Source organism: Amblyomma mixtum, chromosome 4, assembly GCF_055824585.1.
Source record: "Amblyomma mixtum isolate Tamu chromosome 4, ASM5582458v1, whole genome shotgun sequence".
NCBI lineage: Eukaryota > Metazoa > Arthropoda > Arachnida > Ixodida > Ixodidae > Amblyomma > Amblyomma mixtum.
This window is the reverse complement of record NC_143015.1, coordinates 132,543,775-132,615,524: the sequence shown is the minus strand read 5'-3', so window position 1 is coordinate 132,615,524 and position 71,750 is coordinate 132,543,775. Positions and strand designations below refer to the sequence as shown.

At 48.7% G+C, this 71,750-nt stretch overlaps 2 protein-coding genes across 3 annotated transcripts in view; both read left to right on the top strand.

Moving 5' to 3' along the window:
- LOC149348260 (gamma-aminobutyric acid receptor subunit beta-like) overlaps nt 1-953 on the top strand; it is an 83,710-nt gene extending 82,757 nt beyond the window's left edge. For both annotated transcript variants that reach the window (XM_089585781.1, XM_089585782.1), the window contains exon 10: nt 615-953. In XM_089585781.1, the coding sequence (XP_089441907.1) occupies nt 615-771 (157 nt within the window). In that variant the 3' untranslated portion in view covers nt 772-953. The remainder of the gene's footprint in view (nt 1-614) is intronic.
- Nucleotides 954-18,183: 17,230 nt separating this feature from the next.
- Nucleotides 18,184-57,896, top strand: LOC149348259 (gamma-aminobutyric acid receptor subunit beta-3-like). Its single transcript, XM_089585780.1, has 8 exons — nt 18,184-18,254; nt 45,858-45,925; nt 46,610-46,839; nt 47,402-47,484; nt 48,415-48,570; nt 49,948-50,136; nt 52,806-52,942; nt 55,199-57,896. The coding sequence occupies exons 2-8, from the start codon at nt 45,860-45,862 to the stop codon at nt 55,505-55,507; spliced, it is 1,170 nt and encodes a 389-aa protein (XP_089441906.1). The 5' UTR covers nt 18,184-18,254; nt 45,858-45,859; the 3' UTR covers nt 55,508-57,896.
- Nucleotides 57,897-71,750: the final 13,854 nt, after the last annotated feature.

The following is a 71,750-nucleotide window of genomic DNA, read 5'->3' as shown; positions in this document are numbered from 1 at the left end:
ACCGAAGCAACTTATTTTGTCCCGCTTCTGGTTCGTATCCCGCTCTGAGCTATATTAAGATATCAGTGCAGTAGCACTTATACGGGCCATTCTCCGCATTAAGCCGTTCTGTGTTTGTCTGTTTATCTGAAGCCGGTTTTGTGGCAGGCTGCTCACCTGCCCATCACTCGGTGGGATTTTCCGGATTTTCAGTCCGGATAAGCAGGTCAGGTCCGGTCGCCTGTTGACAGAACGCTGCAGTCCCATGGAAATTTGAGCTAGCTGACAGAACGCTGCGATACACGTCACCAGTGGCCACATATTACAGCCAATGGTGGGGTCCTGTCACCAACCACTTCCCAAGGACACTTGAAAGCTGCGGGTATATCTTAGTGACCAATGACTGAAGGTGAAATGGACGCGATATGGACAACGAAATATAGACAGCTTATAGAATACGGCCCCTGTTGTCCCATTCCCCGACTCAGAGAAAGATGACGCCTGATAAATTCTCCGATGGAGCCATATCACTTCCACTGAAATGAGTTTCTCCAGACTGACCACGTCATCTATGCCTTCTCCCCCCCCCCCCCCCCCCCCCCCGCCAACTCCTTTTCTTGTGTGCAATGGTGCAGGCCGGTCAAGACGGGACGTCGTCGCATATTCCAGCGCAGCTTCACGCTGAGCCAGCTGTGGCAGAAGACCAACCTGCTGGACAAGGTGTCTCGCATAGCCTTCCCGGCCGTGTTCTTCTTCTTCATGCTGATCTACTGGTCCTACTACCTCTGGTGAAGCCCGCTGCAGTAGCTTGTATGCGCCACGTGTGTGCGTGAGTGTGCTGTTCCTTCGAGTGGACCTTGTGGTGGTGCCTCTGCGCAATGTTCCGTGGATGATGCCTTCGGTGCTCGTCACCGACACGTGTGGAAAAGGAATGAGCATTGGCACGAATAAAAGTTGCTGTTCGTTGTTCCTAAGCCCTGTGCGCGCTGTGCTGAAGCGAATACTTTTGTAATCCTCAGCTCCTGATTAGAGTACAGAGCTTTCTTGTATGGTTGGATCTGCCCCCAACAGCAACAAGAAAAAGGATCCAAGGGCATAAGGGTGATGCTGTACAGTTACAGTGCGCAGGTTATAGAAATGGCTCAAGAGTCCATGAACTGAGGGCTTTCCGATGCACGGGTCTCTGCAGCGTTTCTGCTGACATTGTTTTCCCGGTTTGATGCTGCCAAGAAGCGCGTTTTCTGGCGGGCTAGTTGGTAATTGAAGTTCATTTTCGAACTGCGCAAAGAACAACCACAGAGCAGACGACACACACAGGCACAATACCAGCGCAGCTTGTGTTGTGTGTGCGTCCTTTGCTCTGTGGTTGATCTTTGCGCGGTTCGAAAATGAGCTACAAAGATGTACACACTTGGTGAAACGTCTTGTGGTGACACGGTCTCCTTATGAGCCGTTTAGTGGAATACTGATGGCACTTTTAAATTAAGACAAAGGATCCTTAAAAGGCCAGGATAAGGGTTGTTTTCGCCTTACAGAAGAATACGATTTGCAGGATTCCTTGAATTCTCTGCTACACAGCTGGAAAGCACACTATGAGTCGAATACTATTGATGGGCGGACACCCCCGTCAACAGTCTACACCTTTGTATATTTTGTCTCTGGCATCACAGTCTTGAGATCTGGACGCTAACTGATGTCAGCTAGTGACAAGCTTTGTCAGCTGAGTTCTTAGCTGAAATAGTATTAATTTCGATGGGAATTTAAGTCAGCACCACAGAATATCTCTCCTGTATAAAATGTGGGATACATAACCTCTTAGAAAAGAGCACAAAATCGACTGATCCAGGGGCGGGACGGGAGCCTCAGTCCGGTGGCCAACGTTTCTACAAGAGGACTTGTCGTCTGGTTAAATGCTGTCATAATTGATGGGAGTTACGTAGGGCCTTACTCAGCGAAAACCCTGTTTAGCTCCTTCCAATGATGATCGCACTTGCCCGGACAAGAAGTCCTCTGCTTGAAACGTTGGTCGTGGGGTGGGGATCCGCTCCAGCCTCTCGTCTATTCTGTATTGTGTTCTCTAGAGTACCATCATCCTGTCACCTCTCTGCCGTGGTTAGAAAAGGTCGCTAAAGTCCATGAAAAGTTTTTAAAGAGGCTCTGAAACACCTTCTTAGGAAAGTCCTAAACTCGATCAATCTCTACATTTTCTTGCCATGGATACCTGAGCCAAATAATACACTTCTACACACAGCTGAGAACCCACAATTGCGCGCGAAATTTTATGAGCCGTTTCCGGCGACTTTTTCATACTCGTGCTCTCACCCGTTTCACACTCTTGGGTATCTCTGTTAAGAGATGGCTATTGGTTAGATTCTTTCAGACGTCACAAGGCTGTCGTGGCCATGGCCAGTCATCCGCGTTTCTCCGACCGGTCAGGGAGCTGCGCCCTCTGGGGAATTCCCGCACCTAGCGGTAGCCGGCGGAGAAGCGCCGACATTGGAGCATGCAAAAAAAAAAGAGAAAAAGGCGAGAGGTGAGAGAAAGGTGCGAAGACGGTGAACGTGACTACAGGCAACTCAGCTTCTACAAAGCGCGATAAAAAAAATTCTTGTTGGAGGATATTCGTGGATGAAACGATCGGGCGCCTCCTCTGTGACTGCCCTCGTTTTGAGCGAGAGCGCGGTTTCCCAATTGCTAGTCTCTACCGCTTGGACTCGCGTCCTCGAACAGAGTCCAAGGTTGTGGGGCCTTAGACACAGCCTTCCTCACAAAGGAAAGTGGTGAAAGCACTCCTAAGATTCTTTAAGGACTTGGGATTGCATTGCCGTCTGTAATCTTTAAGTTTTCAGTGCGCGCCCTCTGTCCCCTTGACATAGTGGTCGATGGACACTTGAAAAACTCATTTCATTGCCGCTCTTTTTCCTTTTTTCCTCCTTTGTTACCCTCCCCAAGTGTAGGGTGGGTAGCCTACTGGGCATCGCCTGGTTAACCTTCCTGCCTTTCCGTCCATTTCTCTCTCTCTCTATTGAGAGCCCCTTTCGAGCCCCTTACCAAGGAAGTTTAGACCATGGAGTACGAGATGGAACGAATGAACTTTCAAAAAATGAAATATATGGTGTTTGTTTCGTCAACAACTCTTCCTGGAGTGCTGGCGTACCTCGGACGTTGTGATAAGAACCAGTTGGTGATTAGTTTTTTGGTTGCTCGCACAGATGGAGTTCGTCGAAGAGGACGCAGCACCGGCACTGCACATTGACAACAGATTTTAAAATATTTTATGCCCGGAAAAATTGTTACCCGTGGACCTGGTCACGAAAGGCTGACCAGCAAGACTGCACAAAAAAAAGCCAATTAATGACCCTGGCTTTACTTTAATTATGTGAGCGTTTTAAACACGAGAGACGCGAAAAATACTTGCCACTTCTTGTCATGGAGCTCTGCACCGACGTTTCGATGTCAAAAATATTCAGTGTCCCAATATGCACGCTAATGGCATATTTTATTTCCATCTCATTTGGGAACCTGAATATGTTTTAATGATTCAGCAATATTTCTTTCTAATACTTGAGTTGCGCAACACGATGCTTTCAGCGAACTTTTTGTCGCAGATTTGCTAATATGGCTGGAGCTTATGACACCATGTTTCTAGAAACCTATTATAATGATAATTGCATTGAAGCCGTCCTCTGACCCGCAAGTGTTCTCCACAAAAAAATGGTGCATAAAGGAAAAGCTACCTCATACATATACTGAAATAGTGGCTATACATACCACAGCCCTGTGGCTATTGTCGTGCCTCTAATCGAACATCGCTCGCCCGTGGTTCCGTGGAAACACACCTATTCGATCTTCTTACCTCAGCCAGTGACGTAGGAGAAAGAGACAATTAGTTTGCCCCTCTTTCTTTTTCTACGGGCTTTCGTTATTATCTGCACTGCGCATGCGCTGAACTCTTCCGCTTGTGGTCCACCTTATTCTATGTATGTGTTTCGGTTCCGCGAATCTTCAGGTTATGGCATGACAAGCTCCATTGTTACCCTTCAGTGATCGGGTTCCGAGAAAGGTGTGTTTCGAAACAAGCAAATGATGCGAGCTTATAAAGAAAGCTGATTTCGAAAGAATGAGGTAAGTATGTATATATAGAAAATGAGGGAAGGATTCGGGCACGAAAGCGGGTACAAGCTCCTTTTCGGTATCGAAGCGAAAAAGGAAAAGGGGTGTAAAATAGGGGCAAGAAGTGACAAGTTTATCATCGTTCCGGAAGTTTTGGTGGTCACCAAATTATCTTTGCATCGTGCTCACGCTGCACTACACGTGCATCTAGGCACTCAAATACTTTCTTTTTTCTTTTCCTCCAGACCTCAGAAGGCTAAAGAAAAAAAGTTGGAGCGGAGGGGGGAGGGAGGGGGAGTGGTGGTTCTCGCCACCTAACACAAGAAACACGGTCTGGGTTGATTGCTATTATGGAAGTAACTCCAAATTAATGGAGACCTGGAAGGCATATAACGGAAACCTGATAACACAACTAAGATTTGGAATACATAAAAGCTGGGTGAGTGTAATTATACGGCTGTTAGTGCGTGTTCTGTGTTCCTTGTAAGGAACCAGGAATCTTGGTGGCTTGGTGGATACTCCGCGGTGCTGCGGTGCACAAGTCCGCAGGTCCGTTACCTGTATACGGCAGCCACATTTCGATAAATGCAAAATGCAACAGAGCCCTAGTGTTCAGATTTCAAGACACATGGATAAAAAAAAGGTGTTATCGAAATTAGCCTGCTGTGCTTAACTGTTGGTGGCTTGTAGGATATGCGAAGTTGTGCGCAGAAAATACATTCTTTTATTATTATTGAACAAATACTTGACTTTCCTTACAACGGTCAGTCTTTGTAGCCTGATTGTTTATGTTTTACTCATTTATGCCAGAACCACTGGCTCATCCCTTCATTAAATTCAGCCCTTTCGTTTTTTAGGAGGTCTCTTTTAAGCCGCTCATTCATTTTCTAGGATATAAATCCATCCTTAAATTGCTCTCTCCATCACTGACCGACTGTCTGATCGACTGACTGACTCTCACTCACTCACTCACTCACTCACTCACTCACTCACTCACTCACTCACTCACTCACTCACTCACTCACTCACTCACTCACTCACTCACTCACTCACTCACTCACTCACTCACTCACTCACTCACTCACTCACTCACTCACTCACTCACTCACTCACTCACTCACTCACTCACTCACTCACTCACTCACTCACTCACTCACTCACTCACTCACTCACTCACTCACTCACTCACTCACTCACTCACTCACTCACTCACTCACTCACTCACTCACTCACTCACTCACTCACTCACTCACTCACTCACTCACTCACTCACTCACTCACTCACTCACTCACTCACTCACTCACTCACTCACTCGTTTAGGTGATCTTGATATCATTCAGCAACATCTTACGCATTTGCCTGAGCAATTTTTTTTCTGCAGTGAGCAAATTCTAAGAATTTTGTTTTGAAAGGCAAGGTATCGAAAGAATCCCAACGTCTTTTCTCAAGGGGTTGCATGAATGAGACTGCGCGGCAATTCTTGCACAACCTCCCGCAACGAGTCCTCGCGTGCAACTCGCCCATCGCGCAATGAATAACCGCGTTAAGTGCTTCGGCGTCTCGAAGCAGTCTCAAATATTCGCACCATTTATTCTGAGGGCCTTCAATCAATTTTTATTCAACTGCAAAGCAAAGCTCTTCAATGTCCATTAAGGTAATGCGACTGTGCGGACGCCTCTGCATCCGGCTCGCACAATGCATGCCGCGTTTACGTCAATAGTGATTCCGTTTTTGTATCACAGTTTCACAAACAAACAAGCACTATAAGCAACCTTGGCACGAGTTGACCATAGCGGAGAGTTAAAAGATAAACCTCTAGCTGACATCTTTATATGCCGTTCTTTTTTCTTAGCCTTGCTGCGTTAGAAGGGCACTTTTTACGACCACGAGTCATCCTGTAATGAGGTACAGGCGACGACTATGGGCGTCCGGGCACTGTCGGCCTAACCTGACCCCAATGTCGTCGCTGTTGGCTGTGACATTTCGAGACCGACCATGGATGCATCGACCACATCGACTCAGAAGGGAATGGCTTCAAGGTGCATGTTTGTGCGTGTCTGTGTGTGTGAGCGTGGACCATAGCAGCATCGATTGCCGATTGATGAGCCTCGCCAAGTCGACTGGCCATAGCCGCTTCTAGCAGGAGCTGCATTGCAAAATTCCTTTTCTTGGGTTCTTTTGTTGTTATTCTTGTACGCATTTGCCTGGCCCTGTTCGATCTGGCTATTGGCGTACGACGTTATTATTACCACCGCGAGAGCCGGACTCATTCTCTCGCTTCTTGCTTTTGGGGCTCCGCGGCGCTGTTCAATCGTTCAAGAGCGCCGTGATCATCTTTTATGGGCGGAAAAAAGAAAGCGAAAAAAGATTGGGACATGGCATGGCGCGCTGGCCTCCAATCGAGCATAGGTTGACCCTGAAAAACCCTCTAGGGTAATTATCGAGCACACCGATTCTGCTAAGCATGTGGTGGTATAGATCTGCCTTTAAAGAAATGGAATAACTCTATGAACGCGTTGGGAATGGAGGAACGAGGGAATGGAAGGGCACAAGCCGCGTCGGAAACAGGGGACTTTCAATGTCGCAGACCCGCCGGGGTGGATATACGCCGCAAGCCCCAGGGTAGACTTCCACCTGCCCCAGGGAGCAGATTCGTTCGGAGCTAAAAAAAAAAAAAAATTACTTGGACTCCAATCACATTATGTGTTGGCAATGCGATACTATTATAAACTGTTGATGTCTTTACATCGAGTATAAAACTCGATGTAGATACATTCGGCTTTTTTGTCGTGGTTATAACCCGCTTTTATTTTTGACCGCAGGGCCTCTTTTATTGCAGTGGATATCTACTATACTCACTCACAAAATCTCTCAAACGAAGGCTTTCATCTAAGGGCCCTGACTTAATGCGAAGACGTAGCGGTCATCCGGCTTGCACCTTATATGGCTGCTAGCAGGTGCAAGCACATCCGGGCCTTTGAATTTCAGGCAACTAGTCAAACAAGTTTCTCGTCTAAGGTCAGTTTTGGAGCGAAACGCTGCACTTATCGCATGCAAAGCTGAAGGTCAAATTGCGCTTGGATTTGACCACTAACATGAGGCTTGGCGGAGATGTGGCTCTGACGTCATATCACATGACTTGTCGCAGCTGCTACCGCTCGTTCCGACGCTCCGACCGCTCGCTCTCGCCAGTTGTGTCAAGTGACCAACCATGTGATTCGCTCTTGCTGATTAATGGCCAGCGCTCGCCGCCAGAACCGGTCACCGGGATGAGTTGTTCGACTGAGCATTGGAGGCACCGGGCTGCTTCTAGCGATCCCTATGACAGCGAGCATCACGACACCGTGTTGGCTAGAGAAGTTGCGAAAGCGGGCTCGTATAGTTGATGAAGCAGATGAGGAACTGGAGGTACGTCTTCTGGAGAAGCAGCGGCGGAGGCAACAAGAGTATCTCAAGCGGAAAAGGGCTGCGGATGCTGCCGACGTCTCCGCGTCGACATCTGCCACTAGTTCAGTTGCCTTTCGCTCCGTATAACCTGGCTCAGCCAAGTTGACCCATAGCCATTTTTTCCTCTCCCCTCGCGTGCCCACCCATGGAGGAAGGAAACTCTAGGAGAGGCCCTCACTATCCGAGCTGCGAGCTGTCAAAAGTCACGTGTTATCGCAAGGAATACTGGAATTCTTTGGTTGATGGCGCTGCCATCACGCCGCAACTGGCGCATGCACAAACGCGCCGAGATGACGCGCGGATCGAGCCAAATGACATGGAGGAGCCTTAAATTCGGGTTTAAAATAATGGTTGGCGGTTTAGCAATGCTAAGCACGAAATATTGTGCGAAATGACAGTTTTTTACAGGTGGACCCCACCGCCACGTACCTGCAAGCTCGATTGAGGTGTCCACTGGCCCAGGGAGCCAGCAAAGCGCGTCTACAACTTTTTCATCATCAGTGCCAATTTTACGCAATGTATGCCGGCAGCCTACGCTCCAGTGCTGCGTTTCTGCAGGAATGTTGTGAACGTGTATTGCTTTAGTGCCGTGTTTCTGCCACAGCGTTGTCCACGCCAACGCATGCAGCGAACATCTTTCTTTCACTATATACAGCCACATTGCTTGAAACGCGGATATTAGTTAGTTAGTACCATTAGTTGATGAAGAAGACGATGTGCGATGCACAGAGCGAGAATGTGTTGCAGCTTAACTCGAGGCGTGTTCATGGCTGCGGCAATAGCCTAGTGCACTCGCACAGTGGCCGGCATAGCTGATCTGTTCGCGGCTTCACGGGTTCGAATCCCAGTCGAAGATCCTTATTTGTTTATTTAACTTTTCGCAAACCTAGAAACATCGCCAACCCTCAAACACGGCAGTATCCTGCTCGGGGTATACCCATCGGAGTAGCGGTATGACACTAAAATGTGACGCAATGACCTCTATTTAATTCTTTCCTTCCTACGTGCATGTGCCTACCGGACCTAGCGAGAACCTGTTTCTAGGTCTCAAGAACTCCCGCCATGGGTTGCGGCCAACACGTGGTGAATGCAAGTGAGCCCGACCCTGCGAACTTCGCCGCAGTATGGCCGGTTGCGAAACAGTAAATATTTGACAGGCCGCGTAGATATCGCCCCGTTAATAGACCTACACGCTGACACGTGTCCAGCCAGCATTACAGTGGAAAGACACACAATCATTCATCCTCTCACCCTCACTTTCTCCCTCCTCCTCTTTCTCTCAATGTTCACCGTAGCTGCGGTATTGCAGAAGCGCTGCTGTCCAGGAAATTGGGCCCTGCGCCGTGGTGCAGGTGCTATGGGTTGCGTGAGTGAATAAACCAAAGCAACGGTGGGGCCTTTCGGACGCTACTGCTTTAATGAGTCCGCCGAGCCGACATCGAGCAGTAATGGACGGAGCGGGGCAACAGATCTTTTGCCTCTTGCTGTGTTTGGTTGCTGCTGCTTTCCTTTAGCAGACGATGCGAAGCGAAGTAAGGCATGTGTGCACTATGCAATGCTCCTGTTGCCACAACGCCGTCCGCATCGAACCACTTATGCATATGCAAGGATCGTTTAGGTGAGGGTGGCCGTTACATGCGATAACATTTGCGGTTCCAGCGAAGAGAGCTGCCATTTCCATTGCTTGGAAGAGACAGCAGCGTTAAAGGCCAACCAAAGGGGCAGTGGTGTGGTGCAAATGGTCAAGGCCGACATGTGTATTTGTAATAAAGGCCGATAAGTCCGTCGAAGTTATGGCCATTCAGCTTGCCACTCTGTACTGAAGGAAAGGAAGAAGGGAAAAAGGAGAAAAAACGTCGACCATTGATGGGGAGCCAGGGATATAAATAACGATTATTCTAGCCTAATGTATCCGGAATACCAGCTCCAACAGCAGTCACGGAATCGCGCGTTTTTGTGGTTAGTGGTCCTTTGGTTATGTCAAAAGTCACTTGGAACGCTAGCGCGCGGAAATGACAGTTATTTCGTACCCCGTCATCATCATCACCATCAGCCTCACTGCGAACACTGCAAGGCAAAGGCATCTTCCATGTCCCTCCAATTAACCCTGTCCTTTGACAGCGGCGGCCACTGTATCCCTGCAAACTTCTCAATCTCATCAGCCAACCTAACCTTCTGCCGCCGCCTGCTACGCTTGCCTTCTGTTGGAACCCACTCTGTTACCCTTAAGGACCAAGGGTTATCTTTCTTCGCAATACATGCTCTGCTCAAGCCATTTCTTCCTCTTGATTTCGACTAGGATGTCATTAACCCATATTTGTTCCCTGACCCGCTCTGGTCTTTTCCTGTCCCTTAACGTTGCCCCTATATCATTTTCCTTTCCACAGTTCGCTGGCTTGTCCTTAAGTTGCGGACGACCCCATGACGACTCGTTGCTATTGCCGATCTATTGGATCGCGGAGCCAGGTTGACTGGCGTGGACCTGGCACTACGCATGCGCAGTTGGTACGCGGTTTATCGGGTGTGCATCGTCACTAGCACTTCTCTGAGCCACAACTTTACGTTCACCGTGGACGCTAATCCATGATATTCTAAGCGTAAACAAACTATGACAGGCTTTTGGCAAATAAGATACTGGAAGGACACTTCCACGCTGTATCTCAGGACAAGAAATGGCGTTGTATGGTCTTTTTTTTTCATGGCGGGCGTTAGAGAAAAACAGCGACGCAAGAGTCACAAAGTGGTCGAAAAGAACGACATAGTGAAGTGGAAACTGGCGATGATGGAGCAGACATAAACAGTTTATTTTTCTAACAAGTCTCTTTTTCTTGAAGACCAATAAAGAAAGTATAACGTGTGAGACAGGAGACAGAGCGCAGGATGGAGCGAGCTTTAATGACACCCGCAAATATGGCGACCAACCCTTCGAAGAAGAAGATGATCGATGATGATGGATATGTACAGATGAAGACGAAGGTCGCATGTTGTGCTTTGAGCGATGATAATAGATATGTACAGATGAAGACGAAGGTCGCATGTTGTGCTTACACTTTCTCCCCGCGCGTACGAAAGCGACCGGCTCGGGCGCAGATTAGAGCACAGTAGGGCGACGAGCAAAGGGTTTGAGGCGGGAAACATGAACAATCTCGGCACCTCGGCAACGACGATCATTAACAGGATGGACAGGGGCAACGCGATAGTTCACCGGGGACGTTTGTTCGAGTACAGTATACGGACCAATATAACGGCTCAAAAATTTTTCACACAATCCCGGGGTACGCACTGGAGTCCACAGCAGTACCTCATCACCAGGGTGAAAAAATATGGCACGGTGGGAGAGATCATAGGTGTTTTTCCGGGAGGCTTGGGAGGCGTCGGTATTCAGGCGGGCAATGGCACGGCAGTAGGTAAGACGAGAAGTAAACTGTTCGTGAGAGAGTCTGGAAGAGGTTGAGGGGGCGGAGAAGAAAGACGCTTCGAGGGTGAAGGTAGGTTGACGTCCATACACAAGGAAGAATGGGGAGAAGTTGGTGGTTCTTTGCACGGCACTATTGTATGCAAAGGTAACGAAGGGAAGCATGGTGTCCCAGTTGGTGTGGTCGGGCTGGATGTAGGTGGCTAGCATATCGGACAGCGTGCGATGAAAGCGCTCTGTGAGCCCATTGGTCTGAGGGTGATAAGCTGAAGAGGTTTTGTGCACGGTTCTGGAGGCGTGAAGAACTTCGGCAAGGATGCTGGAGAGGAAGGACTTGCCGCGGTCACTAATAAGGACACGAGGAGCTCCATGGCGCAGAAGGATGGCGTTCAGGAAGAAGTGGGCGATCTCTGAAGCAGAGCCGGAAGGAACAGGGGCCGTTTCAGCGTATCTAGTTAAGTGGTCGATGGCAGTGACGATCCAACGGTTGCCCGTTGGTGTTAATGGTAAGGGACCGTAGAGGTCAATCCCAACGACTTCAAAAGGGGAGAAAGGACAGGGGAGAGGCTGTAGAAGGCCCGCAGGGGCAGACGTGCTCCGTTTACGACGTTGGCAAGAGATGCAAGACGCAATATATTTTCCAACAGCGGTTGAGAGGCCAGGCCAAAAGAAACGGCGCTTGATGCGGTCATAAGTTTTCTGAAAGCCTAAGTGGCCAGCCGGGGGGTCATCATGAAAGGCCTGCAAAACTTCTCGGCGAAGAGAACGGGGTACGACAGGCACCCATGAGTCACCGAAGGGGCTGTAATTGTGCCAAAGAAGGATGTTGTCGACTAACTTGAAAGAGTTAAGTTGGCGACGTAGGCGGGCATTCGGTGGCCGCGTAGCACCGCTCAGTCGGTCGATAAGAGTCCGGCAGTAAGGGTCGGCCCGCTGCGCTGAGGCGAGATCGCCAAGACTGGGAGCTGGCATCAAGTCAATGGGTGCGGCGGTCAAGGTTGAAATAGCCGTCGAAGGGGTAGTTTGGCAGTTTGAGGATGCGGAGGACACGGGTTGCGGATGCGGTGGTTGGGTTTGGGCGAGGGGACAACGAGATAGCGCATCGGCGTCCTGGTGTTTCTTGCCCGATTTATAGGTGACGGTAAAGTCATATTCCTGGAGACGGAGAATCCAGCGGCCGAGGCGGCCGGACAAGTTTTTCTGCGAGGACAACCAGCACAGGGCATGATGGTCAGTGACAACTGTGAACTGGCGGCCGTACAAATAAGGGCGAAATTTCTGAATGGCCCAGACAACAGCGAGGCACTCTTGCTCAGTTATCGTGTAGTTCTGCTCCGCTGCAGTCAGTGTACGACTGGCGTAGGCGATGACTTGCTCGCACGAAGAGTGCTGCCGCTGCAGAAGAACTGCACCAATGCCGTGTCCACTGGCGTCCGTGTGTAAAATCGTTGGAGCATTGTCGTCGAAATGTGCCAGTATCGGATCAGATGTGAGAGCCTTCTTTAAGGTAGTAAAAGCGACCTCGCAGGTCTCAGACCAAACAAACGGCTGGTCAGCGCAGAGGAGCTTATGCAAAGGGGCCGCAATAGAGGCAAAGTTGCGTATGAAGCGCCGGAAGTATGACGCTAGCCCCAGAAAACTGCGCAGGTCTTTGACGCGCGATGGGCGAGGAAAATGCAAAACTGCAGCCACTTTGTCGGGATCAGGCTTTACACCCTTCTGGCTAACGACGTGACCGAGTACCTTGATAGAAGTGGAAGCAAAGCAACATTTCTTGGTGTTTAACTGTAGGCCGGCCTCAGAAAGTGCGCTTAATACTTCATCGAGACGAACAAGGTGTTCAGAAAAAGTCGAAGAAAAAATGACTATGTCGTCGAGGTAGCATAGGCACGTTTTCCACTTCAGGCCTCGGAGAACGGTGTCGATCATGCGCTCGAACGTGGCCGGAGCATTGCATAGGCCGAACGGCATAACGTTGAATTCGTATAATCCGTCGGGAGTGGCGAAAGCAGTTTTTTCCTTGTCGGCCTCATGCATTGGTATTTGCCAGTATCCGGATCTTAGGTCGAGACTAGAGAAAAATTGTGCACCTTGGAGACAGTCGAGGGCGTCATCAATCCGAGGCAGCGGATAAACATCTTTTCTAGTGATCTTGTTAAGGGCGCGATAGTCAACACAAAAGCGTACTGAGCCATCCTTCTTTTGAACCAGCACAACAGGCGAAGACCAAGGACTCGAAGAAGGGCGTATGATGTGGCGCTTGAGCATGTCGGCTACGTTATCTTGAATAACCTTGCGCTCACTAGAAGACACACGATACGGGCGACGGCGAATGATGCCCGAACCATCTGTGTAGATGCGATGCTGAGCTGCGGTGGTTTGGCTCAAGGTTGTTGCCTGGGTATCGAAGGAAGCGGCATGCTTGGTCAAGACGGCAAGCAATTCATCTTTTTGAGTCGGGGTGAGACCGGGGCTGATAGCAGCTGAAATAGATGCAGAGGCAGAGGCAGGGGTCGAAAGAGCGAAGCTTGATGGGGCAGAGGAAAGAACGGCCACAGGTTGAGTGGTATCCACAGAAGCGATGGCTGTGCCTTGACGCAGAAGAATGGGTTCCGGCGTAGTGTTGAAGGCAGTCAGTAGTGAAGACCCATTGGTGAAGCGGAGCAGGGACGCGACGAGAAAGATGCCCCTTGAGAGAAGACGGGGGCTTGGTGTGACGAAAACGTCCCCAGCGTTGACGTGGGCAGAAGCAACAAAGAGGACATCTTCGCAGCCGGGGTAAAGTACATGATCAGCGGTGGTAACCAGATGATGAGAAGGCAGGACAGAAACGGCTGAAAGGTCGGATTCAGAAGCTTGTAGAGTAGGGGGACAGCAGGTAATTACAGCTTGCGCAGAGTGGAGGAAGTCCCAGCCGAGGATGAGGGGATAAGCACAGGAGGGAAGCACAGCAAATACTATGTAGTGCAGGATGCCGTCGATAGTGACTCGTGCCGTACACAATCCGGAAGGACGCATTGATTCATCATTGGCAGCACGGAGAGAAGGACCACTGTAAGGGGTGCGCACCTTGCGAAGACGAGAACATAAATCAGAACTAATTACAGAAATGGCGGCGCCCGTATCGATCAATGCTTCTACTACAGTGCCTTCAATGTCAACGGTTAACATGTTCGATGGCTGTGCAGGAGGAATTGAGAGGGCGGCGTGCGGTGCAGTTTTACCTCCGGAAACTGCACAATTTAGTTTTCCGTGTGGCCAGTTGTCTGGGAGGATGGTGGACGTAGAGGCGACGACGAGCGGCGGAAAGGCGATGGGGAGCGGCGGCGCGACGGCCTGTCAGTCGAGGAGCGGTCCGGAGAGGTAGAGGGATAGGAGGGACGATAATTGGTATGGTCAGCAAACGGTGGGCGGTAAGCGTACGACGAGTGCGGAGCGTCTTGGGAGAAGTCTCCGTACGATGGGCGACGAGGAGGACTGGAGGCAAACGCCGGACGGTAAGCAGGTGACGAGTACGTAGCTCCGTTGCGAAAGTCTGGGTACCACTCGCGCTCGTCGCGTTGACGCCGACGGCACACACGGGCAACATGCCCGCGAATTCCGCAGTAGTGACACACCGGCCGACGTGCAGGCGGACTCCAAACAGGACACATAGCGGGGCTCGGGGACACAGAGACCGGAGTTTGCTGGACGGGCTGTGGATGCGACGGGTAAACAGCAGCAGGAGGCGTCGCAGCAACCTGGGCATAGGTAGGCACAAAACGCGGTACAGGTGGTTCCGCAGCCAAGGGGCGAGTGACCGAAGCGAGCTCGTCTTTGATGAGATCACGCAAAGGCGAGGACGACGGGGCTGGGGGCGGGTGGGAATCAACTGGCGGTAAGGTGGAGCCGTGCAGTTCCTCCCGGATAATGGAGCGAATGAGGGAGCGTAAGTCCACGTCGGGTGAAAGTGGGGTGTCCCAGGTGTCTTTTAACCGAAGCGACTGAAGGTCGTCAAGACGATGGCAAGTTGTTCGGATGTCTTGGACTGACGTTGGATTCTGAGCAGCAAGCGTGTTGAAGGCAAATGACCCAAGCCCTTTCAGAAGATGACGTACCCGATCGTTCTCTGACATAGCGCTGTTGACACGTCGACACAGGGCAAGCACGTCTTCAATGTAGGATGTGTAGGACTCACCGGGTAGCTGAACGCGCGTATCTAGCTTTTTTTTGTAGACAGCGGGGCTTGCACCAGATGTGCCAAAGATTTGTCGTATCTGTGCCGAGAAGTGAGCCCAGTCCGGGATGGCATCTTTGTGGTTGACGAACCAAGTCTTGGCTACGGCAGTGAGGTAGAACGACACGTTTACAAGTTTCATCGCTGAGTCCCAACGATTATAGGCACTGACCTGGTTATATTGGTCGAGCCAGTCCTCGACATCGTCCCCACGAAGACCAGCAAAAATGGGAGGCTCGCGCTGGAGTGTGGTGATGGTCCAAGTGGGGTGTCCAGATGATTGGGAAGAACCGGGTTGGCTCATCATTGCTGGCTCCAGACGGTTCGAATCGAGAGGAAGAAGAACGGGGGGCCCACCGGGAGTACGAGTGGTGTTGTCACTGGCGGTATCCATCGGTGCGGATGGTACGAGCAGGTGGCGACCGGAACGTAGCTGCAGTCTGGCGGCGGAGAGGACGCAGGGATCGAGAGCACACTCCACCACTTGTGAGACAGGAGACAGAGCGCAGGATGGAGCGAGCTTTAATGACACCCGCAAATATGGCGACCAACCCTTCGAAGAAGAAGATGATCGATGATGATGGATATGTACAGATGAAGACGAAGGTCGCATGTTGTGCTTTGAGCGATGATAATAGATATGTACAGATGAAGACGAAGGTCGCATGTTGTGCTTACAAACGAACTTTAGTGTTTCCAAAACTATTCCACAAAAGAACATGTTTGGGACGACCGTGGACGTACTACGGCGCACAACACTGCAAAACACCGCAATTCATCGGACACAACGGAGAGTTTATCGACTGGCTGGCCAACTGCATTACTGACTCCGGGTAATTATGGGTTCCCGACAACGCCACCAACTGCGGAGATCAAGACGCCGCTCCCTCGTACGGGACGCCCGCTCTTTTCTTTTTCCCCCTTTAACCGCGCCCGGGAGCGACGAGTGTCCGTGCCAACGCCACCTGTTGTCCAAGTGCGCCGACCGCAGAGGCGATCGAAGCCGCGGCTCCGTCGGCCGCGTGTCACGGGCGGACCATGCCACGCGCTGGCCTCGCGGTCCTCGTGTGCGCAGCCTGCAGCCTGTACGCCCCAGCAACGCCGGAAGCGACGGCCGGTGAGACGACGGCAAACTGCACACGCTCCTCGTGAGTGGTCGCCGTTGTTGGCTTGTTTGCTTCCTGGATCCGCGCTAGGTATATGGAGTCAGGACTAGGTATATGGAGTAAGGACTAGGTATATGGAGTAAGAGGTGTGCGAATTAAACACAAGGTGTGCATGGATGCACGTGGTATGAGGGGTGTAAAGTTTGCAGAGGACCAGACACGGGAACTTAACAGAGTGGTAGTTTGGGCTTGTTGGTGTAGCATATTAGAAGAAGACAGCGCAGCACTAGGGGACAGTGAAAAGGAGCACACAGGACGAGCGCTAACCGACAGCAGGTTTATTCCGAGAAACCACTGGAAGAAAACAGCAAAGAGCATTCCCCACCTGCTGTCAGTTAGCGCTCGTCCTGTGGGCTTCTTTTCTCTGTCGCCTTGTGCTGCGCTGTCTCTTCTTCTAATAAGATATGGGAAGAAGAAAGCATGGGGAATACAAGATATGTGGAACGCAGTGTAAGGCAGTACAAGTTTTCCCTAGTGCACGTGTTTTCTACTTCGTACCTGTCCGCGTCATCAAAGCGCTACAAATTTCGTCATGGCGAAACAACTCGCCCGAACAGGCACCGTATGGGGAGCACAAGGTATGAAGAGCACAATGTACGGAGAGTACAAGGTTTAGGGCAGTTTTATTGGTTTAAGTCTTGGTAAAGAACGTTTGTAATGCACGTACTCAGCTGTTATTTTTTTCAGTTAGCAGAACTTCTGTACACAATCATTTTTTCTCACCGCTTCTATGTACAAATGCGAAGTTATTATGGCTGCCCGTTTCTGTACAGACTCATGCTGTGCATTGTTGCAGCAAGAAGAGCAGTGTGAGAAGATCTGGTCATTGTCAGTTGTCAAGCGTTTTTCTGCCTGTTTTTCTATGGTTTACAAAAGAACTATAAATAAAATAAAGTCAAATAAAAAAGGGAAAGTTCGCGGGATCGGGCTTCGCCACATTGGGAATGAGCAGCTTCAAACAACGAAGAGTAATTATGCGAAACAGATTAAGTAGGTGTGGCAAATTAAAAGCAGTTCTAGTGATGTTTATTAAGTGAATAAATATCAGAGTAAAATATGAACAGAATAGAAAAACGCAAACTGGTTATTCATGTGCGTAACTTGTTCGGTCAACCAAACACTAAAGAAATTGTGCATACATGATCCCAGTGACCTAAAATTAAAAGAAAAATAGAATTAAGCAAAGGCGATCGTCTTACAAAGAGACAAGACAGGACAAAAAAAGCCAGAACGCGAATATTTTGTCTTCTTGCCGCCGTTTCGATGGCAGAACTCCTTTCGTGTAATTAAACACAACAATATGTGCCACTATGCTTTCTACTGAAGTCTAAAATTGTCGTTTTGAATTCCATCAGTAGATTATTTTTTGTAACACTAAAAAAAAGTAGCAGAAAAATTGAGCACAGAGAACGAGAGAGAGAGAGAGAGAGATAACTTTTATTTGCCCCCGTCAAAAATTACGGATATTTTTATTCCTCTGAGCTTGCATGTTATTCAATGTGTCACTAACACACTTAGTGTGCATGCATGTACACGTGAGAGCGTTAATGTAAAGGTACCTACAAAAGTTTTTCGAACATAATTATTACAATGAGGCCTAATTACTGAGCAACTAAAGCCTGCAGCCACATACTGAAGGGTGCTCTTAGAAGTTCATTGCGTGACCTGCACAATGAATCCTTCAGTGGTTGGTTACGATTCTGGACAGCGAGGAAATCAACGCTTTACATGATTTCTGTCTTCCGAAAACTATGGCGGGCACCTTTACGCCTATGAGACATATAAGGCGGCAAAGGCCCTTACCTAAGCTCTGATACCACCTGTTGGGTTGTCTCCAACGCAGCTGTTCTTCCGATGAAGTGTGGAACAACTTCCTGCCTTCCAATTACAGCAAGTCGGATCCGCCTATCGTCGACGGTGCGTACTTTTGGCGCCGAATCACCTTACCTAGTTCGCAATATAGTGCTCCGTGCTAGCTGCATGTCACCTGCATGAATTATGCCAGAAGGGAACACTACCAGGAATTCAGATCATGGGCCAAACGGTGCTCAACTTACTTCTGAGATTGAGCATCAGATTGCGGATATACAACAAACAACTTTTCCTTCTGCGTTATTGATTTCTCTGCTGGTGTCCCAACACCTTAAACTGTTTGGGAACATGGTCTTACCGTATCTCCATCCCAACAGCGATTTAGCCAGCGTGATTTCCTCGGCGCCTGAGGCGTCCTCGCGACATTCCTGTCAAGAAGAGCGTAGAGGACACGTATAGGAAACGAAGCGTGGATAGGCTGTCGTTTGAACGCGAAAGCGCCAGTACCCCCATGTCGGAAAAAAATTGTGTGCCATCGCCGTAGGTGGTATCGGCGATCGTTCGAAGCCTCAAAGCCGGCAACTGTGACAATCTATAGGTGGGCCTAAATCACGTGACCTTGTGGTGCCATCGGAACCTTCCCAACGGATTGTGAGCAAATCGACCACCGTGACAGGTGGCAGTTAAATGGATGATTGGTAGCGAGAGGTTGCTCGGGAAGAGCAACTTGGGTCTCACCGTCCCACCGGTGGGAGCACCTGTCATCGCAGGGCAGTGGCGCATCGTCGAACCGCTGAAGCACTGCTCCAGGAGTGGTATGAAGACTCCCAGTGGTCTGTGAATGCAAAGTCGAGAATTATCAATTCCGCATGTATGGGCATTAACCTATTATCGCTATCGCGTTGTATACCGTTAAGGCTGTGTCCCCTTGTGTCCCCTTGTGTCCCCTCCAGCTTTTAGAGGAAAGTCTATTCGAGTTTCGCCTGACCTAAGAAAAGCATCCTGACACAACAAAGCGAAGATGAAACGAATGCGAGATGATAAACATCGGAGATATTCCTATCTACGTCGCCAGAATGCCCTTGGCCGACCGGAGTCTATAGCAACGCATATGCGTCGTCTAGGCCGAAACGTACATAGCTGTAGGCTGACGATCGATAGGAACGTAATTACGGATGTATGCAAACGGCAAGCTAATGTTTTCCGCATCGATACACCAAGAGGGAGCTGGCAGGTTTCTGGTACACGCACATATCTTGCGGTCAATACCACGCGCCGATCTTGATATACGTCAGAAGGCCCTCTGAAAATCCCCTACAGGCGACGTTCAACTGGGGGAGCAGCCCAGGGACTTGCATTGCGGCTTCATTACTTCAGTTATCAAGGCACCAAGGTATACGAAGGTTGTTAGGATGGCCGACAGAAACGACAACAACGGTACGAGCCGAAAATAACAATTGGTACGCGCCCTTCTCCCTGTACTTTTACCGTCGCCAAAAACGTTACAGATGGCCACGTTCATCCATAAACCACCTAATCTCATTACTAACTGTCCAACAACATGTTCAGCAATGAACGGCAACAGTGTCCTTTGCTTGGTTCGATAGTTACTGAGCACGGGTCTGATATGAACCTTCTGAACATACTCTGCGTGTATGGGAGCGCCCGCGAGTTTTGTGCCTATTTATTTTGTTCCCCACTTTTTTTTTACCCGCATATGGAGTAACCTGCCATGCTGATTACTGAGAGATATGTCCAGTACTCGATAAGCTGCGCCTTGTTCTCGATCTCTTCATTAATTGGAATCCGAAAACGGCTTCGCGTCTCCATAACGCAGCATTGAGATGACCTTTACAATAATTACTATCGAACTTGCACAGTGTACGTGCTGATGGTAAACAAAGAACATTCAGTGGACAATGAAGCTGCGCCTTACGGCTATGACGTGGTAGTGTTAGCGGCTCTATTCAGAGGCCTGAAGTACACTTTACTTATCACTTCGCAGACATGTACAGTCTTTGTCAAAAGTTTAGAGCCCAGGGTGTTTGCTTCTAAGCCTCGCAGTGGGACTCCTGTAATATTCGTGGTAGTCCTACCCATTGAAGAAGGCAGGACCAGAAATCGTCTCACCTTCAGCAAATTTGGAGCGCTGGTGATGCATTACGAACCAGGCAGTGTGCTTCAGAAGCAAACCCCCTGGGCTCCAAACTTCTGACAAAGGCTGTACATTGTCGGACAAGACACACAAGGCCGCCCTTTGACCAAGCCGAACGAATGATATGTGTACGTAAAGCATTTTGTAGCTGAGTGGGATTGATTTTCATGCAATAAAGAAAAAAAGTGCGTCGGTGGCATAGGGTTAGTTTGCCGGACTCTGGATCCAATGCGCACGGGTTCGGTTCCCATCTCGCCCTAGTTTTCTTTCCAGTGCAAATAGTTTACTTTGCTTTCTTACATGTCATAATGACACTGGAGATATGTTTCGTCTTTATATTCACAGTTTGTGTGGTCTTTTAATCACTTTTAGAATTCACCGCTCCTCGTGGGACGTCCCTACCTTTTCGACCAATCCGCAATTTTTCGCAAAACGCCGCGTTCAGCGCTCACCTGTTGCCTTAATTAATATGCCTGGAAGCCTCAGCGCTTGAGGCCACATATAGCGCATTTTTAATGATGAGAGATCGTTTGTTAAAATATGTGTGTATACATATCGGAAACATTCAAATCAAATCAAATCAAATCAAATTTATTTTCCAACAAGTGGATGGTCGCCTGGGCAAAAAGCTGTACAAACAGCTTGACAAAGGCCCAGGAAACGAGTACACAACATAGCAGGAGCAAACAGCAAATTCCAGAAGTTCATTAAAAAGTGTTATACAATGCATACGTCACTGTGGCATGAGATGAAAACAAAACAAAGAAGTTGACCGATAATAAAATCAATGGAAATAGCTCAACAAGGTAGAAAGTTTGTAAAGGCGAGTATGACATTTAAAGCAGGAACACATGTATGGATAGATTATATTTGGACGAAGTAGGTTCTCAATTGCTTAGGACTAAAACCAACAGTGTCTTTATATTTGCTGTGAAAAACGGGAGGATTATCAGCCAAGGATTGTAATTTGTAGTCTGTTCTAAAATGTGGTAGGGACCATGTGTCAGTGCATCTAGTGTTTACTATTGAAGTGCGGTGTTCAAGAGATGCAAGTTTTCCCAAGAAATTACCCATACCTGCCGAACCGAAATAAGTTCATTGTAACAAGCGATATTCATAAATATTATCCACATGGATCATATTAAGTGATGTTATTAAGTGATGAGAGATATGTCAAGCGTGCGTCGCAGCAGCAGTTCTGCCATAGGTTAGATGCAGCAGAATAAGTTATCGCTCAAGTTTTCAGCTCTCCCGCCAGCCTCTCAGCTCGAGAGTATGACATAAGAGAAGTTTATTTGGACTCTCGATCAAAAAGGGACATCCGTCCCTCTACAAAAACGAAGATAGATTGCGGCAACTGATGTCGCCCTATGCACACACACTCACAGGGAGCGTAAGTGTCCAAAAAACAAAAAAATCAGGGGGCACTTTGGCTCTCTAAAGTGCTGCAAGGCGAAAGCGTTTCCTGGCCACTGTTTGTTTTCATTTACTTTTTTATTTTTCATATTTTGGTTTTTTATTTTTTATTTTGTTTGCTCCTTTTCTTAGCTTTATTTTTATTTTTATTTTAACATCTTACTTATATTTTGTTTTTATTTTTGTTTATTTTCTTATTTTTATTTTTTATTTTCATTTTCGTGACTTTACTCCTTTTATTTTATTTATGAAGCCCATGCATTCACTAGATGCGCCTTTATTCATGCTGGAACCTTTGAGCATTTTAAGCAGTGACGCCGAAAGGTGGACGAATCTGCCTACGCGTCTGTCGACACGGCTGCCGACGCGTCTCTCGACACTCCTGCCGACGCATCTGCTAACGACAGTATGAGGCATTAAAGGCTTTCGCCTTAAAAAGTGTCCAAGAATGTTCTAGTGGGTCCATACGCGGGGGAAGCACGCCGGGCTGAAAACCGCGCACAAAAACACGCGCACAAACAACGCGCACGAAGTATGACATGCGCTAAACGTTTTCGCACAAATATATTCAGCTGAAACTGCTGCCTAACCCGATCGCGTGATCGTAAATAAACCTGTCGACTAAGGTGCCGGTTTCGCCACAAGAACTTCTCGTGGCCTAAAGGCACACCATCGATGTTTCTATTGTCCTACCTGCTAACCAATGGCGCCTTTAACGGCCTATGCGGAGCATAAAACTAACTGATGGCACAAAAACAAATGCGGTGCCAAAACTTGGCAGCGCACAACGCAGGTTTAGCGCGAGTCCACGTCAATACGGAGTGTGGGGAGCCATTGCTTTCCAGTGTGCATAATAAAGGAAAGGCCCCGGCTCTGGTGATGACGAGTTGCAGGATCGCGTGACTTAGCCCCCACTAAAAAATCAGACGCGACGAACAGCAAACGAGCATTGGTGTACGCGCGCCGTCTGGTGGCCGCGCCATGCATTGATTGAACTTGGCCTTACGGACTGCACACGCGACTGCGAAGCCGTGACCCACCGCGAAAGCTGGGACAGGGACAGAGTTGGCGGCCGCGCTTCCCATTTTGGAAGCCAGTGCGCTGATCGAAGCTGTGTCTTTGGAATCGATAATGCGTGGACACTGACGCTCGATTTCTTTCTCGTCTTTTATTGCTGGCAACCGCTATCTGTATCTAGAGACGGACTTCATTGGGAGCGGCAAACTCGGTCGGCGTCGGCGTCTTCCGAAGCCTTGATAAAATACTCATGCTTGGACGAGGAATGGCAAAAGTGAAAACGATTTGAGAGGAGAGAAGAAATAACGACTCACTGTTCCTGGAAATGTCAACCTGAACTGCAGCGAATCAAATCCGGACCGCGGCGGCCTTGTTTCAATGGAGATGAAACACACAGAGCACCTGCATGATGTGCGACGTCACTGCACGTTAATTAGTCGTAGTAGTAGTAGTAGTAGTAGTAGTAGTAGTAATAGTAGTATAGTAGTTGTAGTATAGTAGTAGTAGTAGTAGTAGTAGTAGTAGTAGTAGTAGTAGTAGTAGTAGTTGTAGTAGTAGTTGTAGTATAGAAATGGTTTATTAAAACAGTAATAGGCCGCCGCGGTGGCTCAGTGGTTATGGTGCTCGGCAGCTGACCCAAAAGACGCGTGTTCGATCCCGGCCGCGGCGGCTGAAATTCTAGAGGCCCGTGTACTGTGCGATGTAAGTGCACGCTAAAGAACCCCAGGTGGTCGAAATTTCCGGAGCCCTTCACTACGGCGTCTCTCATAGCCTGAATCGCTTTCGCACGTTAAACCCCATAAACCAACCAAACCAACCAAAACAGTAATAAAAAGGAAGAAGATTTTTGCCAGCCCCAGCATGTGTCATCGCTACGGGAAGCACCTGAGCTGGGGCAGCGGAAATAGAGGGATAGCAGGCAGACTGGGCAAATGAAATGAAAGAGGTGAGGGAACAGCCAGAAAGGATAGGGGGGAGAGCGGTGCAGTATACAAGTATTCTATTTACACAATAACATATGTACAGGTTGAGCGTGCGTGATGTCCATCGTTAATTATCCACAAGTCGACGAATTTATACCGAGCCGTCGAATATGGGGCATCCTCGTTCTTTAATTACCACCCTCCGCCCTTCCCTAACGGCGCGGCTGAGGTGTCCACCGAGAAATGAGACAGTTACTGCGCCTTTAATATCCAGAGAGTTTCTTTTTAAGGCGAAAGCCTTTAATTGCTCATGCTCGCGGTGTCCGTCCATGCTCGCGGTGTCCGTTCGTGGTGTCCGTCTATGCTTACTACGTGGACGCCTCCGGCCCTCACCACGGGGGATGGTACACGGCCGCGGTAGTTCACAACAGCAACACAGTTAACGGCCTAACTTTCAGAGCCCGCAGTGCAACACAAGCAGAAGAGGTCGCGATTGCTCTCGCGGCCTCACATTCCAATTCAAAATACATAATCACCGACTCGCGAGGGGCCTGTCGGAACGTCGAACAAGGCTGCACTCCCTTCCTAGCCTATCGAATATACCAAAATTGCATACGGGATACGGACCCCGCACACCGTTACCTCATATGGGCCCCTGCTCATCAGGGGTTGGCAGGAAACGAGGCAGCAGACGCAGCCGCCCGCGCGCTCTCTCACCGGGCTGTTTTCTCCTCCCCGTCCGATCAGGAACCCGATTTTAATCCGGTCTATACATTCAAAGATATTACAACATATTATCAAAATTGTCATCGCCTTTACCCTAGCCCATGTAAAGGCCTTAAGAAGGCGGATGAGCGGCTCCTTCTCCGCCTTCTCACCAATACATTGCTGTGCCCGGCAGCGCTAAAACATTTTGACCCCTCCTTTAGCGGCAGCTGCCCACACTGTAGTGCAGTGTCTTCTGACACTTATCACATGGTGTGGGCCTGCCCCTCCAACCCCGCTATTCCCCCCATCCCCAACCCAACCCGGGAGGACTGGGTGGCGACCCTGCTCGGCTGCCACGACTTACAGGCCCAACAAGCCTTAGTCGGGCGCGCCCGGGCGGCGGCAACCGCCACTGGGGTCCCATACTAGGGACCTCCACCTCGTGTTTGTAAGGATCGGTCCCTTACGGGCTGATCCAAACATACCTCCTGCTCATTCGTAATAAATGTTTTCACCACCACCACCACCCTATGCTTGCGGTGTCCGTCCATGCTTGCGGTGTCCATCCGTGCGCTGGAATCGTGCCAACTGGGGCCTCACCTCCGCGCAGCGGCGAAACCTCCCCCGTAATTTCCTTTCCTCAAATTCATTTTCTTCATTACGGCCCCTCTTTCTGTTACTTCTTTCATTCCCACTTCCTCCCTTCCTCTACAAGCGGATGGCGGGTCTCCACCGAGATATGCGAGACAGTTACTGCGTAATTTCCTTTCCTCAAATACAATTTTCATTTTCTTCACTACGGCCCCTCTGTCTTTCTTCTTTCGCTCCCATTTCCTCCCTTCCTCTACGGTGCGGTTCGGGTGTCCATCGCGACGGTTGCTAGGCAGCGGCTCATACGGCCGCATCAACAACACAACAGCGCGATTCAGGCGTCCATTGACCCAGGGAGCCAATTATGCGCGCTTCCTTTCCTCCTCCAACTCGGCATCTACAACACGCTCACAGAACTCATAGAGGCACACAAGACCGCCCAAATCCACCGCCTCTCCCGCACTAAACACGGGCGGCTCATACTTGACCGTCTCAACATCAACCCCATAGGCGACGTCCACCCCACGACGCCCATTCCGATAGGGGTCTATAGCCGCCTAGTTATAAAACCAATCCCCAAAAACATGCTACCTGGCCGCCATGATACGCGCCGTCAGCTGAAAACCCAAGCACTAGATGCCACATACCTTGCCGACGAACACGCAATATACGTAGATGCTGCACGGCAAAGTGCCAACACATACGTGGCTTGTGCAACCACGCCACAATCTACTCTCGTCACCGCCGCCACACTAGTAGCTCACTCTCCGACAGCGGCAGAAGAAACCGCCATCGCGCTGGCCATCGCTGACCCACGTACGCGCACAGTCCTAAGCGACTCCAAAAGAGCGATACAAAATTACTCGGCAGGTTTTATCTGCCACCCCGCTGCACGCATCCTTCGCGGCTGCACTCTCGACCATAAGATCAACCTGGTCTGGGTACCCGCCCACTCGGGAAACTCTGGAAACGAAGGGGTCGACCGACTAGCCCGAGGACTAACCAACCGGGCGGCCGGCCCCACCGACCCAGACGCTCTTGCCGAGGCTCCCCAGACCTTTGCCGAAATTACCAACCTCTACAGAGAGATGAGACGCCAGTTCCCGCCTCCACACCCCGACTTGAATCCAGCGCAAGCCAGCTTGCTCCGCAGGTTGCAGACGCACTCCATCCTCAGCCATTCTAGACTTTCACTCATCACAGACGGGGAATATGACCCCGTCTGCCAAAATTGTTACCAGGGAGAAATCGCCACCCAGGCACACAACCTCTGGGGTTGCGCGGGAAATCCGCCCCCTCGTACCTTACTGCCAGCTCCCTCCGAAGAAGGATGGAACCAACTCCTCAAAAGGCCAGACAAGAGCATCCAACTGGCACTCATTTCGTGGGCCCAGGAAGTCGCCCCCACCTGGGGGCCACACCAAGCCCACCTGCCCTAAATCCCTCCAATCTATGGCAATAAAGTTGTTTTTCTCTCTCTCTTTCCTTAATAGAGAGTTTGAGAATTGGGGGCCCAAGCGGCTTGGGGCCCCAAGAGAATTGCCGGCCGCAAGTGCGCATGCGCCGAACCCAAGCCAGTCTTGGGCCCTTGCGTTCGCGTTAACCCAAGACCGAAAAATCGAAAACTAGCGTGGGCCCCCAAGCCGTCTTGGGTCACCCTCGCGAGTGACGAGAAATCGCGAAATCACCGTACAGCAGATGATCGCAGAGCAAACTTGCTGTCCTTCGACTGATTTTTGCCATTTTACACTGGTGAACTCGCATTTTAAAGCTAATCACCAAAAAAAAACACTATTTAAGAGCACTGGCTGCGATTGGCTTTGCTTGACTTGAAATCTTTCACTTAATTCGTAGTACTGACAAAACGATTACGTTTATGAGATTTTATTTCTCCCTCTTATTGCTCAAAAATGGATTCTGTTTGTTTTCACTTGCAAGAAGAGCTTTTCTTTTTTGTTGCTATTGTCACGTAGTGGCTGTTGGTTGGTAAACATTTATTAAAACAGTCAAGGGGCCGAAGGCCCAAATCTAGGGGTCGGCCAAGACTCCTTGGAATCTGGCAGCCTCTAGAGCGAGACCGATGAGCGTTCGTTGGTCGTCTAGGGTAGAGCTGCGTAGACGAGCCTCCCAGGTATGTTGTGTGGGTGTTGGCATGTGTTGTCGTGGACAAGTCCAGATCATATGAAGGAGGTCTGCTGGGATATTGCAGTGTTTACACATCGGCATATACCGTTCAGGAAATATATTATGGAATCTTTTGGGATTGGTGAAAGTGTCCGTCTGGAGTTGGCGCCACGTGACGGCCTCTGTCTTTGTGAGTTCTTGGTGCGGACCTGGATAGAGTTGGCGAGAAAGACGATAGTGCTGGAGCAGATCGTATGAAGTGATTATGGTGTCCTTCCTGACCAAGGCGGGCATGTTGGGGGCGGGGTGATAAGCTGCTCGGAAGTAGTAGTAGTAGTAAAAACATTTATTTTTTTTTTTCAAAAGGAAGAGTTAGGGAGTAGGGGGATGGGGATAGATAGATGTGGAGCTACAGTGGTCGGTCTTCCCTAGTCCAGGATACCGTTGGCCTCCGCCGCTGCCTTGGCCCTCGTCACCAGCATAAGCTGAGTGCTCGGGTCGGAGTCAGCCAGGAGGGCCTCCCACTGCTCTTGACGAGGGCTATTTACCTTTGGTAGTAAAGGGCTTTTTTCGCAGCCCCAAGTGGCGTGGTACGTTGTGGCGTAGCCCCCACACCACACGCACTCTTTCGCGTATCTGTTCGGCCACATTTTGTGATACATGGCTCTGCTTGGGTAGGTGTCTGTTTGTAGTCGTCTGAGCGTGGTGGCCTGCTCTCTGTCGAGGATATCCGCCGGAGCCGAGTACTTCTTGCGCGCTACCATCAACGCCTTCATTGCCTCCCCGTAAGATTCTGGCGTGCTGAAGGGTTCCACCGGCAAACCCGCCCTCCGGTTCGTGAACCCTCGGACAACGGTGTCTGCCATGAGATTTCCCTCAACCCCAGTGTCAGGGACCCAAATGATGGTGTGTTGAATGTTTGTGTTTTTTGATCCATGTCTGTGTTGTTTTTGTTCGAAGAGGATACTCGCGGCTTTTCGGCCGATCCTTCCATCTCTGTACGCCCTTGCTGCAGCCTGAGAATCCGCGGCTATCCAGTAACTCAGTCCCTGCCGATTGGCTTCAGTCAGGGCTAGAGCTATGGCGATCTCTTCCGCTGCTTGTGTTGTCCTTGTGCGCACTGATGCACCAGTAACTATATTCCCATTGGCGTTCACTACTGCTACCGCCCTAGCGTTTTCCTTCGTTCTGTACTTGGACGCGTCAACATACAGAACCATCTGTTTCTTCTTTAGGAACCTGTCCAACTCCAATGATCTCGCCGCCCGTCTTCCTTCGTGGTTCTTCGGGTCCATGTTTCTGGGCACTGGTTTAACCAAGAAAGTGCTCCTAATTTGGCTGTCAATGTCTGTCTTGTCTTCGCCCTCGTCTTCTGCCGGGTATCCTAGCTTGATCAGTAGTGCGCGGCCAGCGGCTGTTCTTTTAAGTCTTTCCATTTGAAATCTGAGCATGGTTTCGCTGTGCTCCTCATAGGTGCCGTACACCCCCATGTTCATCAGCTTCTCTGTCGAGGCGCAGGTCATGACGCCTAAGGCTTGCTTATACGCCCTTCTGATGCATGTTTCCATTTTGGTCTTTTCCCCTTTGTTAGGTTGTAGGTACGGAAGCGCGTACGTCATCCTCGGTATGATGAGCGCAGAAGTGATCCGTAACGCATCTCGCTCCTTCACCCCTTTTCTCTTGTTCGTAATCCGGCTTAACATCCTGCATATCTGTTTCGTGGAGTGTTCCAAGAGCTGGATGGTATGGTCCCGTTTGCCTTTCTCCTGCAGCCACATTCCCAAGATGCGAAGCTTATTTGTCCTTCTTACGGGTTGTCCATCTATCTCTAATTCTATCGTCCCCCTGTCCTCTTTATTTTTGTGAAGTCTAATAAATTCTGATTTTTCTGGGGAGCACTGCATCCCGCTAAATAAAGCAAATTGACCGATCTCATCCGCCGCTCTTTGCAGTATTTCTTGCTTGTTTCCCGTCGATCCTTTTGTCGTCCACACTGTGATGTCGTCCGCATAAACTGAATGTTCTACATCTTTGATTTTTTTCAGTCTCCTAGTTAATCCAATCATTGCTATGTTAAAGAGCAAAGGTGAGATGATGGATCCTTGTGGCGTCCCTCTGTTTGGCGTCGTCTTCTTTTCTGACCTAATGTTGTTGATGCCGATCGTTGCTGTTCTGTTAGACAGGAAGGCCTTTACGTATGCGAAGATCCTTTCCCCACAGTTTGTTGCCGAGAGTTCTGTGAGAATGGCATTGTGGCCGATGTTGTCGAAGGCCCCCTTGAGGTCTACGGCCAAGATTACGCCTTCTCGAGTGCCCGATATTTGTTTTAGTACCGTGTCTCTTAACTGGAGCATCACGTCTTGCGTGGAGAGCCCCGTTCTGAACCCGAACATGGTATCCGGAAACAGACCGTTGTCCTCCATGTAAATGCTCAGTCTAGTCTTGACCACTTTCTCGTATAGTTTACCGAGGCATGAAGTTAGTGAAATGGGCCTAAGGTTCTCCAAACTGGGTGTTTTCCCTGGTTTAGGTATCACGATAATCTCAGCGTGTTTCCACTCCGCCGGGACCGTGCCCCTTTCCCAGTGCTCGTTGATTAGTCCAGTCAGGCTTTCGATTTGGTCATCACTGAGGTTTCTGATCATTGCATTTGTTACTTGATCTTTTCCCGGTGTTGTGTTCCTTGTGAATGACCTGGCAGCCGCGTATACCTCGTAGTCTTTTATCGGTTCATCCAGCTTCGAGTTCCTTGTCCCTGAATATACCATGGTGCAGGGTGGTACTTGCGTGCTTCCGATGTACCTGGACCAAAGAAAATCTGTAATCTGGGCGTCCGTTCCCTGAAAATTGTGCGTGATACGTTCTATCGTTTTGCTGTTTTCTCTTTTCGATTTTGTCGGGTCTATGAGGTGCCTGAGCAGCGCCCATGTTTTAGCGCTACCCAAGTTGCCGTTTAGTTCATTGCAAATTTGGTGCCAATTATCTCTAAGTAAGTTTGCAGTGTGGTCTTCTATCTCCTTATTGATCTGAGCTATTCTGAGTCTCAATTTCCTGTTATGTTTTTGTTTCTTCCATCTTTTCGTCAGTCCCCTACGAGCCTCCCAAAGATGTAGCAATCGTTTATCCGCTCGTGGAAATTCATCGGTGACCTCTTGCTCGGAAAGTGAGCCCTCGAGCTAGCTCATGTGCTCCCTCATTACCCTTCAGACCCATGTGGGCTGGAGCCCATATCAGTAGGGTCAGGTGTTTAGGAGGATTTGATACGAGTACGCGAAACGCTTCGACTGAAATACGGCCATGAGTAAAATTAAGAATGGCGCGCTGTGAGTCACTTATGACTACTCTAGCTTTAGAAGTGGACAGCGCGAGAGCAATAGCTACTTCCTCCGCTGTAGTGATATGTGAAGTGCGTACGAAGCAGGAGGCATGGAGAGTCATGTTCTCATCTGTGGCAACCGCTGTTGCAGCAGTCCGAATAGGATGGTCTGCCGCGTCTGTGTAAAGCACGTCAAGTCGGCCAGCATATCGCTGCTGGAGTGACGCGGCCCGAGCTTCTCTGCGATCTTGATAATGAGTTGGATGCATGTTGCGGGGGAGAGGGAGAGTCTTGATGTTGGCCCTGATGGCAGATGGGAGATTGACCACCGAAGATGGCAGACGGAAGGGAGAGATGCGAAGTCGTTCGAGGATAGAGCGGCCTGCGGAAGTTAGGGAGAGGCGTTGGCGCTGGGCCAGGAGGGCCGCCTCAATGAGCTCGTCAACCGTGTTGGAGACACCAAGGGCGAGGAGCTTGTCGTTGGGAGTAGAGAGAGGAAGACCAAGGGCTGTTTTGACGCCGCTGCGGATAAGGCAATCCAGGCGGTGCTTCTCCGTGAGCGTGAGACGTAAATATGGAGCAGTGTAAGCAATACGACTTACTACAAATGCTTGAAAGAGACGAAGGAGATTCGCCTCCTTCATGCCTGCCCGCTTGTTGGAAACGCGTCGTATGAGACGGGCTGTCTGCTGTGTGTATCGATGCAAGCGCTGTAATGTGTTGGTGTTGGCTCCGTTGGCTTGGAGGTGGAGGCCAAGAATTCGGATGGTGTCGACCGTAGGCACGAGAAGGTTGTTAACAGTGAGGCGGATATTTGGAGATGTGGGGGGTTTCCGGGTTCCGGGATAACGCACAAAGAAGAGCTCAGATTTTGCTGCTGAACACTTAAGTCCTTTGTCCGATAAGTAGTCTTCAACTGTGTTGATCGCAGCCTGGAGAGTCTCTTCAATGTGTCCGTCACTGCCGCCAGTCATCCAGAGGGTGACGTCATCCGCGTAAATGCTATGATGAAGGCCCTCGTGGCGGGCGAGTCGAGCGGGAAGGCCCATCATAGTGATGTTGAAAAGCAGCGGAGACAGGACGGAGCCCTGCGGCGTGCTCTTGTTGCCCGGGGAGATATCCTCGAGGGAGTGTGGACCGGCAACGAGCGTGGCAGTGCGATCCGTAAGGAAAGCACGGATATAGTTGCACAGAGTTTCGCCCACCTGCAGATTCTGGAGGTTGGACAGGATAGCAGTGTGTTGACCGTTGTCGAAAGCTTTAGCGACGTCGAGGCCCAGGATGACCTGAGTGTCTCGAGTCTTGTGGTCCAGAAGTTCATGCTTGAGCTGGAGCATAACATCACACGTGGATAGATGGGGCCGAAAGCCGACCATGCTTGGCGGGAAGAGATCACGATCCTCTATGTATGTCGAGAGCCGCGCCAATATAACGTGCTCCATGGTCTTACCCACGCAGGACGTGAGTGAGATCGGACGGAGGTTGTCGAGGCTTGGGGGCTTACCTGGCTTGGGGATAAGAATGATCTTTGCATGTTTCCATTCCTTTGGGAGAACGCCGGACTCCCAGCATTGCTGCATGTAGGCTGTGAGTGCATGAATAGAGCGGTCGTCGAGGTTACGGAGAATCTTGTTATTGATGCGGTCTGGGCCGGCTGCCGAGCCCGGACGTAACTTAGCTAGTGCAGCCCGGACCTCTGCCACTGTGATCGGGGCGCTGAGGGAAGGGTTGTCGGGACCCGCATAGTCTGGGAGCAGAGAGGGGGCTGCGGATTGATGTATTTGTCCCTCAGCTGGGCGAGTAACTCATCTGTAGAGCCTGGAAACTGATGTAGGAGGCGTTCCAGTTGTTGGGCGTTCTCTGAACGAGTGCTAGAGGGGTCTATGAGGTGACGCAGGAAGCGCCACGCATCTGCTCTTGAAATGTTGCCATCTAGTTCGTCACATAAAGCATTCCAATTTTGGCGATCCAGGGTAAGGGCGTAGCGTTCAATCTCTCTGTTCAGCGCAGCTAGCTTTTTACGTGCATAACGGTCAAGCTTATGCCTGCGCGTTTGGAAAGCGAGCTGCTGCTTGCGACGCCAGAGGGCGAGCAGGTGTGAGTCGTAGGGGGTCAGAGGATCTTCCGGGTAGACTGATTCCGTGGCGGCTTGTACGTCTTGAAATAGCTCAGAGGTCCAGAGACCAATATCGTCAATCTTGTGAGGCGGGGAGCGGCACTCTCGGAAGCGACGCCAGTTAGTGAAGAGTTGGGGGCGAGCAGGACGACCTGCCGGGCCCCCTACGAGAACGAGCTCTAGTAGATCGTGATCACTGCCCAGATTTACGTGCGTGTTTGTCCAGGAGGCATCCAGGCCTTCGCTGATGATGGAAAGATCTGGAGTAGTGTCACGCTGAATGCTGTTGCCGTGACGAGTAGGAAACGAAGGATCATTAAGAATGATGAGACGGTTATCATGGATAGCTTGCCACAGTGTCTTGCCCTTGAGCGTATCTGTCTGGTAGCCCCAGGCCGTGTGTTGAGCGTTAAAGTCCCCGACGATGGCAATGGGACTGGAACCGGCCAAGCGTGAGACTTCCGCAATGAGAGAATGAAAAGCAGGACGCCTCGCCCGGGGGGAGCTGTACACGTTCAAGAGGAAGAGGCTATGGCCTCGTTTGCGACGGGGTAGAATTTCCAATAGAAGATGATCGATAGTGGAGATGCTAGTGTCGTGAGTGAGAGCGGTTACATTCCTTTTGACAAAGGTGACCACGTTGGATGAAGATCACGTAGTGGTGACTGCAAAGCATCGAGTCGATGCTTCTTTGAGAGGGGAGTAATGCCGCGAATCTTTGTAGCATTTGTTTGTTGTGTTTACTTGTTCGTGCTTCAAGGCTGCCGGCACGCCGCTTTATCGCTTAGTTTGTGACGCACGATGCGCTCGATGGATCGCATCCGGACGGAGCCGATTCTACTTTGTGCCAGAAAGTTCTAGAACCTTCCACGCTTTATCTCGAAGGTTCGCTATCAGCTTAAAAAAAAATGGCTGAGGCTCAGATGCGAAGCATATTGATGGCTAGGCTTGGTAATACATGGCTTTCCTTGGTTGAATACTTGGTCATTTTAAAAGTCAGGGGGCACTTTGACTGTCTAAAGTGCGTATAGGCGAAAGCGGTTTCCGGTCTACTTTAACTGCTTCTGTGGCACTGGTGGCGTCACATATAATTGAGTACTAATTACTAAGTGATGACAAATGACTCATTAATGGTTGATTACCGATTAAGGCCTGAGCACTAATTAACTGCTAATTAATGACGCTTAAGCTTCGCCTTTAGGAGTGGAACGCGATAGCGTGTTGTAGCGCTGCCAGGGAGTCCACGGAACGCCACCACCCGTTCGGCGCGATGCCTCGCCGTTTGAACGCAACGCTTTTTGAGGAAAGGAAATGGCGCAGTAATTCTCTGTCGTCTCGGTGGACACCTGTACCGCACCGCAGAGGAAGGGAGGAAGTGGGAGAGAAAGAAGAAAGACAAAGATGGCCGTAATGAAGAAAATGAAAATTGTATTTGAGGAAAGGAAATTACGCATTAACTGTCTCACATATCTCAGTGGACACGCGTCAAAACTCAGGGAGGGGGGGGGGGGAACTTTTTTGACCTAAAGTGCGGTCACTGATCTGTGGTTAAGATGTTAAGCTTTGCCTCTAAGAGTAGAACGCGACAGCGTCTTGCAACGCTGCCAGGGAGTCCAAGAACGCCATCGCCCATTCGGTTCTACGCCTCGCTCGTCGGTAAATTGGTTTTTGAGGAAAGGGAAATGTATCTTTCTGTCATATCTCGGTGGACACCTAAACCTCGCCGGAAGGGAAGGGAGGAGGATGCCAGTGAGCGAAGACACCGTATTCACTAGACGCGCCTTTGTTCATTCCGAACCATCAAGCTGGCATGGCGGAGTGGATAGCATGCTCGTCTCGCACTCCGAAGACCGGGGTTCGATTCCGAGCTCGACCAATTTTCTACGCGGTTTTATTTATTTATATTGCCTTACTAGAAAAGTTAATTAGGCTAATTGGGTAATTAAGCATTAACTAAGCTCAGTCCCACTTACTTGGAGCATCACTATATATGATCCCTTCAATTGGTTGCATGGTTACCAGCCAAAGTACAATTGGCCCCGTTTGAAATTGGCGCACTGTGACGTCACGACCGTTTCGACCAACTGAAAAGCGTGACATTTCTGTCGACAACTGCTGCTTACAACGATGAGACATTAAAGGCTTTCGTCTTAATACAACCACTAGAAGCCTTCGTCGTGGGGGAAGACAACGGCATGGCTACAGCGGAACGCCGACTTACCCCGAGACGTGCGTTGGGTGAGCGCCTGGATTGCCACGGAAGCCGCGTCCGCCTGCCCGGTGGAGCGAGCGTTTCACCTACACCGAGTGTGAACGCGCGTTCGAAATGCGCGGGAATGCTGCTCGAGGACATTCCGGCGTCTGTGCGATGGCATCGTTCTCCCTCTCCCAGCGCGTGACGGCGATCTGTCGTGACGTCATCGTGTCACGTGGTGTGGCATCATGGTGTCGCGTAATTTGGAGGCGCACAACCACGGCGACGGCGCGAGGTGGGCCTACCTGCAGGGTCAAGTAGATGACGGAGCAAGTTACAAGTCTTAGAGACTCCCATATTGCGATCCATGCGGTTGCATATGTCCTCCCAGTTTTGCTGAGTAAGTTTGACCGCATGATCCTCGATCTCCTTGTTTAGCCTAGCTATTCTTCTGCGCAGATTGCGGTTCCACCGCTGTCGTTTGAGTCGGTTCTCGAGTCCTCTCTTTGCCTCCCATAGGTGAAGAAGCCGGCTGTCCGCAATCTCCAGGTGGTCAGCCTGCTCTAACGTACGGGTGGCTGCCTTGTATCTAAATCATATGATCTGGAACTGCCCGCAGTCCCTACCCGCGAGTCGCTTCATTACCGACTCTGATCATTGGGAGGCTCTATTGCTCAGCCCTGACCCGGGGACACAGATCAAGCTCCTCCAGCTGGCTGAAGACGCCACCGCTGCCCAAGGGATAGCGGCCGCCGTTTAAGCGGGGGGCGACTTCGGGTCGCTCCTCTATATCCGCTGGAAATAAAGTTCCACCACCACCACCACCACCCCCGTTTCTCCACTGTCGTGACGTCATCGTGTCACGTGGTGTGACGTCATGTATCACGTGATTTGGAGGCGCATAACCACGGTGAAGGGCTGAAGTGGTAGCTAAAGTAGTATGCTTCGCATAAAAGAGCACGGCCGACAGCGGCGGGCATTCTGTTCGACGACGCCGAGCACGCTTGTTGCTAGGCCGCCGCCGAGTGATTCAGTTCTTTGCGGGCGCAAGTCAGCCCAAATAAAGAGTTCCGTTTCGAAGACACTCTCGCTCTGTTCCTGTTCGCCGGACAGCAGTCACCACTACGTGACTCTATTAAGCATGTTTTTTTTTCCTACTGCGGCGTAACGAGCGCTCGACCGAACGCTGTCTGCGTTTGACCGAATTCTCAAACTCTGCTGTTCGTCTAAACCCAAGATCAACAACGCAACGCAGCTTGGGGGCCCAGTGTCTTGGGTCCCCAATTCTAAAACTCTCTAATATGATCGGAGTGTAAAAATCTCTGCCTCTCCCGTAAACGAGAGTAGAGTAAGCATGAAATGTTTACGGGCCTAATGTCATCTCGGTGGACACCCGAACCGCACCGTACAGGAAGGGAGGAACGCCACCACCCGTTCAGCGCGATGCCTTGCCATTTGACCGCAAGGTTTTTTGAGGAAAGGAAATGGCGCAGTAATTCTCTGCCATCTCGGTGGACACCCGAACCGCACCATAAAGGAAGGGAGGAACGCCACCACCCGTTCGGCGCGATGCCTTGCCCTTTGAACGCAGCGCTTCTCCCCCGGGCCCCTGTGCGCCTGCGCGGCTTTGCTTCGATGCGCGAAGCCCCTAAGAGATCACGTATGACAACGAAGTGTAACGTGGCATTTATGTGCTTTTTGCACGCGTTATTAGAAATCGGAAATTATAATTCCGTGCATTATCAAACCCACAGCTCCACTGATATCTTGATAAACATTGAGAAGGCACTGGCAGCAGTTATTTTTTGTCTCGTTTGAAGACCAACCGGCGCTTGCATGCCGGTCGCGTAAGAGCGCTTAGAGAGTCTCGTTAATTCTCGTTAAGTCTCGTACGGTGCCTGGATGTTCTCGTTTCAGAGCCCGGATGACTGGAATTCAGTGCCCGGATGAGTGGATTTCAGTGCCCGGATGACTGGATTTCAGTACCCGGATGACTGGATTTCAGTGCCCGGATGACTGGATTTCAGTGCCCGGATGAGTGGATTTCAGTGCCCGGATGATGGCTCTCGGTCTCGGCGTGACGTCACCACACTGCCGACAACGGGGGCTAAAAGCATTTCATGCTTAAAACGTCAGCGCCAACGCCAACGAACACAATGAACGCCGAACGGGCGATGGTGACGCCGCAAAACGGGCGCCAGGGAGCTGCGCTCTCAAACACTACAATTAAAAAGGGAGGGGAAGGGAAAACTTTATTTTCACTAAAGCTTTTTCCTGCGGTTTGGGGGCATCTTCAGAGTCGTCTTGGATGGATGGATGGATGGAAACAACTTTATTATACCAAAAAAAAAATCTTCCAGTGTGGTCCCCTACTGGTCCAGAAGTCCACGGGCTTGTGCTTCACGTAAAGCCCGATCCACCAGCCATTTCTGGCCGGCGGGCTGAGAGGTCCGTAAAGCAGCCTCCCAGGAAGAATGAGTGGGATTGGGGATGGGGGGGTACTGCCTTTGGGGAAGTACATTCCCAAAGGTAGTGGAAAAGTGTGGATCTGGGCACGCCACAGGTGTTACAATCAGGAGGAAAGGTGGGGTGAAAGCATGAGAGACGGTGGGGGGAAATCAAGCAGCCTGTCTGTAATTGTCGCCACGTGGCGCTGGATAAGGGCGAAAAGGTACTGTCGGGTGGTGGCAGTGCCATGCGGCTGAGTTTGTAGAATGTGGTGATTTGATGATATGTAGAGAGGACCGATGGGGCCTCGTGCAGGGTTGGGTGCCTGATCATCCGGGGTCCGGGAGGAGAGTTCTCGGGCCAGCGCATGAACGCGCTCATTACCGGGGATCGAGGCATGCCCAGGGACCAACGACAGAGTAACCATTCGGTCGAGAGAGGTGACTGTGGCAAGAATAAGATGTGTTGCCGGCGTCGCCACGCCCTTTAGGTAGTGGCGGTACGCGGCCTGGGAATCTGTGCAAATTTCGGTTACGTTTTTGTCAATGGTGGAGTGGGCCAGAGCAAGTGCGATGGCGGCTCCTTCCGCTTCTGCAGGCGAATTAGTCCGGATAGTGGCGGCGGCCCCCACTGTGCCGTCTTCATAGGCTGCGACTGCCGTGAAATATCCTGGTTTCGAATTTTCTGCCGCGTCGACATAAAGGATATCGGAGCGGTTGCTGTATGCTTTCGTGTAATAGCTCGCTCGTGCCTGCCGCCTACCCTAGTACTCGCTTTGGATCTTAAAGTGGCATTTGATAGTGTAACACACGAGATCATACTCACTAACCTAAGCCACACCGACTGTGGTCTCAACATATTCCGATACATAAGCCAATTTTTAATGGATCGTCTATCCTACATCCGAATAAAAGATACAGAGCACGGTCCCTACCTACTCGGCGCGCGGGGAACCCCTCAAAGGGCGGTACTTTCCCCGCTGCTCTTCAGTCTGGCTATGATGCACCTGCCGGCACAGCTGGAGAGTGTTGCCGGTGTGCAGCACACCCTGTACGCCGATGACATCACCCTGTGGGCCACGCAGGGTAGCACAGGGGACATTGAAACCAGCCTGCAAACAGCGGCGACAATAGTAGACCGCTACGCCCGTCGCTGCGGTCTTCAATGTTCCCCTCAAAAATCGGAATTTGTGCACCTCCGCCCCTCACAGAAGTGCGCAACTAAAATCTCTCTTTCTCTTGAGAGTGGTCCCATACGCGAAAGTGACGAGATACGGGTACTAGGACTCTACATCCACAAACACAGACGGCCAGACACTATATTGGCCAAACTCCGAAAGGTGGGGGACCAGGTGGGCCGTATGGTCCGCCGGGTTTCCAACAAACGCGGGGGGTTACGAAGTAAGGATGCCTTGCGGCTGGCAAACGCCTTTGTAACCAGTCGAATTCTCTATTCGACTCCTTATCTCCACCTACGGAAACAAGAGGAGGATGCGCTTGAGGTCATCCTTCGCAAAATTATTAAGCGTGCCCTTGACCTCCCCATCACTACTTCAAACAGCCGGCTTATGGCTCTTGGAGTGGTGAATACTTTCCGGGAGCTCCGGGAAGCGCACCTTACAAACCAGTACACGCGCTTGTCGCTAACGGAGTCGGGTCGCCGCCTTCTTGCTCGACTCCATATCCAACACACCCCTCCAATGGAAGACAGGTTTCGCATCCCAGAACTGTGGAGACGTGCCCTCCACGTGCGGCCTCTTCCAGCAAACATGTCACACGAAGACCATAATGGTCGGCGCCTGGCACGAGCGGAAGCGCTAGCCCGACATTATGGCAACAAAACAGGTGTATACTACGTGGACGCCTCCGGTCCTCACCACGGGGGATGGTACACGGCCGCGGTAGTTCACAACAGCAACACAGTTAACGGCCTCACCTTCAGAGCCAGAAGTGCAACACAAGCAGAAGAGGTCGCGATTGCTCTCGCGGCCTCACATTCCGATTCAAAATACATAATCACCGACTCGCGAGGGGCCTGTCGGAACGTCGAACAAGGCTGCACTCCCTTCCTAGCCTATCGAATATACCAAAATTGCATACGGGATACGGACCCCGCACACCGTTACATTATATGGGCCCCTGCTCATCAGGGGTTGGCAGGAAACGAGGCAGCAGACGCAGCCGCCCGCGCGCTCTCTCACCGGGCTGTTTTCGCCTCCCCACCCGATCAGGAACCCGATTTTAATCCGGTGTATACATTCAAAGAAATTACAGCCTACTATCAAAACAGTCATCGCCTTTACCCAAGCCCATGTAAAGGCCTCCAGAAGGCGGATGAGCGGCTCCTTCTCCGCCTTCTCACCAATACATTACTGTGCCCGGCAGCACTAAAGCATTTTGACCCCTCCTGTAACGGCAGCTGCCCGCACTGTAGTGCGGTGTCTTCTGACACCTATCACATGGTGTGGGCCTGCCCCTCCAACCCGGCTATTCCCCCCATCCCCAACCCAACCCGGGAGGACTGGGAGGCGACCCTGCTCGGCTGCCACGACTTACAGGCCCAACAAGCCTTAGTCGGGCGCGCCCGGGCGGCGGCCACCGCCACTGGGGTCCCATACTAGGGACCTCCACCTAGTGTTTGTAAGGATCGGTCCCTTACGGGCTGATCCAAGCATACCTCCTGTCCTTTCTTAATAAATGTTTTCACCACCACCACCACCACCACGAAGTAAGGATGCCTTGCGGCTGGCAAACGCCTTTGCAACCAGTCGAATTCTCTATTCGACTCCTTATCTCCACCTACGGAAACAAGAGGAGGATGCGCTTGAGGTCATCCTTCGCAAAATTATTAAGCGTGCCCTTGACCTCCCCATCACTACTTCAAACAGCCGGCTTATGGCTCTAGGGGTGGCGAATACTTTCCGGGAGCTCCGGGAGGCGCACCTTACAAACCAGTACACGCGCTTGTCGCTTACGGAGTCGGTTCGTCGCCTTCTTGCTCGACTCCATATCCAACACACCCCTCCAATGGAAGACAGGTTTCACATCCCAGAAATGTGGAGACGTGCCCTCCACGTGCGGCCTCTTCCAGCAAACATGTCATACGAAGACCGTAATGGTCGGCGCCTGGCACGAGCGGAAGCGCTAGCCCGACATTATGGCAACAAAACAGGTGTATACTACGTGGACGCATCCGGCCCTCACCACGGGGGATGGTACACGGCCGCGGTAGTTCACAACAGCAACACAGTTAACGGCCTCACCTTCCGAGCCAGCAGTGTAACACAAGCAGAAGAGGTCGCGATTGCTCTCGCGGCCTCACATTTCGATTCAAAATACATAATCACCGACTCGCGAGGGGCCTGTCGGAACGTCGAACAAGACTGCACTCCCTTCCTAGCCTATCGAATGTACCAAAATTGCGTACGGGATACGGACCCCGCACACCGTTACCTTATATGGGCCCCTGCTAATCAGGGGTTGGCAGGAAACGAGGCAGCAGACGCAGCCGCCCGCGCGCTCTCTCACCGGTCTGTTTTCTCCTCCCCATCCGATCAGGAACCCGATTTTAATCCGGTCTATACATTCAAAGATATTACAACCTATTATCAAAATTGTCATCGCCTTTACCCTAGCCCATGTAAAGGCCTGGAGAAGGCGGATGAGCCGCTCCTTCTCCGCCTTCTCACCAATACATTGCTGTGCCCGGCAGCGTTAAAACATTATGACCCCTCCTTTAGCGGCAGCTGCCCAGACTGTAGTGCAGTGTCTTCTGACACCTATCACATGGTGTGGGCCTGCCCCTCCAACCCCGCAATTCCCCCCATCCCCAACCCAACCCGGGAGGATTGGGAGGCGACCCTGCTCGGCTGCCACGACTTATGGGCCCAACAAGCCTTTTTCGGGCGCGCCCGGGTCCTCCACCTAGTGTTTGTAAGGATCGGTCCCTTACGGGCTGATCCAAACATACCTCCTGTTCATTCGTAATAAATGTTTTCACCACCACCCAGGAGCCTTCTCTGTCGAAGTCTGTCGAGAATTAAAAAAGCGATCTCAGTCACGTCAAATACAAAAAAAAAAACCGCACATGTGGCAAGCCCGCCACGCGTCATGCGGTTCGGGAAAGCGGCAGTGGGTTGACCGTAAGGCTTTTGCGAAGCACACTTTAGAATTTCCAAAGTGTCTTCAATAGTTTTACCCAGTGTAGAGATTGTGTTCCACAGGGTTTCCATTTTTTATTAAAGCTTTTCTTGCTTTTCTGGTCGCAAGACATCAAGCTATATGCTTGCTGAAAAAAACAGTAATACCGAAAGAAAGCCATCAAGTACGCTCCAAAGAACAAACACGTGACCCATCCTCCGAAAGGTATATAAGGAGGCGGGTGTAGCCTAACAGCTCGTAATTCGTGAAGAAGAAGCGTGGAGGCTGGGTGCGTCCCCCAGCTTCCACGATCTCACTCGAGTCGTCGCTTGATGCGTCGCACCAACTGCGCCGAACGGTAAGCGGCGCAAAGCATGCCCAGGCATGCCCTATAATTTGCGGATGGCGCTCGGCCTCTAGTGTAGGGCGCGTTCAGAGAAGCAGAGAGGGACCGCGCACGATATTAAGGCGAAAGAAAGCCTTTAATGCCTCATGCTGTCGTTAGCAGACGTGTCGGCAGCGGTGTCCGCGTTTTGACGAGTGCGACCGAGATATGCGAGACAATTACTGCGTAATTTCCTTTCCTCATATACAATTTTCAGTTTCTTCATTACGGCCCCTCTTTCTCTTTCTTCTTTCACTCCCACTTCCTCGCTTGCTGTACGGTGCGGTTCGGGTGTCTACCGAGATGACAGAGAATTTCCTTTCCTCAAAAAGCGTTGCGTTCAAAGGGCAAGGCATCGCGCCAAACGGGTGGTGGCGTTCCGTGGACTGCCTGGCAGCGCTACAACACGCTGTCGCGTTCCACTCCTTAAGGCGAAGCTTAAGCGTCATTAATTAGCAGTTAATTAGCATTTATTCATTAATCAGTAATTGGCCACTACTTAGTAATTTGTCATTACTTCGTCATAAATTATGTGTGACGTCATCCAGTGGTGACGTCACCAGTGTCACATAGGCAAAGTGGTGCGGAAAACGCTTTCGCCCCTACGCACTTAAGGCCGCCGCGGTGGCTCAGTGGCTATGGTGCTCGGCTGCTGACCCAAAAGACGCGGGTTCGATCCCGGCCGCGGCGGCTAGAATTTCTTTGGAGGAGAAATTCTAGAGGCCCGTGTACTGTGCGTTGTCAGTGCACGTTAAAGAACCCCAGGTGGTCGAAATTTCCGGAGCCCTTCACTACGGCGTCTCTCATAGCCTTAGTCGCTTTGGGACGTTAAACCCCACAAAACCTACGCACTTAAGACAAAGTGCCCTTTAATTTTTTGTCTGATTTGGTGGTTTCGTTTGGTTTATGGGGTTTAACGTCCCAAAGCGACTCAGGCTATGAGAGACGCCGTAGTGAAGGGCTCCGGAAATTTCGACCACCTGGGGTCCTTTAACGTGCACTGACATCGCACAGCACACGGGCCTCTAGAGTTTCGCCGCCATCGAAATTAGACCGCCGCGGCCGTCATATTTTTTTTTTTCAGATAGCGAATGCTGCGGCTGCGTTTCGAAGAAAGCGAAATGCAAAATACGCGCACGAGCGTCCCGATATCAGATTACGTTTAATAACCACACGTGGTCGAAATTACTCTGTTGCCCTCCATTATGGTGCCATTTAGTCTGAAATCACTCATGCGATCGTTAGAGCCGGGAGAAAAAATAGCCGAAGTTTAACTCCACTCAAACCGATGCGGCGGTCGAATTTCGATGGAGGCGAAATTCTAGAGGCCCGTGTAGTGTGCGATGTCAGTGCACGTTAAAGAACCCCATGTGACCGAAATTTCCGGAGCCCTTCACTACGGCGTCCCTCATAGCCTTAGTCGCTTTGGGACTTTAAATCCCCGTAAACAAAACCAAAACAAACCGATGTTTGACATGCGAAAGCGCAGTGACCTAACTGATGTGCAACATCTCAAAGCTGCGAACTACCTTTTTGGAGGTGGCCGATATCAATGTTTTGTAAATGACCCGAACCAAATTTGGAGGTCGCTATCGTGTCGGGGACGCTTAAATTGCGGTTGGACATTAATTTTCGTCCAAATCATCCAACGTCAAATTTCGAGGGTCGTCCGGGCCAAAATTTTCGGAAATCCCCCGGGCCAAATTTGGAGGTCGGCATCGTGCCGGCCACGGTCAGTTTTGGTTGGACAGAGGGGAACCAGTCTTCAAGCTCGCCTCCGTATGCCCACTGACGTCATCGGGTAGGGGACACGCGTTGAGGTGTGTCACCCTAATAGGATGCGAGCTATTGCTAGCAACGATTAAAATAAACAAAAGTATTTGTAAATTGTAGAGTTGATGCGCAGCTTGTGAGTATATCTTTGCTAGTATTCAATTCAAGTTTGATTCGAATACTCACAAAGACTACCTATAGATATTTATTGCACTGGAACATGTCCATCGAAATAATTTCAAGGTCCCTTTAAGTGGACGTCCGTTTCAGCTGCGGGAGGTGGTTGGTTGAAAGCCCACTCCCGGACACAGCGTTCCCCAGCCCGGGGCCACGCATTCTTAGGGCTGTACGCTTGGAAGAAGTTCCGTAAGCCCCTCTTCGCCCTGTAGGGGGCAAACCTTGATTCGAACACCTGCAAAGGTTGTTCATGTTACTGTGTTCACACGGGGGTTCAGGTTTATACCCACTAATCAGCGTGTCTAAACAAGTCTACTATCGGGGACAAAAGTGGTATACTCCACCCTACTGGAGCCGGAGCAACGAAATACTACGTTGCAACGCCATCTACAGGCGACATCTGGGATCTAGACAGCCAATGTGCGACCTTTATTATCAGCAGGCATGTCGCTTGGCTCGTTTCAATGTTTCGTGCTTTAGCTCACCATAATGCCGCAGTTTTCAGTTGCTCCGGCTCCCGCCGCGTGGAGTAAACCACTTTTGTCCCCCGATAGTACAGGTTAACAGTCACTGCTGTGAGCACTCTTTAGAAAGAAGTTCACTTCGGAGTACTACTGCAGTTCTGAGCAAGGCCAAAGTCACCCCCGGCTGTCTGATTCCACACACACAAAAAAATCGATCAAGTCTCTGAAAAATTCTTTGCTCTCACACCACAGCTAATGCTGAAACCTTCGCGTTACACACTTGTAAGCGCCCTGTGATTTTTTCAATTTACTTTACCGTAGGAGATTCCTATACACGCATTTGAATGACACAGAAAGCTTAATTTCATGCCGTCTCCTCAGTGTAGCTTAGTCGTTAATAATCGGGATGCCGTCAGGCGAATACTGTGGTGATTTCGAAGACTGCAATTGTACAATAGACATAAATGACAGAATGACAAGTGGAACGATGCTTGTATATGTGAGTTGAACGTGGTTTCTTGACGGCATTAATGCAAAAAGGAAGCGGATAGACGAGTGAATGCATCTATTACGATGCTACTGGAAATGTAGCCATCAATGACGATATTTGCAAGAGCTACCAGGAGGAATTCTGGCGAGTGGGCGGTTCCCCGTAAAATGTTCTTTCTATTTGCCTAGCTACACCCACTCGGTTGCACAAACAACGCTACGTACTCGGTTGGCTACCACTCCGTTTACCGCATATCGTATTGCTCAGCTTGCGTTAGTTCTAGTCGTCGCTTTTGCTAGGTGGTATGCCCAATATGACGATCGATATCTTCACGAGGACAATCCTCACTGCTCGATCGGCCTTGCTGACTTTGGAAAACGTTCGGGGCATGATCTTGATTTCGAGATCCGTCGACGTGCACCGATTTGAGAATCAATGGAAACCTGTCAATAGAGACGACAAACGGGTAACGGTACTAGTCCGAGTTTTTCATGCTGGTAGTCGCCTGACTACCTAACGATCACCTTATCGGCAATTGGGGAGCTTCAAGCTTCACAAGCAGCGAGGTCAAACCGATAATCTCTCCCAATGTTTTCGATTCCGGCAAGTCATAAACTATGGAGGGCTCTTGCCCATATAAAACTACTTCGTACAGACGGGTTCCTCTGAACCATAAAGTGCAGAGAAAGCAAAGAAGTAGTCAGCAGGGTGATTTCAATTTTTTTTTACTGCCGATCTAGAGCAGTTAATGGTGCACAGTTCTGGTTAATGGTTCTGAAGTTCCATTACTCTGTTGTCTCTATGTGCAGAGAAGACGTCTAGACGTATTTCTGTCGCAGTATTGAAACAGCTTCGATTGTCTGAGCCTACTGATGAAGCATCACTTCAACATCCGCTATACGTTTCCTGGAGGCCTTCTGGCTAAGTACAAGTTTGAAGTTTACTTTTCAGCAGCATAATTCTTTTCGTTGCTTCTGCCAGGAAAAACAATTCACAGTGTTTCACATGTTTAAAAAGGAAGAAATTATTCTCCGAAATTGAAAAAGAAATACTGCAATAAAATTAAAAAAAGGCAACAAAACAGTTGACTTCAGGCACTAACCATGTTCAATCAGCTCAACCATTGACCTCAGGATATATAAGATATAGCTGACAATAGCCTGTTTCGTAATGTATAGCTTAAACATAAGCACCACGCAGTGGGAGCAATAGACATGTGTTGTTACTGTAACTGTTCTCGTAATACAAATGTTAATTTAATTTTATTTGCAGGCATGGCTGTCCTAGTTAATGTCTCGATGAAGGTAGTGGATGTCGACGACATCAACGAAGAAAGAATGGTAAGTTGGGCCGGCAGCAGGGATATCGTTCCGGGAACGATGCTCCTTTGTGAGATCTATACTAGAATGTTAAATGACAGAAAAACACTTCAAGGATAACCACGAGTAGGGTGCAGACTTCTTTCTTATCACCCTTCTTGAGTATTGTCATCTTTGGGATGCGTGTTTATAATCCCCCACCCTCCTAAAAAAAAAGCCAATTAGTCTAAAAAGAAGCCTAGTTAAACGACCATGTACAAAGTGTAATATACATAGTGTGGCGTGTCTGCTTGTTACAAGGTCACCTGTCGCTATATGGCAATTTTTAACGGCACAAAAGGTGAAACAGAACAGAGAGGAGGGAAAGAGATTGATTAAGGTCAAGTGGTCCACTAACTACTCAGAAGCGAACCAAGGCTGCCACACTGTGGGAAAAAAGCAGATATGGTGCGTGTACTGAATGGCAACGGGACAGACGAAAAGGTCCACTTATGTACAGGGTTCGAGGCTTTCGGATATGCAAGGGAGGGACGCAGACGGCAGAGGAAGTAATGAAGTTAGAAGACACTTGTACAGAGACAACACAGATGCTGTTCATACACCTAGAAAGTGAGCTTTAAAGCGGGGAAAGTATATGCAGTGTAAAAAACAGGGATAGCAGAGAAGGCACAAACAACAGGATTGGCACTTCGTCGAAATGTGCAGGACTTCCGTCTTCACACGTACATCGAAGAGAGCTGGCACGACCACCGTCTGCGGACGGCGCCGTTCGCCGGTAGGTGGCGCCGCGTGCCGGTTCCGCGGCGCGTCGCCCGCCTCATGTGGACGCCCGACGTGGTGTTCTCCAACACCAAACGGAGCAGCATCTTCCGACAGTCGGTGGACAGCGTCGCACACAAGATCGCCCGAGACGGATCCGTGCACAGGCTCACCAGGCAGGTCGAATTAAGCGCATGTCGCCTCGAGGCGCTTCCAACCAATTGGGGGTACAGATGAACTAATGGTTCTCGCAATTGTTCATTCATGCACTCGTTGAGTACGCCGGTCAACTGTTGTACCGGTACATAATAAATAATAAATAAATGTACCGGTTTGCAATTGTCAGTGCACGTTAAAGAACCCCAGGTGATCGAAATTTCTGGAGCCATTCACTACGGCGTCCCTCATAGCCTGAGTCGCTTTGGGACGTTAAACCCCATAAACCAAACCATAAACCAAACCTGAACTAACACTGAACATTAAGGACTGAGTCTATCCAAAGAAATCATGGAGTCTACGAGAATGTTTTCCTTTACAATTCAGGACTGCAATTCTAACTTCAATTAACAGGCCCTCTCGGAGGTGTTCAATTCCATGAAGAATTTCCAATACTTTTCATGGCATCTCTGCCTCCATAAGTGATGTTCCTTGCCGGCTGTTTTCTGAGAGGAAACTTGCTCAACGCTTACTTTCTCTTCTGACTTTTACAAAGCAGTAGTGTGCAACTTCATTGTGCAGGTACCTGTTCCAAGTCCGTTGCCTCATGACGTTCCACAAGTACCCGATGGACATTCAGCACTGCCACTTCAAGGTTTCACTCCGTAAGATGGCGACATAGCTGCAAGTGCTCGTGCACGCGAGATTTAAACAGGGCAGGCAAGAAAGACAGTCTCTGATAGATATTACGTCCTGAACAGCAGTATTTTGCTTATCTCGCTGACCTCAATTCTGCGCGTGGATATAATCCGAGCTAAAGAAATTACACGGCGCATCCTCGAAAACCACTGGGAAGCCTTGAGATCTTTCTTATAAAATGAATGGCATGATTGGAGACTTTTATTTTTAATTTATTTTGGTTGACTCCCAAGACCAGTTGTCATAACATACACAGCAATATTACGACAATAACACTTATGTTGGGCCTAGTTGGTGCATGATAATACTACAGATGATCGATGTGCGCAAAACATTTGACAATCGTTCAGTAAAACGGCGATTTGAGCGAGTTTGTAGATCTTGAGGAAAACAGCGCAGGAACAGGGACAAGAGAAAAGAAGACGACGGGAAAGGCGCTGTCTCTTGTCCCTGTTGTTGTTGTTATCCTCCCAGCGCATGTCCCGTCGTCTTCTTTTCTCTTGTCCCCGTTCCTGCGCTGTTTTCCTCAATTTGACAATCCACGTACACGAGAGTTGTCCTTGTGTTTCTCTCGTTTACGTGGATTGTCAAATGTTTTTCGCCCATCGTTCATCTGTAATATTACGACAGCTGAGAGTCTTGCTGTGATGCCATATTCCCCACGAGTTATATGTAGAATCTCGACAAAAGCCTTCGCCCAGGGTTAAAGGATCCATCTGATAGACGTTTATTCATTCGGTCGTTCAACGGCCAGCCTCCTGATCCAGCTTTTTCCCTATCTTCATTAAAGACGCACTTTATCACTAATTTGCTCATGCACAACTTTTTAGTGAGGATTATCGCCTGATCTTGACCATACCGCCATAATTAAGTCGTGTGCCCCACTCTGTTTTTAGTGGCAACGCCAAACTCCATCACTGAGCTCTGCTGGCAAGGCGGCGTGGACGATGAAGGCGAGGACTTGGCCATAGAGTTCGTCGACAGAATCGAACCCCTGCAGTTCCGCATCAAGCGCCCGAGAGTGCACCGTTACAGCGAAAACTTCCTAGGAGGTAAGTGAACTTGAAGGCACGAAACTGCATCTCTAACGCCACTGGCATCGGGAAGTGGTGAACTGCAGATGTCACAGCGCGCATTACGCGATTTCGACAGTGTCTCTTTATAGATAGGGACGGGTATGAATTAAGGGAAACTCAGTTGTTTTTCGTAGGTTCTTTTTCGTAGGTTTCTTTTAAGCTTTTAATACCGTATTTACTCGCATATAGGTCGACCGCGAATATAGGTCGACCCCTATACATTGGGCTCGCCGAGAAATAAAAAAAATATTCGAATATAAGTCGACCCATATCTTTTGAAAAACATGCACATACGATGTAGGACAAGCACACACTTCATCTGACTTTAATCTTTGAAAAGCGAGCAAATATACAGAAACCTAGCATGCGCAGAAAAAAATCTGATGTGCAATCTACAGAACCGTTCTAGATATGAAATCTCAGCTTTAAAAAGGTTCACAGATGTATCGCTGACACAATATTTCCTTTTTTTCTTATGTGGTACGCCTCCAAAGCCTCCCATGCTTTACTATTACTGTTCCTGCCCAGAACGCCAAAATATACTGCTTCCTAAGCTGTCTACCACGATAGACAACAGAAATGAGCGAAAGAGCAATGCGGGTACACACAGCAATTCACTGTGTACTCCCGCATGATGATAATGAAGGCCTGCGTCACGAATATAGGTCGAGGTTCTTTGGTCACGAATATAAGTCGATAACTAAATATGGGAAACATTTCTGAAAAAAAAAAAGGTCGACCTATATGCGAGTAAATACGGCAGCAGCAAAGGCTGGCGAGGCAGTTGAAAAATAAGTCACAGCAAACAACGACATCCATCAAGGAGTACGTCCTATGTTTTTTCGAACGCCAACAGGCACTCTAGAAGGATATGTGTGAATGGTGTCCCTAATACTTGGCTAGGCCGTACAAGCGAAAACATAGATCCGCCTACCCTCAGTCCACTCAGGGTATAATGCGTGAACAGGATTTTAGCACGTCTTTTAGGCATTAGACTACAAATGTTTTGCCGCAAAGACAATTACTTGATTATTATGTTCTAAAATGCAAAAGGGGAGGACACGAAAAAGGTTGTTATAATAAAACAATAGCTTTCCCTCAAGTACATACTATTCACGTCATCTGCCTAATCTAGTAATCCGTCTCAGCGATGTCGGAGACATGGCTTCTGCCAAACTAATGGTGCATTATACTAACGGAAAAGAAAAATAAATACAAAAATAAATAAAACTGCAATGAAATTTTTTAGTACACAGGCCCAAACTGGTTTTTACAAACATTGTTGGGTCACACTGGATTGTAAGCACCTTTCGCTTGACAGGTCACTAGTTGTTATCGTTACGCCTCGCCCAGAGAACTACACGCACCTTCTGGCAAACTTCACGTTCGAGCGCCGCCTGACGGCGTCCATCGTGAACACGTACATCCCGAGCGGACTGGTCGTGGTGCTGTCGTGGCTCTCTTTCTGGCTGGACGTGCACGCCGTGCAAGGACGCATCACCCTTGGTGTCACCGCCATACTCACCCTCACTACACAGGTAGGTAACCCCAACATGAGCCGCGAAAGCCTAGGTTCCAATTTTAGTTGAGTGCACTAGTCTGCTGGTATCGACCTGGTTCTGCTCGATAATCTTCAGCGTACTGGAGTGACAATCTGCCGCTCAAGCTGGCGGCTATAGCGATATCGACACATAACGCCTTCAATTAAATTCAATTCAATTCACCTTTATTTTCAACATTTCACAATGTTGACGGTTTCCCAGGCAAAAAGCTGTAGTAACATCTTGACGAGGCCTGGAAGCCGGCGGCAGGCAGCAGTGACAGCAGTACAAAAAAATTATATACAAGATATCAATTGATATCACATTTTATCAAGGTCATATTTTATCACAGGTTTACAAAAATAAGAGGTGATGTAAATGAATTACATTAAAGGAAACACGTTAAAGGAAATCCTCGAACTTTAAACGGCTAGAGTATGGAGAGTGACTCGGGTCGTTCAGTGCATGACAATAAAAAGCATTAAGTAGGACACAAAAGTGAACAACCGTTCCTTTATTTGTTTCATTTCGCGCTTTATTTCTTAGAAATACAGCTGTATTCGTTCAGGAAAGCCGCCGTAATGAGCGGTTTTCAAAATCAAGAGATGATTGTTTTTTTTCTAGCAAGCTAGGAATGTTGTTACTTTAACAATAGCCAGTCAGTCTTTACGAAACATTCTGGACAAACCTGCTCGCACTTTAAATGTGCCCGTCAGCCAGGACATCGATGTGTGCAGCGCGATATTTGTCAACAAACAGCATCCCGTATTTGCATACGTCCATCTGTTTCATACAAATAACTTTTTTAGAATTATAGGCCTTTAGTCTGACAAGAGCTGCCTTGTCGGGGCGCGTGCTGGCACGAAATGAATTTTTGCTTTCCGGAGGTATATTTAGACTACGAGGACGCGATACCGTACTGCTCCGGGCCAGACTTCAGCATCTGGAGTTTCTTTAATACGAGGCTCAATATCAGTACAGGAAAGCTTTTGCATTTGGTATACATTGCCCTGCAGCCTGTCGGGCCGAAATTGAATCTACGACCTTGTGTTGGGCATATACCAAACAATTCTGGACAAATGCATTTTTGAGCGGGACACCGTTTATGTACGCAATTTTTACGTATAATGTAAAATTTCACTATGACAATCAGTATATCCGCAGATCACCCGACGGCAGTCGTATTTTTTTTCTATTAAAGTTTTTGCTGTGGTTAGAAGCGTTCCCCAATGGTTTTCAATGGGAGTCTTAACTGTTCGCTGCGATCGATGGAAACGCTGTAAAGGAAAGATATTGCTATATATAAGAAGAATGGACCACTAACTTCAATATTTCCGTACGAGTATCTTGCAATTTTCCAATTTTCAAAATTTTTATCCGAGAATGCAGAACCGGTAAGGTACTGAAACACTGCGGCCGGTGTAAAATGAAAGCGTGCGCAAGAGGCCTATTCTGTTGTTGAGTTCACAAGAGGCCTGCCACGTATACTCTACCTCGACTGTATACCGAACCCAACACATTACCAGGAATTCGGGACAGCGAACAGCCAGTGCTGCTAAACCTAGCAGCCTATTACGTAGTGGTCTTATAAGTCACTCGGTCATTCTCTTTCTTGCGTCACGGCAGGCTTGAACGTGCTACTTTTTAATGATCACAGCCATGCAACACTTGCAGCTAAGGGAACTAGAAGCGCTTGTAAGTTCCTGGTAATGGTAGACGGATAAACTGTTGGTGTCACGCGCTGACCGGCATCTCACTCACCAGCAGAAAACAGAAGGCGAGGTCACTGCTAGTGGCACAGGCGCTGATTTGCTGTGAATAGCCGCATAATTTTCAATTAGTATTTCAGTATGCCTTGGTTTGGTTTATGGGGTTTAACCTCCCAAAGAGTCTGAGGCCAAGGGATGCCGTAGTGTAGGGCTTCGGGTAATTCTACCACATAGCGTCGTTTAACCACTTTTAACGTGCGCTGACATCGCATAGTAGACGGGTCTCTAGCATTTCGCGTCCATCGAAATGCGACTGCTGCGGCCGGTATCGAACCTGCGGCTTTTGGGCCAGCAGCCCAGAAACATGATCACTGAGCCACTGTGGCGGCTCCCATCAATGTTGAATCTTTCCCTAGGATCTCAGTACTGTATACGGGCTTGCCCTTATTGATTGTGAAGGTTTGCCCGTCAGCTGTGATGGCGTGTCAAAGAACGAAAATATAGCTTTGGTATGACGCCGACAACGAAGTTGATCGTCAGTCAAGTAATTATGCTTCGAGCAACGCAATCCACGTTGAGGTACTATGTGACATATTGTCTTGTCTCAGTAAGAACTCCGGCCAGTATTCCATAAACAGCGGAAACTTCGCGTTCCCAAACCTCTTTCTCCGTCGCAACCATCAGGAAACTCACACAGCGACTGTTGTATCTCAATCGCGCGCGAAATTCTGTGTAGCAGCGCTTCTAAAACATATTTCACAGCAGACCTCCAACGACAACTTCAGAGTATCCGCTTCACTCAGGGGCGCAAACTAAGTGCTTCCGCACGTGGTGATCATCTGTGAACTAGTTAGCGGCGCTACAGCAACGCGGCGTCGAGTTCTGAGAAATGTCCAGTAGAACAACTTTCTTTTCACCTTTTCTTATTGTGCCTGAAAATTTTGCTCGCTCGCGCAGGTAGTACAGTCCCGCACCGCGCTACCGCCGGTGGACTACGTCAAGGCCGTGGACATATGGCTCTTCGCCTGCCTCATCAGCGTATTCGCGTCGCTGCTCGAATACGCTGTGGCGTACCAGTATGTCAAGTCTCGACGCATCGTAAGTGTCGTGCCTTCGGGAACGTTTTAGAGCGCAGCTCTTAGACGCCCATTTCTGAGTTTCGCGGCGTCGCCGTCGTCCTTTGTAAACAGCAGTGGGCACCCTTTAAGCTGCGAAAGCAATTGAGCGGGAGCTTGGAAAGGAGAAAGTAAGAGCACATCCTCCTCCCCTCCTTTGCGACCGGCGCGCCGGGGGGGGGGGGGGGGGGCGCAGCTGTGCATAGCAACCGTGACGTCACAGAGTAGCGGTAGACCGAGCGCGCGCGCGTCGGTGGTGGCAGCTGCACTTCCGCTCCTTCGCGAGACGTCTCGTTGCAGTCGAGAGAGTGAGACGCATGGCTCCGAAGCGGCCCAGTGATTCCGTGCCAAGCGGTTCGGGGAAGCGGCAGTGGATCGTCCACAAGAATTGGTTTTTGAGGAAAGAAAATGCGTAGTATCTGTCTCGCACATCTCGGTGGACACCTGAACCAGAGGGAAGGTGCATAACTACCTTCTTGGAACACTGGACACCTCAATCGTGCTTTAAGCTACGTGGCGGTAGTGACAGATGTGCGCTGCATGCTTTGGCATTCACAACGTTGTGCCAGAAACGCTGCTGCCTGCCAGGGTGGCAGGGTCGGTGAGGCCTTTAATGTAGATATAAAGACAAACGGGAATTTTTTACCACTTATGCGGGAGGACATCCCGTTGCTCTCGCTCGTAACGGCTCCCGCAGCTGTGACAGCCTCGCGAAATACTTGCGCAGACCTCGTCTTTGAGAACCAGGCATTGGTGCCGCAAGTCGAGCACATATCCATGTAGTTCTCCGTGCACAAAGCTTCCTTCATGACAGTTAAGAACTGTTAGTGGAGTGTTTCTTGATGAAGGATTATGTGTGAAAAATAAGTTGCGTATAATTCTACATGCAGGTGTTGCCCGAATTCTTTGCCTTAATCTATCGAAAAGCTGACACAGCTGATGAGCAGCGCTCAAATTTCGCATTAGGAAGTAACGCAATCGTCGGCATTTTTTTTTATTTCACTCTTCCGAAGCGGTCACTATCACATGCCACCCGGTACGCGGGTGTGGTTTTGGCTCAGTTCTACTCGGCTTATTTGAGAAACGTCACACATTGCTTCTTCCGACATTTCTTGCCTGTAGGAGGCTAACTTCACACGTAATGTTTGCGTACAAGTACACGCTGGAGAGTAATGGTTGTTTGAGTAGAATTCGGGGAATGCTACCTGATGGTAACACGTACCTAGAGGTTCGAAGAGTGTATTCGTGCGCATAAACCCTCAAATCCTACAGCATAGACTTCTGTAACTTCTGAGCAGAATTCATCCTAAATGCAACTATCGCTATGATCTCCATTCATGTTGAAGACGGAAAGCAATTTGATTAATGAAGGACGAGAACAGAAGGCACACGCACGACAACTAGACTTTGTAGTCCAGTTGTTCGCGCTTCGTCTGTCGTCGTCCTTGCAGTGTCTCTTGTCGAAGTCCAGCGCGGTTCGCACCCGAAGTTGTCGTGCGTGTGCCTTTTGTTGTCGCTCTTCGTCAATAAGATTGGTTTCGCATTAAGCATACACCATCTAGTCCTGATTTTCACTCTTCTCCATTCAGAGCCCTCCTTGAGCCACAGCGGCGAACAATGTGCTAAGTTGCTTTTCCTTCTTAAAATTTCACTCTGAACGCTTCTTAAGGCCTTGTATGAAGGACTAGCCGTAAATGACTGTTGCCATGCAAGTTATTTTGGAGTGGGCACTCGCTGATATTGAGCGAGGTTTTATATTCCCATATAGCGGATTTTGAATTGCTGATTAGGTGAAACTTGCCGAAACAGAGATAATTATTCAGCCGTTAATGAAACCGCCCTCTAGAGGAGGTGCAGAACAATTTTGCACGAAGCCATAACTGTGGGAATGTGCCATCACTTCAGAGGCAACAAGAAGTGGGTCAGCAGGACATGGAGCGCTTGCCTATTAGGGATCCTCTGAGTTTGAATGAAATAACACTGTGAAGGAGAGAAGGGGGAAAGTGGGGGTACTACGGATAAGTCATTACAGCCTTACAAGTGCATAAGATCTGCTATTCTCCCGCCCTCATAAAAGGGATGTTGGAGAACTTGCATCACAAGCGGTTGCTTTTGTACGAACATTTTGCTCCGAGAAAAGAACCCGAAAAAATAGGCTCGCAGACAGTTTGGTTAAATGCCTTAAGCTTGTCCCTGAAGTTCTTGTTGAGGGTAGCCAATACCACCTAAACACTCGCAGGGCTTCCATGGAGGAGACGACACCATAGCCGACGAGGATATCACGGACAACGACCTGCTGGGCTCCGCCGACTCCATGGCGTCCACGGTGTCTCACGGCCGCACAGTTCCGGCATCCTCCGCCCCTAGGTTCCCAGTGCAGCATCTTCAGCCCAGCAAGCTGCTCGCTGTTATAGCCAAGTTCCGCTTCCTGAGTGTCACCAGTTCAAACGTGTTCGACAGCGTGTCCCGGGCGGTGTTTCCCTCTGCCTTCATACTGTTCATGATCGCCTACTGGGCCCACTACCTGCCTAGCAAGCCCGGATACTGAACGATGGCCAGGACGGGGCTAAGAGAGGAGTGGCCGGAAGCGAGAGCCTCAAATAATTCTGACGCTTGAAGGTCTTGCTCAGCACGAATCACAAGGACAAACGCAGAGCGAAGGCAATACAAAATGCTGTAATGACATGGCATTCATTCCGGAAAGCACCCGACACCAGAAAACAAGAATACCTGAGGCACATACAGGATCGAGCTGGGAAGTTTATAACCTGTCTCTTTTGCTTCTTTTGCTAAGTCGCTAGCCGGCTCCGTTATCGAAGCAGGGCCTGAACATAGGAGAAAAACAAAAAAAAAGGAAAAAAGAAAAAGAAAGCTTCCAAAATGGGGCCCATTGGCAGAAATCTCACATGCGTTAGCGTGTCATCCAATCAACTCCCAGCTAAAGCTCTACGCCTTTGAAAGTGCATTCTTTGCCTCAAATGGCACTTGGCTATAAAAATGGATGGAGAAGGACAGTGACCTCTGTTTTCAGTTTACATTGTTTAGTCAGCACAGTTGTTAGCTATGATCATGCGTTTGCAGTTATGTACTGTTTCTGTGTCTATGTGCTATTTCTTCTGCGTTTAGCGTTGCGGAAGGTCTCCAAGCTTCAAATGTCACAGTAATTAGCCGGTATCCGGCCATAGTGAGACAACGATGGTCACGTAACGGGTGTTAGGGCCGGGACGGGGTCCTATCGTCGTAGGAGGGTTTTTTTTCCTGATATCACAAATCAAAGGCAAATCTTTAGGTAGCACAACGGCTGAAACCCATGAGACAAGCCGCCGCACTGACTGTAGTTCTGTTATTTAAAGTTCTGCCCCATTCAATCAGGGTTGTTTCTCAAACATTGCCCTCTAAATTAAGAAAGAATACCCAAACAATGACAACACTGAAACTATCATCCCACTATCAGTAAGACGAACAAAATGAAACGCTTATTTTATTTAGTGTTCGCATCGCGTAGCTCTAGTGCACTATGACAAGCATAGGAAGCTTAATTTCAATAACTCACACAAAGTGCGACTTCGGGTGTATCTTTTCCCGCATGCGAACGACTTCTCGAATAGACTGTTTACTCAAGGGCTGCACGAATGGGAATCTAACAAGAAAATCATATCGTTGCAAGCGAATCAAAGGGTTGCTAATTGGTTAGGCGCATTTGAGATAAGTACTATCCCAAGATAAGCGCTCACCATTGTACGATGTGCAGTTTCCCGATATTTGGGTCGCACATCATCAGGCAGGAGACTCCCGTCCCCGCGCTGACATGTTCTTCCTACTTTCCACCTTCCTGCCTTGTCCTCTCGACTCGGCAATAAAAAGCACAATTTGCGGTATGTGCATTTCCTACGAAAGCATTTGTGCTCCACAAAGCAGAAATACAAATACTCTACAGATATTGCATTTAAGGAGCGACGCGTAGAGTCCTCAACCAAGTGATTAGCTATAGTTCCTGCTTTAAAGGATGCGAAGAGAAGGATGCAAAACGCCGGCTTTTATGACACCACATTTCACTGCTGATTGCATTCTTTATGCACCTGCATATCAGAGTAGGCACCACAGCCATGAGTGCGAAGACACGGACCACACTTCATTTATTTCACTTGTTCTGTTCAAGTCCCGAAGAGAGACGCTAGAAAGCGTTTTAAAGAAACGTTCAAGTGCAAAAAAAATAAATAAAAAATAAACGGGAAAAAAGAGGAAAGAACAGAAAAAAAGAAAAGAGTGCTCAGAACAGCCAGTGAAATTAGCAGAAACCTCGTTGGAGTTCACAGTGTTATTCACAAAGAGTAACTTCACAAAATTACTCAACAACTTTTTCTGAGCATAGTGCAAGCGACGAGCGTTAGGTGATAGCTTGCACAATGAAAAGTGACAACGTGTTCTATGTGGACTATCTAGAAGGCTTACTCACCTGTGACGCTTGCTCATTGCTTGTGCTACATGCGCACAATAATCCTGCGAACAATACTGTTTCCCATGTTTACAAACTCGCACGGAGCCAGAAATCTCAACACTTTGAGAAATATGCTTGCCTACTCTTGAGCTGAGTCATTACCACGTTTAGCACTAACAAGAAATGGTCACTTGCGAATGTTAACAAAGTGGTAAACAGCCGTCAAAGACAAGTGCTGGCATATAATTGTCTCCTAAAAATTCTAATTTTTTCCTGAATTTCTCTCTAAGCACGGTACCAAGTACAACTAAGAATATATCCGTTTTGTTTTTGCGTGTTATAGAAACCATGTTTTTAAAGCACGGTTGATTTCAGTTCAGTTCTCGCACCTTGTTTTTGCGTACCTGCGGAGTTCTCGACGTGTCGGAACGTTACAAAGCGAGCAGGGGTGTCCTCATTCTAACTACTCAGAGAACTTAAGCTCAAGTCGCAGTGCGGAAAAACCATACTACAGCACGGGCCCCGATGCGGAAATAACTTAAGTGCCATGCGTACTTTTGAGAAAAGCTGCACGTGAGTGCCTGGACTAGATAATTAAACGTACGGTTGAGGAAATGTCGTGTGTTTGTTATTCTCCTTGGAGAATAAAGTGACCTTAGTTTTCACTTGCGCCTTGTTTGTCACGTGTGTGCTGGGGTGTTTTGTGGGGGGATTCCCGATAAAACTGGCGTACTATAATATGCTTACATGATTGTTTTGCAGATATGTGGTTTTAAATGGTGCGATACTGTGTCCAGCAAGATTATTCGCAAGGACCCGCTGAACCTTGTACTAAAGAAGACCTTACTTTACTGTACGCCAAGAATGCAAGTGGAGCCACACTTTACTTTGGCTCTAGAAGCACTATTCTGCGCAAAACCTTACGAACTAGCGACTATATCACAGCAATTTCTTGTGCACTTGGTTAAGTATGCAGGGAGCACGCACAGGAGAGAAATATATATCTCTACCTAACACGCGTGTATGCGCACTGTGTACGTGCAATATTATATTAGTCATCAAGCTGGTGAAGTCTATGGCAGCCATCCGTAGAGCCAGCGTAGACGTTGTACCTCGCCACCAACACTAGTTCTAAAGAGAAGACTTCTAAACACCTAACACCAAGAACGTCCGCTTGGACCAAACAGAACTGTCTCAAAACTGCTGGCACTAACCGGTCTAAAGTCAAAACACAATCATTTCTGGGTGTCAGAAAACTAGCCAAGAAAGAAACCAACCAGAGGTTACTGTGCAGACTTAAAAATCCAACTCGGGGCAATGGGTGATATCCAAAGTACTTAAAATTTACCGTCAGGCGCTCTCATGGTGCAGCTCAGACCAAACTACTCCCTCTATAAAAAAAAAGGTTTAAAATCACGCGTCCTCATCCTCCATACCTATATTATAATAAGAATATTGCCAATAGCAGCTAAATTCTAATCGATCAAGTCATATTCCTGAACGAAGGCACTAGCTGATTTTGTGGCACAATGACAAACTACTGAATAGCCACCCTCCCATTTTGAGAAAGCGGGATGGTCGGCTGATAACACAGCAGTAAGATGACAGCATATTAACTGATATCTCTGAGTACTTAAACAACACTAACAGACATATGCTTAAGTGTAGCTTCGCACAGATGCAACTTCTATAGTTGCAACGAATACGAATTTCATCGAAATCAATTACACATGCATGATGAATGCGTATTAATGAATACTTCACCATAAAAACTGAAACTTGAATTCTAATTTAAAAGCAGCCTTTAGCACATGGTCAACATGTGCCAATTAAACTAACGCGCCAAGCGTTAATTCTATGTCTCTAATAGCTCTCAGGAACGGTCACCAGACGCGAAACAAAACTTCGAACTATACTTTTGTAATAAACCTGTTTCAAAAAACATTTTCGATAAAAGAAGGCAAACTCGAAAGAAAAGAAACCTTCCTCCGACGAAACAGCCAACCCAAAACCATTTAGGTTCTAGATACGACATAGTCTTTAAGCCAGCAGACCAACACAGTAGCATAGCCTTCATGCCAGCAGAAAAATACATAAAAGAGGCCTGTAGGCAGCTGGGCAACCCTTACCATTTTATAAACTAGACATCGATATCAACCTAGAGTTCAGTTAGTTTACCTGAAGTAAACTGGTAGGTGTAAGAAACTAGCCACTCATTGAAATTACAACTTCTTAAGGGCGTCAAACAAGTAGGACATTCTTATTTTCTCCCTAAAATTCACAAGGTTTCCGCAGAAGAGTTGGCTACAGCAAATATATCAAGCAGGTTCAGTGTTTCCAGCAGTGACCTTTAGAAATTTTTCAATATTTCTGGACCACTACCGTGAAAACTTTTCAAACGTCCTTCCTCCAACCAGCACGCATGGCCACCCTATTACAATTAATTCGGGAAGAGTGTTTGAAAGTTGTTCCTGTGAGCCTTGAATTAAATGAAGGATGCCGTCATAAGCTTACGCGAGTACCAGAGGGTCGCGAGCCTAAAAAGCAGGACTGAAAACATCTTTGGGCATCATTTGATTGCTGTCGGTGGTTGAATATTTTCTTTCCTGCCTACATTTCTGCGTTGAGCAGCTTTGGGCAGTGAACAACAACAACAACAACAATTTGTGGGAATCTCCATGATTACATAATTGCAACTGACAGGTTGATTTGCTAACTCGTTTAAAAATCTTGGAGTTTTCTTTTTTTTATTTTCGCCGAAATGTTATTTGTTATTTCACTTCAAATATTCTCCTGTCGTTTTTCATGAATACATTTTTCAAAATTCACGTTTGGCTCCGATATTTTGTCGTAATCCTATGGAAATTTTCTTATTTATACCACTATACCTTGGCCAATCCCCCCATGTGGGTATGTGCCATTACAAAGAGGAAGAAGAAGAAGAAGGCAGAAAGAACGCGGACTTTCAACATTTAAAGTTCCCATGGAATGTCCGTTCATGTAGTACAAGGCGGTGTGAAGTGTCCATGACGCTTTTGCGATGCAGAATCCCCCACCTCAACTTGTACTTATGCAGATGCGGGTTCGCTACGACAAACCTTTGTAGCACATGCAGAGAAGTTGAAACAATTGACCATTATCTCCTCTCTTGCCGGCGGTTCGCATTTCAGAGAAAACAGTATTTGGAAATCCCTCTTTCGAGGTTAGGTCTCCGTTTGTCTCTACCCGTTCTGCTCTCGTTTGGTGCGAGCGCCGCGGGGTTCTCGTTAAGCTCTATTTGCGGCTACCTTCATGATTACATCATTGCAACTGGTCGTTTACCCTGCTAAATCCATATAAAATTCCACCGAATGTCCAAAAAGCGTATTTTATTTGATTCCTGGAATATCTAATTTGTTTATTAATTAATTTTTAACAATTCATATATATTTTCTAATTTCAAACATTCACTATTTTACTTGGCTTTTCTCCCACTTTTTTTTCCCCCCCTTGGCATTCACCACCGTACATTGGCCAATCCCCCCGCGTGGGTATGTGCCATTTTTATATGGTGAAGAAGAAGAAGAAGAAGAAGAACGCTGTTTAGTGGTTGCATTCAGCGGTTTTGTGTGACTTCGCTTTCCGGTCTTCAACTTCAACTTGTTCACCTACCAATAACCAGGTAGCGAAGTCTAGGTTGTGAGCCGAAGACCAAGCCACCAGGCAAAGGAAGCCCCGACGCACCCTCTTGCCGCGAGGCGGTGGCTGCGTCATTAGGGTGCCTTGCCGATGTCCATCGAATTGTACGGGGATGTGGTAGCGCTCAGCTTGGTACTGGTCAGCGTCATTCTTTTGGCAGTGTTCGTGTGGCTGCTGATGCGCAAGTACCGCAAGGAAATGCAGAAGAACGACCTCTACATGCTACCCAAGCCGGCTAGTACCCCCGTTATGACGCCACCGGCTCTCGAGTCCACATTAGTCGACCGCACTACTCACCTGGCTGCGTTCTCCGTCAGGGAGCAGGTTACGGCTGACCTCGAAGCCACGACCTCGGCTAGCCAGGTAAGCAGCTTAACTTGGCCTTTAGCGAAGTGGGTCCTGTTGAACGGTTACGAAGGAAGGAGCAAATAAACGCAAAAGGAGGAGTATACAAGACTCGGGTGCGATTACGTGCCCCACTTGAGGGGAAATGTAATATAGAACACGATAGCATTCAAAGCTGTTGATGCCTTTTGCCGGCAGTGTCCATGGCATTGCTTGTGAGGCCCAAGTGGCACTACCGGAGTTCTTGCCGTACAAGCTGCACTGCCATGGTTGGAAGGCGCAGGCTTCACACACACACACACAAAAAAAAAACGTTTACTGGTGACGACACATCCTTCTATACAATGGGATTTCTCGGCCTGGTAACGTCACAGGTGAAGTTACCAGAGAGCCGGGTTTTCGCTTCGCTGAGGGTTGTATGCATCCGCACAAAATAAAAGAGAGATTTAGAGAATATAGAGCGCATTCGAATTGTGGTGTTAGAAGAATTTTATGTCATTGGTTAGACACAGAAGTTTGGTTTTTCCTGCAGTAGTGTTCATTCAGAATCAATATGAATGTGATTATTTTGAACCAAACATCCTCGGATATAGGGCTTGGCCATTGTCCATATTTGCAGGAAAGAGATAGGTGAGTACATTTGAGTACATTAAGCATTTTGTTGCCGTGTCCTTCACCGTAACTTTTATAAAAGAGTTGTTGCCAGACCAGTAAAATTTAGCTTGTATGGGTGGGCTTGACTAAAACTGCATTGCTTAGTGCTTAATTTCAACTGCGTGATAAAGACGGAACACGAAAGATAGATGCATGCATCACGAGGGCAGCAAGCCATGCGGTACGCGTTATATTTTGTCTTTCGTTTATCTTACCACATGACCGAGCCAACTAGCCTGGGAAGTCATTGATGTGCGATAAGAGCACAACGCAGACTGTGCACGGAGCTAAGTTACTGGAAACGAGTGGGGTTGACTAAATTCTATGCTAAAGAAAGGAACTAAAAACATAGTTTATTCCTTCCAACGAACGCCTGCAGCTTTTTAAGTAAAATAGCAACTCCAAGTGTCTGAACGTTTACATCCGGCTATGTATTGACAGTTCACTGGAAAATGCATGGCACGCCAGCAAATCGGGCTCTGTTTATCGAAGCCCCACTCGCGCTCAAGAACTCCCCCCCCCACCCCTCGTGATGGCTTCACAGTCAATATCCAAGGCACCGGCCATTAGTAAACTGTTCTAACGTTCAAAGGCGTTCGAGCATTCGACCTCTGATGCCTGACGCAAGTGTATCCTTCATTCCACCATAATAATCGCGGTCATAATTATCGTAATCAACCTGGTGAGGTTCATGCCAAGGCAAACACTTCTCTTGACCTCCAATTAGTCCTGTCTTGCGCATTCGCGGCTCCCTTATTACGTCCAGCCTCCTAGCCTCATATCCCAACGCGGCTAAATTCCGACCAGGACTGCATTTCAACTCGGTTATCTTTTGTACGCATTGCATGAAGTATTAAGCTCAATTTGCTCGTCTGTTCTATCGCTAGATTATAATTAACTGGTGTATGTTAATGCGTAAGCAGTAGAGTCTTCTTTGGGCGAAAAATCACCGGTGTGTGCATGCTTCTGTGTGTTCCCTTGTTTAGGTGTGTGCCCTATAGAGCCCGGGGACACGCTTCGTGCCTTCTGGCCTGCACGATAGGCTGTGAATTTAACGAACAGTGACGTTTTAGAATGACTTCAATTTTCTGCTACTCTCATTTCTCTCTCATTTTTTTTATCCCCTCACCCCCTTCCCCCCGTGTAGGGTAGCAAACCGATTATTCTTTCGGTTAACCTCCCTGCCTTTCCTCTTCTACATCCTCCTCCTCATCCCTTGGTGCCTCCGAGTACTCATCGTTAAAAGTACATTTCCTACCGACGAGCCTCCACACACCATCAACCTACAGTCGCACCCCCCCTCCAGGAGTTTCAAATACCTGTCACCCATCGAGTTGCATTCTCCAGATGGCCACTACACACCTCCGCCCTGCTTAAGCCTTCAACCACCAGAAGCTCTTACAACATCGCAACGAAAAAGCGATGATGAAATCATATTTAAAGACTGAAAGGGGTGGTGGTCAATGCAAAACCGAAATTTACAACCTTTACTTATAACACACACTTGTGCATTATATCATTTCACCGCCTCTGCATTATTTATTTCTTGTCTAATTTTATGCCTTTTTATTGAAATTAAAGTTTCGGCCCCGTAGGTGAATACTGGACAGATGCAGCTGCTGTGTGTTATTATTTTCAGGGAAATCGGGGGTGTTGGTTAACCAGAGAGTGCCAGACAAATGAATTCCAACTGCTCCCTATTACACTTCACTGCCAGTTTTGTTTTGGCTAACCTGTTAGACAGGTACAGTTGACTTGTGACTTGTGACGTAGTTGTGTGAAATGAGACAGTCTGATATTCATAACGCCGCGGAGGGTGCGATCCCAGCCGCATTTCGATGGAGGTGAAATTCTAAAGGCCCGTGTACTGGGCAATGTCACTGCACGCTAAAGAACCACAGATGATTTAAATTTCCGGAGCCCTTCACTGCGGCGTCCCTCATAGCCAGAGTCGCTTTGGGACGTCAAACGCCCATAAACATAGAGCAAAGCATCTAGCCATTCTAAAGTGTTGTAAAGTCTTTGTCAGAAGTATACAGCCTTAGGGGTCTGCTCAGGGGCCTTAATCTCACGAAGGCTAGAGGAACTTAACTCTTCAACCTTTCCAAGCTTAGGACTGTCAAGTGTGCTTACGAGTCCCGCTACAGGGCATGGAAGCAAACACCTTGGGGTGTATACTTTTGTCAAAGACTGTACATGTTTGATTCAGTGCAGTGTTTGATTCAGTGTTTGATTCAGTTTGATACTGAACACGTTTTGCAGACGATCATGAAGGCGATCACACCAGAGGAAACAGGGGCTGGCATGCAGGCTGATGAGAGCTGGATCTTGAGGCCCAGGGTCGATGATAAGACAAAACCACCAGCCGATGTCAAGATCGAGCCATCTGCTGATGACAAGAAGACACAAGTCGACAGGGAGACGGAACCACCAGCCAATAGCAAGACAAAGTCACCGATTGCTAATGAGACTAAGCCATCAGCCGATGAACAGACGAAACCACCAGCGGACGACGAGACGAAGTCAGCAGTCGAACGCAAGGGCAAGCACAAGGATGCCTCCAAGGTGTCACGACGGAAGGAGTCCAGGAGGTCTTCATTTGCATCTGTCGAGAGGTCTTCAACAGGTGAGTACTGGCTGTGGCCAGCGCGTTCTTTATGCGGATTACAAAACTTGTCAACCACCAGAATAGCGAAAAATCAGCACTCTTCTTGACGCACAGTTGTGAGGTTTGAAGAATCTCGCGTCTCCTGTGATCGAACTACATCGATTAAAAATATTAGCACTTGGCTATACGCCAGTGCAACATACAAGGTGATTTGTTTTAACCTTTACCAATTTTTATTTTGAAAGGTGTAAATGTATTTCCTCCAAACATCTGGACGTATACGCTGGAGAGAAGCTCTCCAATTCATTCCGCAGCAACGCAGTCGTTCCACAAATAGAAACGTGCGATCACCTTTCCGGCTTATACCAGGTGGTCTGGAAACTTTTTCAAACTTTACCACGTTCTGTCTTCGTACTGCAGTTAAGCGCAAGTCCAAACGTCGTCGTTCCGAGGCAGCCTCGGCTGATGCGGCGAAGTCCAAAGCAGGCGACGACTCCTCAGTGACGTCACCCTCTCGCCTTAACAAGGGTGCACAGCCAGCAGCAGCGGCTGCTACTCCCATCACCACTGACGCTGCTAGCGTCCCAACCACTGCTGCTTGCGACGTCACCGAAACCCCAACGGTGGGCTTATGACGCAGGCAAATTTTATATTTCTGAAATGTAGAAGAATGCCACTCAAAGCAGTCTACAGCCATCGCACACGTTGCAAGCGCTGCTTGAATTTAAGTCACACTGCAGATAACTCTATCGCTTTTCTTGTTCTTAGGAGATAGTGATACCTTGGCTACTTCTAGTGTATTGGGGTTTTTGAAGAAAAAAAAAGGTGTATTTACTGCTTAGATATTTAAACGTAACGTCGGGCTATTTTCACCCACCACTCGATTCGAATTTATGACGTTAACTTTGACGTAAGGGCATCGGTGACTGCGTGATTGCTGATGTCTGTGTGACCTAACCTCAGGAATTCGTTATTAAGCTACATTCCGCTTCACTGCAGTTAGTTGCGGAAAACGATGTAGGGGGCGCTGCGTGTCTTTAAACTTTTCTGATCTTCCTTATAAGAGCATCTTTTCGATGAAAGAAGCCTATTTTTCATTAAACCGCGGTGTTCATTTTATATATGAGGGCTTTAATTTGGCCTCAGTGTCCCTTTATTGTGTAATGACCACATAAGCTACATTATGTTCACAGGTGGCGGTATATCTGTCGTGTGCACATGCTTCTCTTAAAGTCATTTTAATGCGCTTCACTGAAGCTGCTGGCAGGCGAATCAGGACATTATCCGGAAAACGTCAGAGAAGACATCACTCGAGGAAATAATCCAATGGTTCGGCCATGTCGCGGGACATACTTGATTCACACACTCGTACTACGTGTTTGTCCTGGTCACACGAGGCGTATTACACCCGGAATGCTGCGATGAAATGTCAAATGCTTCTAGTTACCTCTTACGCTGGTAGTTAAATCGATTACTACTCTGGTAATTATGGCTTCACTGGTGCTGATACGAGAGGATGTAGCGTGCCCGTTCCTACACAATTGCAGGAACTAAAAAAAATGACTTAAGTGATGACGCCAATGAACCCCAGGTGGTCGAAATTTCTGGAGCCCTTCACTACAGCGTCCCTCATGGCATGAATCGCTTTGGGATGTTAAAACCTAATAAACCAAACCAATAAACCAGCCACATTTGGCGCCTCGTACACTTTTGGCACCGACTGAACACCATTTACTGTTGTACTGCCGAGGACAGCTGTGCGGATATATCTGTAGTAAAGGAATTTGATCTGATAAGTTTCTTAGATTAGTTGTCGTATGAACAATGAAGACTGACCGATAAGTACCTTTCGAATCAAGTTCGAATAATTTTCAGGAAAATAAAGAGAACCTCGTCTATTGGCTACCCTGATTTCCTATCTTTAAATAATTGCGAAGGTACGGTTCACAACAATAAGGACAGGTTACCGCCGCAGTGAAGTGGTGGTGGTAGTGGTGATGAAAACTTTTAATTGCTGAAATAGAGGTTGGGAGCCACAGAGTGGCCCCGCTACATGGTCGGCGTCCCTAGTCCGGGACACCGCATGACAATGCCCCGTCTCTCGCCCGTTTAGTGAATGGCGGTGTAACGTAACCTCCGTGATCCGCAAAAAAATGCAGTGTCTCATCGGACAGCTTACTTACGAAATCGGCCTGTGATGGCGACACCTGTGTATCTTCAACGCGCCCTTAAGCTACACGGAAAGAGTGGAGTGGTCCAGCGAAGAAACGCAAGTAATGAAATCCAAATTCAAAGAAAGCAGGTGATGTGGCCCCTGATACGGCTTGTATTGCTAGAAAGAAATAACTCATGATCCTGAGGGTAACGGAGTGGATTCCAAGAGAAGGGGAACGTAGCAGTGAATAGCAGAAAGTTAGCCGAGCCTATGAGATTCCGATGTTTGCGGGGACAAGGTGGCCGCAGATGGGACAGGACTCGGTTTGTTGGAGACAAATGGGAAATGCCTTTACCCCACAATTGAAGTAGTTGAGCTAGTGATGTCTGGGATAAAGTGACCGTTATCTACATGAGAAAACAACTCATAGGTGTTTGTGTCACCGAAACGAAAGCGATCATTGATATGTTGACTGTGACTACATAAAATGCAACTTGGAGCTGCGGAGGCTGCGAGAGAACGGCTACTATGCATTGCACTAAAGCGTCGGCTTCACAGGCTTTCTTATGCAACGCTTTACAAAATCGGGGCCAGGTGTGATGGCGGCCCAGAAGTAGTTATTACAAGCATCGCGCTGTCAAACTCCTGTACTTGTTGGGTGCATTGCGATGCAGGTTGCGGAGGGCGTCTCCAAGTATGCACCTGTCGCCGACCAGCCAGCCGTGACGTCGCACTCGACCACCGAGCCGCCAGTCGACCGTGTTGCAGGCGTTCCGTCTGCCGAAGAAGGAGGCACTGCGTCTGCGGCCCAGGAGTTTGATATCGTGGGGTCGCCCGTCGTGTGAGTAGAGCCGGCAGCGCATTCGGTAAAGCTATCCCTATTGCTTCTTAGCATCGAGGCAGGACTCGGCAGGGGCTCGCAGGGATCCTAGACAGGGATTTGGAAATCGGTCTGCCGGTGTGCCGTTCTGTATGCCCGGAGATAGAGCCAGAAACAGGATCCCCGCCAGGTGGCAGTAGATCGGATTAGTTTCCGGGGATACATATGGGAAGATTCTAGTAGCAAGCAACACCTCATGATCAGCGTAGGTCCCTCCACTGTAGGAGAAAAGCGCCTGCCATTAAAGGGAGAGCGAGAAGAACCTTAAGATGACCCGTATCGACAGAATACCGCATCGTAACCGGAAAAGCGCTAGTTTAACAAAAAAAAAAAAGTTTCCTAATCTGGAAAAGGTCAAATAATAAAATGCAGATGTCTCTACCACCAAGTGTTTCTAAAGTTAGCCACGTTTCCGCCAGTGAACTACGCTGCCATCAAGACTATTCTTCTTTCGCACGGATCCCTGGGGCTACACTACTTCTATATTCACTCTTAGAACAGTGATCACGGAATCCTGTTTTAGTTTTGATGTCACCCGTTTGAATGAAATGGCGGGAAAATTTTTTTCCCCTAGTTTTCTAAACCCGAAATGCCTCGTTAGCGGACGGACAAAAATAAAAGGAGCTATGGGAGCCATACAGCCTACTTACACTAAGAAGACTAAAAGAAAAATTGGATGATTTTGTCTGCGACCATCTTGGTCCCACGACACTTCTAATCTGATCTTTCCACCTGACCCCCTGTCACCCCCTGATAGTTTGCTTTCTCTTGGACATGGTCCGTCATCATTTAGAACCGTTGTTTATCTTTGATCGCAATGCAGTGCATGACTGTGTCTCTTTCTTCTTGGTTTCAGTTACGATACCCTCAACCTTTTTTTTGTTTCCTTACTCGCACCGCATTATTCCCCTGTGTAAACGTTACCCCTGTAAACGTTACCCCTACGCGCTTCCTAGCGTTTTAATTTCCGTATCTCTCTGTGTTGTCCATTCTTTAATTTCAAAGCTTTTCATTAGCCTCCATGTTTCTGGCCCATGAAGAATGGCAATTCGGACTAGTTGGTTCAGCACGGAAGACTAAAGAAACGGAAACAATACGACGACGACAGAGAAAGAAGAGAAAGAAGAAAGTCAGCGCTTGTTGTTGTTTTTTCCTCTGTCGTCTTCGTTTTGTTTGCACTGCTTTCGTTTTCCTGTCTGGCCCATAGATCACTACCGGAAAATTACAACTCTCACCGAATTTACTTTTCTGAGAATCTACTGGTAAGGTGAAATAATAGCGCTGAAGAAAGACACTCATGAAAAGGCCGAGAAGTACAAGGACACGCGCTATCCTTGTTTTCTTAGCTTTTTCGTGTCTTTTTTTCAGCGGTGCTATTTCGTTCCAAAATTAGTTATGCACCACTTAGCCCATCTACAAGTTATGCTAAACTGGTAAGGTGTTATGCCTGAAGTCAGACTACCTGCCGAGCAGTATATAATAATTATTATTATTGTTCTTAACATATTCCTCACGATCCGAGGGTATGGTAATAGCTCTGGCGGTCACACACTGACTGAAAAAATTCAGGGGGCACTTCGACGATCTTAAGTGCGCGAGGCGAAAGCCTTTCCATGCGACTTGCCGTCGGCTCACACGAGGCGGTTATGGGACGACTTGGACTGGCTAGTCATGACTAACAAGTCATGACTAACTAGTCATGATTGGTGAATGACTAATAACTAACTAGTCATCATTAGTGAACGACTAATGACCAACTACACATGATTGGTTAATGACTAACTAGTCGACTAATTAGTAGATTACTGGTTAATGACTAGTTAGTCGTTATTTGTGGTAGTGATGACTAGTTATGACTCACTTGAGATGCAACAGACGGACGGAGTCATGACCGCGAGTATGAGCCATTAAAGGCTTTCGCCTTAATACTCTTTCAACCCGTCTTGCGGCGCCACAGATGTGGCGGGTTATCGTCTCCAGGACGGCCCACAAGGGGCGACGAGGAATTGATGCGCATCCAATCGTACCTCACACCGTTGCCAGGGATCTTTTCGCCAACCTTGACATCGCCCGAGGCTGGAGGCACAGCACAGGAGCCGCCGGCACCTGCCCCGGATGGCACGCAGCAGCAACAACCACCCACTCAACCTCCTGCGTGAAAGGTTTGTAGACACATCGCGTGAAAGACGCTTTAACTCTCGCGTCATGTAGACGGGCTGTAACGTAGAGAAACAAATGTTTACCTCAGATACCCTTATATGACGTCACCATGTGGTCTCCCGCGCCGTTTTATTTTTATTTATTTCAAAATACAGCAGGCCAGCTTTGGCCCAAGCAGGAGGGGCATGAAAAAACACAAATCAACATCGACAGTAAGCAGGAATCCTTGCGTTAGCGACATGATCCCGGCCGCCTCGCCGAACACACTATTCCAATCCAATTCCAATCCAATTATCCAATTTCGACGCATGCTTATCTAGTGCTTAAACAAGAGCTTTAGCTAATCAGCGAATCCAGTAGCCCCTCCATGGTAACTCTTACTTCATTAGCTAGCAGGTTTTTTTTGAGGGTGGGGGAGAAGAGGGTTGCATTGGAAACGTTTGGATGACAAAAAACTCAAGCGTATTGTTGGAGCCATTATCATGAAGTCGTCAGAGGCCAGTGGAGGTACAAAATGAGGAAGGAGAGAAAAAAACTACTGGCTAAGCTAGGTGACGGCTTAGTTAAAAAATTAGGCGAGAGCAGCAGCTAGGCCTGCGTAGTAGTTTTTTTTATTAAGACCAGACAGACTTGCTTAGATGGAGCAAAACAATTAAGGCTTCACCGCAAAATCACCTACGCATCAGAGTCGGAGAAGTGACCATATTTTCCTCCTCCTGCTTATACTCTTTCTCGCTTCTTCTCTATGCTCCTTTCTCTACTGGCCGCCTTAATTGGCTTGGAGTGGTCCCAAAAGATACAACGGGCTTCAGTTACACCATGGCTCAGGGTGGATACGAAATAACGGCTCTCGCTGAAAAAGCGCTGTTTGCTCAGACACAGCGAATACCTAGAAAAATCGTATTAACTTTTGATCTTGGCTCAAAATGGAGGGGCGCATGGCCTCCTATAGATACTTGGTCGGTTTTACTCCTTCGGAGGTATTGTCACGTTGTAGTGACGGCATTCCAGCGGTCAGAAAGACACCAACAAGACTTGGAAACGAAGCTCTTTATTTGGGCTGACTTGCGCCCTCAAAAGAACTGAATCACTCGGCAGCGGCGTAAGCAACGAACGTGCTCGTCAGTCGTCGAACTACGAATGCCTTCCGCTCGCGGCATCGCTCAATTTAAAGCCGGCGAGGAAACTTCGAGATAACAGGACAAGATCATCTACAGTAATCTCGGAAAACGTAGATGCAGCTCTTCATGGCTGCGATCAATCGAGATTAGTCTGGTCGCTTCTCGCGTCACGAACAAAAATGATAACCCTTTCCTGCGGCCTTGAGCGCGAACGAACGGATACTATAATGATACGTGGCAGTAAATACCCTGAAAGTTCTGTATGACTTATTTTGCTTAAAAGAAACTCAGGATACCCTCCAGCATAACGTCACTATTTCTGCAATCATGCTGACTCTCTTGTGCGCTACCGTCACTGTTATGCCGCTACTGGTGCTATCAAAGCGAGTTTGACGTCATTTTACTTCAGGGCTCTTCGCTGAAGCCGTCAACTGGCCGGGAAGCGACACCGGTGTGTCCCGCTATCAGCGAGCAACTGGCTACGAGTTACCGCCAGACGAAGCCAAAGACCACGCAGTTATCGCAGGCTCACACCTGGCGCGATACGCCCGAAGTGCTGCCCCGCGTAGCCGCACGCTTACACTCGATGCCGATATTCCTGTTTTCTTCCTGTAGGCCTTATATATTTTAAAATTTAATTTTTGTTGGTTTCGTATAATTTGTTTACAGGTGTCTGCATAGAGGGCGCTCCCGCAAAATGACGGTGGGCATGCCGCCGACACTTGACATCTTGTCATTCGTGACTGTCATTT

What these genes read in the sequence shown, in the direction of transcription:
- LOC149348259 (XM_089585780.1), top strand. Translation starts at nt 45,860, where the DNA reads ATGGCTGTCCTAGTTAATGTCTCGATGAAGGTAGTGGATGTCGACGAC. An exon ending in CAGCGAAAACTTCCTAGGAG is followed by an intron (nt 48,571 to 49,947) that starts GTAAGTGAACTT and finishes CGCCTCGCCCAG; the next exon opens with AGAACTACACGCACCTTCTG. An exon ending in ATGTCAAGTCTCGACGCATC is followed by an intron (nt 52,943 to 55,198) that starts GTAAGTGTCGTG and finishes AAACACTCGCAG; the next exon opens with GGCTTCCATGGAGGAGACGA.